Below are 72,089 nucleotides of genomic sequence, written 5' to 3' on the forward strand. Positions count from 1 at the left end.
ATGATGTGGTAGGCAGACCGTGCCCGATGGACGTGGACTGCTGGCAGAGGTGGCTGGAGGGGAGGTGGAGGGGACGTCAAAGTCAGCGTACTGAGAATCAAAAGCAGTGTTATGTGGAACATATTTAAAGAGCCCACTGAATTCCTATAGGCTAGCGCTGATTGAATGAGTGAATGATCAGATTGCAGGGCTTATCCCAAAAGTAGGCAGCTAAGATTGGCTCCGTGTAAGCATGGGAGGAGTAAAGGCTACACTACGAGTCTTCCTAGTAGAACTTTCGCTGAAGCTATCATTTCTCACGCTGACTATAAATAGCCCTGAAACGTCCTGTCTTCTGACTACCCAGAGTGATGTCAGCCATGGGGAAGTTGTGATGGGTTGTTGATACAGATAATAATCTTGGGCTAATACTTTTTTTTTATGCCAGGTCTTTTCTCAGTTCTCTTCTACATGTTGTACATATCCAAATAAGGTAGCACGTGGTTCTCGCTATGGTGAGAACTGACTGTGGAGACAATATCCAACCATATTCTGCATCTCTAATAATCTACAATAATGCACATTCTGCACATGTCCTTATTCTATTTTGTGTGTAAGTGCCTGCTTCTGTGAATGAGAAATTGTGCCAATTTTAAGTTTCACTGGTATATTACTTCCAGATCCTTGGCACATTAAGAACGAAAGAAATAAATGACATTCTGGTATTTTTTTAGGTGGTTCTCACATGCCAGGGCTTTTCTCAGTTCTCTTCTACGTGCTGTACATATCCAAATGGTTCTAGCTGTGGTGAGAACTGACTGTGGAGACCATATTCTACATCTGTAATAATCTATAACTAGATGTACCGCAGAGCGGTACAAAATATGACCGCCGCCCAGTCCAGCACATGTTTTCCACAAAGATAAGTCACGCTGAAAGGCATATATGATTCTAACTGTCTCACTGAATTGTATATGCACTCTCAATTCTCACTGGTATCTGCTAGACAACAAGTACCAAAACATGATTAGTTCATAGATTTCACATGTAATATACATTTTATACAACCCCACCCCCATCTTGCCTGTTCATAATTCTGAGAAATTCTTGAATTGTGTGCATGTGTGCATGTACATGTTTATGTTTATGTGTGTGTGGGTGTGTGGGTGGGTGTGTGTGCGTGCATGTGCATGTGCTTGTGTGTTTGCCTGTGTGTGTGCATGTGCATGCATGCGTATATATGTCTACTGTGTGAGTATGTGTCATACGTAGGATTACTGTGAATGTATGTGTGTGTGTGTGTGTATCTGTTTATGCACATGTGTGCATATGGAATGGGTTTACATGACCCCTGGAGGCAAACATACGCAAAAATTGGTCATCCTAGGCCCTACGGTTCTCAAGATATTCACAGAAAACTGTGTCTGCCCTACCCTCCTTTCGGGGGGTCCAGTCCAGCGGGGGGGTTACAGATCAAAACCAAAAGCGATGGTCTTTCGGTGTCCCGGGAATCCTTGTTGGTGTACGGTCACTAAATGTACACATAAATTATTTTATTGTAAGGCCCCCCATGAACGAAAGTCCACGAAACTTGGCATGCATTCGGAGGGTGTCATAATGATCCTGCACTTCGTGCAGTTTTGACCATGTCAGCCAGAGATATTGTGATGAAAACACCTAATGTTTTGCTTTTTAATTTTTAACTAGGTGGCGGTATACATGAAATAAGTGGTAATGGGATAGGTTGACCGCCGCCCAGTCCAGCACATGTTTTCCACAAAGATAAGTCACGCTGAAAGGCATATATGATTCTAACTGTCTTAAGACCAACATACAAAAAAAAAGTGGACCTCCTAGGCCCTACGGTTCTCGAGATATTCACAGAAAACTGTCTCCGGCCACCTACAGGCCAGTTGGTGTATAGTAACATAAATTAATTTATTGTGTGGCCCCCCATGAACGGAATTCCACGAAACTTGGTGTGCATTCAGAGGGTGTCATAATGATCCTACACTTCCAATTTTGTGCAGTTTTGACTATGTTAGGTCACAGATACCTGCGATTACAACACCTCATTTTTACTTTTTTGTGTTTAACTAGGTGGCGCTATACATGAAATGAGTGGTTATGGAATGGGTTGACATGGCCCTTTGAGATCAACATACAAAAAAAATGGTCCTCCTAAACCCTACGGTTCTCGAGATATTCACAGAAAACTGTGTCTGCCCTACCCTCCTTTCGGGGGGTCCAGTCCAGCGGGGGGGCTACAGATCAAAACGAAAAAAGGAGGTTCCATGCTATCCATGTGGGGTTACATGCCCACCAAGTTTCGTGTACCCCGGTCTTACAGTGTCCCGGGAATCCTTGTTGGTGTACGGTCACTAAATCTACACATAAATTATTTTATTATAAGGCCCCCCATTAACGAAAGTTCACAAAACTTGGCATGCATTCGGAGGGTGTCATAATGATCCTACACTTTCAATTTCGTGCAGTTTTGACCATGTCAGCCAGAGATATTGTGATGAAAACTATACATGAAATAAGCTATACATGATGAAAGCTATACATGAAATGAGTGGTAATGGGATGGGTTGACATGCTCCCTTAAGACCAACATACAAAAAAAATGGTCCTCCTAAACCCTACGGTTCTCGAGATATTAACAGAAAACTGTGTCTGCCCTACCCTCCTTTCTGGGGGTCGAGTCCAGCGGGGGGGCTACAGATCAAAACGAAAAACGATGGTTCCATGCTATCCATGTGGGGTTACATGCCCACCAAGTTTCGTGTTTTAAACACACACTAATATAACTAGTCATTTTGTGTTTTCGTCCCATAGAGAAACAAATACTTTGAAAGACAGTACACATGGTCACATTTGAGAATATGCATGTAGAACATACATTGATACATTTACACTAAAGCACATATCAAATCATACATTTACAGTAGGGCTCAATGCTGTTATTGTTATGTTATGCAACTCCTAAGCCATGGTAGGTGGAGCTTTACTGACTTACTGACATTATAATTAGGCCTATCATACTGCTTTTATATCATACTCATTTCATTGGGCATTCCCTGTCTGTATCTCTCTCTCATTCTCTAAGTTACATATGTTTAATGTTCTGAAGTATCAGGGAGATCCACATCGTCATATCCCTCCTCATAATCTACACAGGAAGACAGAGATAAGGAGGAAGGTCACCATAAACTCATACTTTGTTTTCTACAAATACTTTGTATTAATACACGCTTTCCTTTAGTGAGATTTTTCACTGTCAGGTCCATGACTGGTGTACAGTATATGGTAGCTTTATGTATTTAAGACAAACACATACCAGCAGGAATATTAAAAACAATCCCCTTGATTGAAATTGTATATGCAGTTTTTTTCAGTTGTTACTGGTTATGGAACTAATCTGCATTATTAGTAGAGCGGCTACAAGGCCAATTTGGCAAGAATCGTGCAAATTATTAAGCATGAAACTTGGTAGGTATGTGCTTATGACCAATACAATCAAATCTACCTGATTGGCCACTTGAAATGGCGGCCATTTTCCAAGATGGCCGCCAAAAAAGACTCCAGAAATTGATTTATTGCATAGAATTGACCTAGCAAATTATGATACAAGCATGAAATTCGACATGTATGTGCTTAAGACCAATACAATCAAATCTACCTGATTGGCCACTTGAAAAAAAGACCCTAGAAATTGATTTATTGCACAGAATTGTCAAAGCAAATTATGATGGACGCATGAAATTTGGCATGGATGTGATCAAGACCAATACAATCAAATCCACTTGATTTGCTACTTGAAATGCTGACCATTTTCCAAGATGGCGTCCAAAAAGACCCGAGAAATTTGCAAATTTCAAATGTGCAAATTGCAAATGTGGTGTAAATAATTGTTCACTCTCCTTAAATATGTTTCCATAGATGATGAAGTGATACAGATATTAAAAATGTTCCACAATGACAAATAAGCCACTTATGACACACAAATAGCATGGTGATAACATGCTAATAATGCCAGTGAGGTCAAAAATATCCAGGCAACACTTAGGTGTGAGGAACCACTGCAGGTTTATTCACGATACCGGGAGCAGGTCACTAGCAACAGCATGTTCCAGTAACACTACTCAAAGTTCTCTAGGGCGAAGCCCCATCTTATACATGTTAATTACATTGGTAATACAAATCACATGAGTACAATGGTCTTTTCCAAAAAATCTTCATACATGCAGAAATACAACAATACATATACACTTCTTGGACATAGCATGTGATCCATGCACCATACGCAAGTCATGTGGCTACTCCAAGTAAGTAGATAATTGGTCAATACAATACATATCCATCCTTCAGCATTCTCTTGCCATAGTCTAGTTCCTGTCGGGATATTCCTAATATTACTGCCTCAAGCAGAATACCCTTAACTCGTGACAAAGGGGGTCGCATGACCTTTATTAGAAAATCTTGACATAGAGAGAGCAAATGACAGACAAAGCAAAATTGATGCACAGTATTGAATGTATAGAAAGCATACAAATAATATAAGAAAATGAAATGTTAATCACTTCTATGTAATAAATGTTAGTAATCCAAAATTTCTCCTTCACCAGTTCTTAATGTCAATGGAGGGCGTTGCGTGATGCCACCCCCCACCCCCCCAAACAAATAAAATGGTTATGACATGCTAATAATACAAGACACTAATATGCTAATAACGGCAATTCATGGTTTTCTCGATGTTGCTGTTAAACAAAAGATGCGTGTACACCAGAAACAACCTCAGCTACCAAGTAGCCAAGGTCGTTGAAGAAGCTTTGTCATGAATTCGCTTTTTTCGCTCTGGACGTGACATTGACATGTTTGATTTAGCTAATCACATAACGGCTCTGGCTTGTCAGCCTGGGACATTCGAAGATAAGAGCATTCCAATATTTTTTTGCCGAACCGCTCATTACCATCATATTAGCTGACTTTTAATTGCTAAATCGCTTAATCGTTCTGGTCGCCCAAATTGGTTCGCTCCCGGCGAATTCACTTTGGTCGCTTTATTCGCCAACCCTCCATAGACAAATAATGACTTCCGTCTTTCCGGTCGCATAGGTCGCTTTTGGTTTTACATGCAAATAACAGCGGTAACAGTTATTAACGACAAATAAGCCCCTTATAACACACTGATAACATGGTGATAACATGCTAATAATGACAATTCTTGATGTCAATGGAGGGTGGTGCGTGATGCGATACCATTGTGGTAATAATATGCTAATAAAGGTAATTTATGATTTTCTCGATATGGGCGTTTAAAAACACTAATAACGTGCTAATGGTACTAACGGTAATAATATGGTAATAATGTGCCGCTCACTATAATTTGTGCTCTCTGCGACTGTCCCCACAATTACCCCAGAGTTAGAGAACAAGGCAACCAGAGTGAATCAATCAGCAGTGGTCCAATGTCACTGTAAGTGGCTAAAATTAATTCCGAATAACCTCAGTGGCTGGTTTAATTCAGATAGTTTTGGTCTAAATATTGTAAGGATATCGAGAGTGATATACAGTACATATACTCAAATGTAAAACGGCATATACAGTGTAATTTGTAGTAGGAGAGTAGGCTACAAAGTAGAGCAGTAAGAACAGACAGGAATATTATATATGAGGCATACTAGCATATAAGTGTTCTGTGTAACCACTCTGAAGGCCTGACTGACCGCAACGTCAAAAAAAAGTTTGGTTTGACTAACATTGCCCTTTTCCATGCTTAAAGGAACACGCCACCCAATGTCAGTAGTAATATATGTTCTTACCTTAACTTTCACGAGTTGAGTCATACCTCTCCCGTGTCCGTACGTGCACTCAAACGCTCTGGTGCGCGGCTGGACTGTGTTAGCATGTTGCTATGCTAGCGGGCTTTGACGGCAACTAAGCGTAGAAGTAATCAAAAACATCCACGTTTTACCGACTTAAATACAGTTGCACGAGTAGTTGATAGAAATGCTACGGCCACGCAACGTGAAACGTGGCGATTTTCCAAGCGAATAAACCGGAGAACTACAATGTGTGGCGCAATAGCACTTGGGAGTACTTCGACCTAGCGTAGTAGTATTGTTAACACCTAATTGTAGATCGATCCTATCCACCACAGAGTTTAGAATCCATGCTGGATCGACCCTCAGCCTCTCCCTCCCCTCTGAGCGAGAGAGAGGCACACACACTAGAGATGCGCTGATGGGCTATTATTTCAAACATAACTGCATAGCAAAACTTATCATCCATCAGCCATCCATCAACTCAGTTTTTTGACCAATCTTCGAAACGGCACCCGCCCACCATCCGCTGGTTGTTTTAATGTAGGCTATATGGGTGATGCAGCGCTGCTGACGTGAGACTAGAAAGCCCTTGCCTGTTCTAGGAAGACTGATCCAATGCAGCAAATATATTAAAAGGCTAAAGTCGTACATTGGCTATGTTGTAGCCTATCCCCAGAATATCAGCAGCAAACTCAGTCTCTGTCTCGCAAAACAGTCTCCAAATAAAACGCACATCGGCCTGTTGCCTATACTGCCAGCTTGTGACAATATATCGTCCAAAATGCTTGATTGCATTGCATTCTCCACATTTTTAGCTACATTTTCATGTACCACATCAGCATTTTTGTTCAGTGAATCTTTTGTAAATTGCTTTACAATTACCGTCGGGCCTATAGGCCTATTGCCTGGCTTGCCTCAGCTTCGGTCACGTCCTTTTACAATTTTATCATTGTAATAAAAAACGCAATTTGCCACATAATTTCAACATGCTCCTGGCCTACTAATTAATGCCTATTGTACTTTATTTTTTGCAAAAAGAAAGAAATCCTTGATAAAATAACAAGTCATTCACATTATAGGCTACTTTACACACTGTTATGTCAGGGTGACTGAAAGCCTGTTCTGAAGACTCCCATTCATTTTGACTGCACGAGCGCGTCTTTTTCAGACAGACAGCGCAATTCATTTTAAAGCAATTTACAAAAGATTCACTGAACAAAAATGCTGATGTGGTACATGAAAATGTGGCTAAAAATGTGGAGAATGCAATGCAATCAAGCATTTTGGACGATATATTGTCACAAGCTGGCACTATAGGCAACAGGCCGATGTGCGTTTTATTTGGAGACTGTTTTGCGAGACAGAGACTGAGTTTGCTGCTGATATTCTGGGGATAGGCTACAACATAGCCAATGTACGACTTTAGCCTTTTAATATATTTGCTGCATTGGATCAGTCTTCCTAGAACAGGCAAGGGCTTTCTAGCCTCACGTCAGCAGCGCTGCATCACCCATATAGCCTACATTAAAACAACCAGCGGATGGTGGGCAGGTGCCGTTTCGAAGATTGGTCAAAAACTTTGGTGTTGATGGATGGCTGATGGATGATAAGTTTTGCTCTGCAGTTATGGTTGAAATAATAGCCCATCAGCGCATCTCTAGTGTGTGTGCCTTTCTCTCGCTCAGAGGGGAGGGAGAGGCTGAGGGTCGATCCAGCATGGATTCTAAACTCTGTGGTGGATAGGATCTACAATTAGGTGTTAACAATACTACTACGCTAGGTCGAAGTACTCCCAAGTGCTATTGCGCCACACATTGTAGTTCTCCGGTTTATTCGCTTGGAAAATCGCCACGTTTCATGTTGCGTGGCCGTAGCATTTCTATCAACTACTCGTGCAACTGTATTTAAGTCGGTAAAACGTGGATGTTTTTGATTACTTCTACGCTTAGTTGCCGTCAAAGCCCGCTAGCATAGCAACATGCTAACACAGTCCAGCCGCTCACCAGAGCGTTGGAGTGCACGTACGGACACGGGAGAGGTATGACTCAACTCGTGAAAGTTAAGGTAAGAACATATATTACTACTGACATTGGGTGGCGTGTTCCTTTAAGGTGAGGGTGGGTAAAGAAATATTACATCTTACTTGTGACATGGTCAGAATAATCATCTGGGGCCAGACTACAATCACCAGGCCAGATATTGGGAATCCTGCTGAATGGGGTTGGATGAAAGGAGATGATACATGGCAGGTTTGTTGGACAACTTTGCCTCCAATTGCAGCCAGCTGTCAGGAACTCACTAAGTGTTCATGCAAAAAAGGTTGCACCCATAGATGCAAGTGCTTCCGTTTGGGGCTTTTGTGCACAGCACTATGTGGTTGCACATGTGAATAGTAGATGAAGAGCACTGTTACAGTGACTCAATTAATTCCAAAGGGTGAAATGTTGATGGTGTTTTCTTAAAAACATCAAAAAAATTGCTCACATTTGCTGTGAAATGGACTGTTATTTTTCCATGCTGAGATACTTACTGCCATATTGTTCTTCTTGGCATCCGAGTTCTTTGCCTTGTTACAGTTACCAAAAAAAAAAACATGCTCTGTTATCGCCTGCTCTGGTTGTACAGTCGTATTTTAGATAGGCAAGTTGGTGCACGGCTTTGTCAGTCCTGATGCTGATGCATACACTCTCTTCTATTGTCCCTCAGTGAGATTAATTTAGCCCTTCCAGGGTTTGTAGTCTTTGTACATAGTTCATTTGTGAAACACTGAATCTCAGTTATGTGCCTTTTTGCTTGATTTTTGCTTGATTGAATTTCCAATGACTTCATCATAGAAGGAAACAGAAATGTAGTGAATGTTAACATTGATTTGGGCCACATCTGCTAAATTAATTGCAATTAATGAAGTTCTAGTGTCTTATTTGGTGGCCATCTTTAAAAATGGCTGCCATATTACATTTTCAAGTTGCAAATGAGGTGGATTTGATTATATTGCTCTTTAGCACAAACATACAAAATTACATACTTGTATCATAATTGTCTTGCTCACTTCTGGGCTAAATTCAGTCTTTTGGCGGCCATATTGTAAAATGGCTTCCATTTCAAGTGGCGATTCAGGTAGATTTGATTGTATTGTTTTTTTAGCACATTCATGCCAAAATTCATGCTTGTATAATAACTTGCTTGATCAATTCTGTGCAACAAATCCATTTCTATGGTATTTTTTGGCGGCCATCTTGGAAAATGGCAGTCATTTAAACTGTAAAATCAGTTAGAATGTATTGTGTTGGTCTTAAGCACATACCTGCCAAATTTCATGGCTGTATCATAATTTCCTTGGTCAATTTTGCACAACAAATCAATTTTTAGAGTTTTTCATGGTGGCCATTTTGGAAAATGGCCGCCATTAAAAATGGCAAATCAGGCAGATTTTATTGTATTGGTCTTGAGCACATACATGCCTAATTTCATGCTTGTATCATAATATCTTTGGTCAATTCTGAGCAATAAATCAATTTCTGGGGTCTTTTTTGGCGGCCATCTTGGAAAATGGCCACCATTTCAAGTGGCCAATCAGGTAGATTTGATTGTATTGGTCTTGAGCACATACCTGCCGAATTCCACGCTTGTATCATAATTTGCACGATTTTTCCTGTAGCCGCTCTACTATATATGTACAAATCTGTGCAAACCAAAATAACTTGTTTTACTCTCCTTACCTGGAGAGTTCTTGGATGATTTAATTGTTTCATAAACATCTGTAGCACCTGTTTTTAGATAGAATTGATTTAGAAAAGGTAACTCCAAGACCTTTCTGCAGTGGCATATACAAGGGTGTGAGGGTGTCATAGTCATCTGTGCATCCTATGGTATGGAATGAATGATAAATCATTAGAATGAAAGACATTGTTCTGCAAAAATCCAAACCATACATTACATTAACATTAACAAAATCAACAAAAGAGTCAGTCTTACTCTTCTGCAGTTGCATATACTCTGACTGAGTCCCCTCACTTCCTGCAGACTGACTCTGATTCTGATTCCTCTGGTCCGGGTCTGAACTCTGATTGGTCCTCTGGTCCGGTTCTGAACTCTGATTGGTTGTCTGCAGTTGCTGGTCTCTACAGGGAAACAGAGATATGTTATGTGCTGACAAAGTGATGATGTATGACTGACTGTTGAAACCCATAAAGAAAACAGACTGTAACATGGATAAAGACTAAAAAGACTGGTTATTAAGTAATCTGTGACTTCAGAGTGATTCACAGCTTTCCATTAACAAATTAAATTGTGAAGAAAACTTACAAGTTTCGCTTCACTGTACCGGAACCTAAATCTCAGAACAGAAAATGTACAGACATCAATCCAATGGCCATGTTCCATTATTTTAAACAGTCTTTTGTTAACATGTCAGATGCAATACAGGAGTTATTTCCATAAACTGATAACTTTTACTCTTACTTTTAACTTTGTACGAGTACAGCATGACCAGTGAAATGACCAGAGCAAATGCTATTAGGAGCCCAATCACCACACCTACTCCTACCACCAACATGGAAGACCCAGAACCTGAAACTGTAAACACAATGAACAACTGATAATGGCTGTTACTGATATCCAAATACCATTGATGTATACATAACCATTACAAAACTATTAAACTCTACAACCTCTAACTGTGACCCAGCTCTCTGGTGATTCTCCTCTCTCTGGGTTGCTGCACTTATAGAGGCCTTCATGTGACTTTGAGACTGCAGGGATGGCCATATCTCCTGTGGTGGAGGTCTGCAGGAGTGTCCCATCTTTATAGAAGTCAGCACTGATGTTTGATGGCTGGTAGCGATATCTACAGCGCAGAGTCAGAGGATCTCCCTCAGTCACAGGATGGACAGGAGTCTCCAGGATCACATCACCTTCTGCACAAAAAATAACTAATTTAGCTGCCTATACCAAAAGCAATCACACTTTCCAAATTTAGGTGATTGATAAAGATCTTGACAGTCTGAGAATTTCCTTCACTGCTCTATAAACCAAGAATAATGAAAGTCTGCTGAACCACCCCATGGAGGTACAGATACAATTAGAGTGGCACTCAGACAGCACAGACCTCCACAGAATGTATCACAAAAAAGGTATAAAAAAGCCCCCCCAAAAAAAATTCCTGTGGAAGAGCACTGTCCCATAGACAGCAAAAGAAAAGTCCACAGGAAAGACAGAAACAGGAAGACATTTTACCCTGCCAATTAAGCAATCAATGAGGCCGGACACCTAGACACTGTGAAATTGTCAGATTTCAAATAAATGCATTTGCTTGCGTTGACCACTAGAGGGCACACCAGGTGGGAATGTCATATGGTGCAATAATAGTGAAAGTGAAACTAAATCACTGCAGTTAATCCAAGAGTCCAGATAATCCTGCAGACATAGAGATGGGCAAAACACACCACACCTGGCAGGGGTAATACATTAGCCAACAACAACTAAAAGAAAACCTAGATACTAAATGGAAAACACAGTTACATTTTCCATACACTATAATATATGATAACACTCACTGTGAACTCTTACTAAATGGAAACACTGTACTTCAACTCACTGTGTACTGTGATGTTGACAGGATTACTCTGCTCTCCAGACTCAGACTGACACCAGTAAACTCCACTGTCTGATGGAGATGCTGAGCTGATGCTGCAGCTGGATCCTGTTTCTGATCTCCAGTCAGTGGGACACTTTGATTCTCCTCCTCTGCCTGTGAACCACCTCAGTCTCCATCCAGTAGAGTTGCCCTGAAGCCCACAGCTCAGGGAGAGAGGCTCAGATGTAAAGATCTGGGTCCAGTTTGAATGGATGATCACAGAAGCAAGAGACACACCTAAGGGAGACACAAATAAGAATTGACATTAGTGGACTATAACACACACACATACTCATAATATTGATATTCTAACGAAACAAACTAACCTATGAGCTTTATCTCCGCTGTATCACTATATTGAGTGTAGAAGACTGGGTCTCCTCTCCCAGCTCTGCACCAGTACTGTCCTCCATCAGAGACTTTAACAGAACTGATGCTGTAGGAGTTTCCATCAGTCTGGGCCACAGGATCAGAGGTCTGTGTGTTTCTGTACCAGTAGAATACCAAACCAGAGGAAACACCCAACTCACATCTCAGAGTCACTGAGTCTCCTGTGAGGAGCTGGTGGCCTGGACTTAATGTGAGTTTGGGCTTTGGTGCTGAATAGGAAGAAACAGTCATTGTCACACAGCAAGTCACACAGCACATATGCACGCACACACACATACACAAACACACACACACACACACACACACACAGGGATGGGCATTGTTAAGAAATTATCGATATCGATGCCATTGTCGAGTCTGCTTATCGATGCGATTCCTTATAGATTCCCATATTGATTGTATGATTCCGATGGATCAGAAGGTTTGGAACCAATTCCTAACCGATACCTGGAACCGATTCCCAAGCCTACACACACACACACACACACACACACACACACACACACACCTTTCACAACAATAGTTGTTCTCCTGCTTGGTTGTGATGATGTGGGTCTGTCTCTCCTCTCCCCCTGACACCAGTACTGGCCCTTATGAGACTCAGCAGCTCCTCTGATGGTGAAGGTGTTTCCCTCAGACACTGGGGTTCTGCTGGACTCCTTATACCACTTATATATCCAGCCACTGAGAGACTCTATCACACACTTCAGAGTGACGTTCTCTCTAGTGAACACAGGACTCTGGGGCTCTACAGTCAGTGTAGCCAAAGGCAGAGCTGCAGAAGAACACATGGAGAGAATGAGGAGCAAAGGAGAATTAATGTGAACTGTCCTGTTTAGACTATTGGACACCTTCGTAACAATATAGTGGACATATCAATGCAATATTGTACTATAATATTTTAAACATGTATCAGTTCATGATTCAGACATGATACCTTTGTATATGCTTATCCTTTTTAGTTAGAGAGAACACATACATAAAAAAGTAGTTTTTTGTTTAAAACTTACCATTCACTGTAAATTGAACAGTGCTGCTGTAATATGTTGATTTCCTGCTTCTCTCTCTCACTCCATAGCACCAATACTCCCCCTGATCAGACACAGTGGCTCTGCTGATGGTGTAGGTGTTTGTCTCAGAGGGTTTGATTGACCCGAGAATATTCCACTGATATGTCCAGCCACTTGAGGGCTGTATTCCACATGTCAGAGTGACTGTTTCTCCCGTGAACACAGGGCTGGGTTGTACTGTCAGAGAAGGCACTGGAAAAGCTGTGTTGTGACAAACAAATTGTAAACATGTTTATGAATAGAAGCTCTCAAGTAAATAGATATAATTATCATTTAAAATATAATTAGTGTAGTAGTATTCACCTCTTACACTGACAGAGACAGGAGTACTAGGCTGGGAAGTCTTTGGTCTATTTTGTCTACGCCCTTCACATGTGTACTGGTACTGGCCAGCTTGGTCAGGGTGGGCAATGGTGATGGATTGTCCATTCTGATTGGGAATGTTATCATTACCTCTGCGCCAGTTATACTGATCCCAGTCTGTGTACTCTGCTATGTCACACCTAAAGATGTGTCACACCTGCAACCAAAAGATTCTAGAGCGCTGCAACCGTCGTCCTACTATGGTTGTTATAGTTACCATTCATAAGCATTGATATGGAACGGTGTCCTGTTATTCAGAATTAAAGGCCACCCGCCAGCCAATCAGAAAAGAGTATTTCTTCTCTCCGGGTGATAAAACAACCATAGTAGGACGACGGTTGCAGCGCTCTAGAATTTTTTGGTTGCAGGCTTCCCAACAATGGAATCAACTGTAAACAAGCTAACTGTCCATGCTAAAGTTGTACAACAAGCTGAACTAGTGAGCTTATTTTTAAACAGAACCGCGTGTTTCCAGTGTTTACATTGGCAACCGGGTGATAAGCGGGATAACGGCCTTCGAGGTGTGTCCTGTTATACGGAATTAATGGACTTGGGCGGAGGCAACTCCCCTCCGCTGCGCGTCGGGGAGTTTTTGCCCCTCGCCCTCATCCATTAATTCCGTATAACAGGACACCTCGACGGCCGTTATCCCTTACTTAACATCAAGAGTTATTGTATTGCTTTGCTGCATTGCAGTTGGTCTGTCTCTCCTCTCCCCCTGACTGCAGTACTGGCTCTTATGAGACTCAGCAGCTGCAGTGATGGTGTACAGTATGTGTTGGTGTCCCCCTGAGAAACTACATCTCTGTCCCAGTCTTTATACCACTTATACGTCCAGACACCTTCAGACTCAATCTCACACTTCAGAGTGACTGTTAGAGTCTTTTATAGTAACCCTTATACTGTAGGTTGAGCTATACCTTAAGAGCAAAGATACATAATACCTCATGCAAGAAGTTACTCACCTTTAACAAAAACATAAAGACTTCCACTCATCAGTGAAGACACAGCTCTGCCTCTCATCTCTCCCTGACACCAGTAACGACTCTCATCAGACTTGGCTGCTGCTGTGATGGTCAGTGTGCTGGTGTCAGGCTGAGAGAGATGATAACTGATGGAGCCTTTAAACCACTTATACGTCCAGTCACTCTCAGGCTGTATCTCACACTTCAGAGTGACTCTCTCTCCAACATACACAGAACTCTCTGGCTCTATGGTCACTGTAGCAGTGGGCAGGGCTATGGGAGGTAAAGAGTAAAAAATGAATAAATACACTTCAGAGTGACTTCCTCTCCAGTGAACACAGGAGTCTCTGGCTGCACACTCAGTGTAGGTGTAGGCAGGGCTATGGGGACACACACAACACTGATTAACAGCACACTCATCACATGATGACACCCCAGATATACACAGGCACTTACTGTACCTGGAAATTCAACTGTTTTTTACTGCTAGCAAATCCAGTGGAAGAAAATGGTTATGGTTCACATTAAGTGACCAAAACTCACCAGACACTTGCAGTTTCACTCTCTTACTCCATTCGCTGTATTCTTTATCTTTGACACCGTGGCAAATGTATTCAACACTATGGGACACATCCAGAAGCTGTGTTGTGTATTCATTCTTGTCACTCCAGCCTTGTTGTGGGTAATTTCTACCATCTCTACGCCAGAGGAACTTCCACCCTGACGTGTCCTGTCCCTCTATGCTGCATCTGAGAGTGACAGACTCTCCTCTGTAGAACTGTGTTTGGTCAGGATCCAGCACCAGTACAGCTTTGGAAGTCCCTTTGTAAATCACAGGACAAACATGACATGAAGGTGTGAGGAAAACTGATGGAAACTGGACATAAAGACGTATAGTCTGAGAACCGAATTAGTCTAGTGTGTGATGTGGGGATAAGCTGTGTCTGGGATATTTCAACATATTACAAATTACATGATAACATTCACTTTTACCTTGCCCTGCTGTATGTCCAGAGTAGGAACACAAGATCAGCACTAGAACACAAAGACACACAGATCCAAGTTCATCAGAGTTCTTCACACAGTTTTCATTAAGATTCTGACACTCACCAATGATTTGTTATCTGAGATTTGCTGTTGGGTAAGAACTACACCCACTCAGGAGTACACTAACGCACAAGAGCAACTGAAAACATATTCTACTGCAGGGCAAATGTGCTTCATCATTATCTCCTCTCACCACGAGTGTCACCACTACCAACATCAATGTCACTGTTATTTCACTAAAAGTGTTTAAAGGTGCAGTCAACCATTGTGCATGTTATCACACTTTACATTCTTTTGTCCAAAACAATGTGCATTATATTTCAATCAAGGACCAAAAGAAAAGCCCTCCCTTCACTGTTCCCGGAGAAACTCCACACAGTGTTGCACTTTTGTTTGGGGGACAGGCTGCCCAGTTTGTTTGTTTCCAGTTTTAGGACCCTGGGCTGCCTACAGAGAGCGTTTTATTTATAAAGTGTACTCACAGGATGGGCAGCTAGCTGATTGTGAGGAGACAAAACATGTTTTGGGCTTGAGTGATGATTGCTGACTCTGATATCTGACTGTACCTTTCATCATCACTTAAAAAATATGCATACAATTATATCAACACAATATAATTTCTCTCTCATACACAAAATATGCTCTCATTGTACCCTTGAAAATAACATTTAATATTAGTATTATAATAATTAATTCACTATCACAATCAGTGAATTGAAAGGGACACTTTTGCAAATTGCAAATTTCCTTCGCTTTTCCATCTACCTGAGCATTCTGTATGTCACTGCCTACAATATAACCCACGTATACCACATCCTTCTTAAGTGATTTTTTGAGAATAAGACAATGGTGAATCTGTGTTTGATCCTCAAAACCACCTTTCAAGAGCAAACAACAACAACCAGTAGAAAATGACTGTGCCGAGGCCCAGCACAACTACATTACACCACTGAGTAGCAACACCTAATCAGGCCCAGCACAACTACATTACACCACTGAGTAGCAACACCTAATCAGGCCCAGCACAACTACATTACACCACTGAGTAGCAACACCTAATCAGGCCCAGCACAACTACATTACACCACTGAGTAGCAACACCTAATCAGGCCCAGCACAACTACATTACACCACTGAGTAGCAAAACCTAAGCCGTACTCTTCATTAAAGGATGTGTTGATTCTCACCACTATGTGCTGCTCTACTGACATACTCAAAAGAGGCTCCCCTCCTCAATCAGGGACACAGGAGCAGGACTTTCACAATGCATCGGTCTAGTGTAGGGTTGCCACATTTGATTTGTGAAAATCCGGGACATTCATTGCCGACCCCCCCCCCCCAAAAAAAAAAAAGTTATGATTTTGATTAATGTTAAATGCCTTTCATTATAGGCCTATTACTGGTTTTAAATAATAATTTATTAACAAATGCTGCAAATGGTATAGCCTACTGTTTAACTATAAATGGTGCATTGTCACTTAAAGGAGAATTCCGGTGTGATATTGACCTAAAGTGTGTTGAAACATGATACCGAGTGTGAATGTATGTCTCATAGCCCATCTCGGCTTGTCCCCTGCACTCCAAAATCTGGCGCTAGTTAGCTGATGCTACCAACAGCTTTTTCAATGGTGGTGCTTCGGCATCGGGCTAGCCATGGAAATAAATCACTGTTTTACACCATTTACGAGGCTCAATCAGGCTTGGAATTTCACCATTCCGGGGGCAAGGCCATTTGGCCTTCAGTTGGGCATATTTGGTGGGGGGCACAAAGGCCACATGTCAGGGCACCAAGGCCAAAGTTAACTATAGCCTACAGTAGTAGGCTATAAAAATGATCAAAGTTTTATTTAGCCTATTCACTGCAGTAGACCTGCATCACTGTATGAAACATTACAAAAACATGAAACATGACATATTACATAGAACTGTAAATCATCTGATCATCTAATATTTACAGATATATAGGCTATATAATAATAATAATAAGCTTTATTTGTATAGCACCTTTCATACACAGAATGCAGCTCAAAGTGCTTTACATTTGAAGCATGTAACAAAATAATAGTCAGTCAGTCATTATCAATCACATTTCTTCATTGCTGGGGCCGTTTATGATCCACTCAGCAACATATCAAAAATATAGAAAATGACATGTCATAAGACTGGCAGCCTTAACCCTCTTACCCCCCACAAGCACGCCATATGGCAACTGTGGCAAGGAAAAACTCCCATATTCCAGGAAGAAACCTTGAGCAGAACCTGACTTAATAGGGGGAGCCCATCTGCTTCTGGCTGGCTGCGCCCTCCAATAGCAGCAGATGTAGAATAATCTGAAAAAGTAGTCTACAGGATAAGACGAGTTAACTAAAAGCTTTCCTGTACAGGTATGTTTTCAGATCTTTTTTAAAAATATTTACTGAACTCGCCTGCTTGATGTACAGAGGCAGGGTGTTCCATAGTTTGGGGGCATAATGGATAAAAGCAGCTTCTCCACTTTGTTTGTGGAGCACTTTGGGTACGATTAAAAGATTAGAATTGGATGATCTAAGTTTCCTTTGTGGTTGATAAGATATTAAAAGCTCAGAGATATATGAAGGTGCTGTGCCATTCAGAGCTTTGTAAGTAATTAACATAACCTTAAAATCAATTCTATAGGAAATAGGGAGCCAGTGCAGTTCAGCCAACACAGGGGTGATGTGTTCTCTCTTCTTAGTCTTAGTTAAAAGTCTAGCCGCAGAGTTCTGTATGAGTGCCAATTTCTTTAGATGTTTTTTGATATATAACAACATTTATTTTATATTTGGCCTGTTATGTAGAAATCATGTATTGAACAATTTAAGCACAGCTCAGCTTTAAGAAACTCAAATAGCCTAGATGCATGCTTAGCATTTTGTGATCATTAAGGCTACTTTCACAAACTCTTAGTCAGCTGTCCTCTGATTTACCAATATCTAGGCGATATTTGTAACATTTATTTTGTATTTGGCCCGTTATGAAATCATGTGGAACAATGTAAAAGCCCACATGAGACATCCATGTATGTCGAACTTTACTGCAAATTCAAAACTGGATTACTCTGGAACGGCTAACTGTACAGGGGACTGCTTTACGCCTTTGTGTTCGGTAAGGTCTCCTGTTTATTCTGATATATGGTTTGTCATGTGTTAAAAGAAGGGTTCGTAAAGTATTCCACCGAGATGAATGGGTAGGGAGATCATGGGACGCAAAACCTTCAGTAGAATGTATGGTTAAATTGAATTATATTATTTACTTTTCTCGCGAACCGTTCAACACAGCCATTATCGGCTAACATCGTTTAAAAGCTGAGAAAAAGCTCTTTCATGTGATACTTGTGATGTCTGTGTGATGAATAGGCTACTTCGCGAGTAGTTCAACTGAAAAAGGGTGAATTTGGACGCACTTTCTTTCTTGCGCTGTCACTTTCTCCACTGCGTAAAAGACTAAATTAATTTGCGCCGTGAATGCTAAGATTATTTTGACAGGCCACAGGCTAAATAAAAATCGCTATTAGTAGGACGCAAAGCAGAATATTGAAAGAAGGGGGCACCAAGGCCACCGTGGCCTGTAAACCTCTGATTTTCAAAGGGGCCTCACGGCCAATGCAAGGGGCTACGACGGCCATGGCCGTCGTGGCCGCTGTGAAATTCCTACCCTGGACTCAATGTATCTCCACACTTCATTGGTAGACTTCCGAGGGCCCTGACATTTAAAACGAGACATTGAGAACTTTGAAAAAGCACTGGTAGTTTACTTACAAGACGATTTATACAGACAGTATCTTCACGAAGTTTAGCGTTTGCAGCCATCTTGAATTTAGTCACGATAAGTCGAGCGACGAGTAAGAATGAACAGGTATGATAAGGGATCAGATTCCAAAAATAATTCATTGGAAATGCATGGATTCCAGTTTCTTTCAGTAGCAGCAACTGGAATCCATGCATTTCCACAGAATTATTTTTGGAACCTGATCCCTTATCATACCTGTTCATTCTTACTCATTGCTCGACTTATCGTGACTAAATTCAAGATGGCTGCAAACGCTAAACTTCGTGAAGATACTGTCTGTATAAATCGTCTTGTAAGTAAACTACCAGTGCTTTTTCAAAGTTCTCAATGTCTCGTTTTAAATGTCAGGGCCCTCGGAAGTCTACCAATGAAGTGTGGAGATACATTGAGCCTCGTAAATGGTGTAAAACAGTGATTTATTTCCATGGCTAGCCCGATGCCGAAGCACCACCATTGAAAAAGCTGTTGGTAGCATCGGCTAACTAGCGCCAGATTTTGGAGTGCAGGGGACAAGCCGAGATGGGCTATGAGACATAAGTTTACACTCGGTATCATGTTTCAACACACTTTAGGTCAATATCACACCGGAATTCTCCTTTAAGGTTGCTGAGTCTAAACGGTTCTTATAATGCCCTTTCACCAGCTATTTTAAGATATAAGGCTAATCCATAAAACATTGACAATACTATGCATAATATTAAGTTGTTAGCCTACCCACTCCGAAAAGTTACCCATTTTCACCCTGTCGGCGTTGTGAAGGCCTACTGTGTATCTCTTTTTCTTCGCTGCTGGCCCTGACTTTGATTTTAGCCTATATCCTCCTCCGTCTCGCGCCCCATTTTATCAAACCAAATCGAACCGAAATTTCTTCTTTTTTTTTTACTAGGCTACCCTCTCCAATCTGTTGCCTACCCGCACGCACTCACTCTCTTGTATGCTGGCTGCGCGCGGCCGGTTGTTAGGTGATGCTGTATGCTGAGGTAAACTTTCGTTTCGCAGGTCTGCATTACAACCAATCAAATAAGCGCATGCCTGCCTCCGACAGCAGGATACAATCAAGATAACTTAAAGGGGTGGTTCAGGATTTTGGACATAAGACCTCATTTCCAAGTAAGCAAGTGTGATATTTATCAGTGGAGACCGTTTTCAACACGTTTCATCCAGTCCTTCTAATTGCAGAGTTCGCAGGTGCTAGGCTAGCGCAAGTCAACGGTATGTGCTAGCCTGCCACTAAAGACAGTCTTACCCACTCCAAAGTACACCCGAGGCAAATTCCAGACAATCGATGTAAATGTCTGTGTTGATAGAATAGTGTGAGAAATACAACTACCCTCGCATCGCGTTGCAATAGTTATACTTTGCTCCCTGAAGTTGGTAGTAGTCATTTTGCATCTCAGCGGCGGACTGATATTACCAAGGGAGTGCGCTTTACTGTTTTCTTTTCGGCGCAGTACTACTAACCGGAGCAAGTATAATTCCGCCGCTGCTAAGAAACTAGTCCCTCAAAATGTAATGCGATCGTTGAAATGCAAGGATAGAATAACGTTAGAAATAACACTATCAAAACAGACATTTACATCGATAGTCTGGCGTTATAATTTATTTGCCTCGGGTGTACTTTGGAGTGGGTAAGACTGTTTTTAGCGGCAGGCTAGCACATACCGTTGACTTGCGCTAGCCTAGCACCTGCGAACTCTGCAATTAGAAGGACTGGATGAAACGTGTTGAAAACGGTCTCCACTGATAAATATCACACTTGCTTACTTGGAAATGAGGTCCTATGTCCAAAATCCTGAACCACCCCTTTAAGAAATATAGTAGGATTTCAGGAGCGGAACGTAGGTTTTATTGAAAGTGAAACAAGGAATACTTAGAAGAAAAATAGAAGTGCCGTGCCTTTGCACCAAAAAACGGGACATTTGGTGTCCCGGGAAAGATTATCAATTTTCCGGGACAGACATTAAAAAAAGAGAACAATCCCGGGAAAACCAGAATGTGTGGTAACCCTAGTCTAGTGAAGGTGTGCTGGATTATCTAAAGCTAAAGACGTCCTGCAAAAGTGTTGAAATCAACATAAAATGTTTGGTGTTTCCTAACATTGTTGTTTTCTGGGACCAACAGCATTTGTAGCTGCATTGTCACTTTAATCATTTTGAGTGTTCTGTTTAATAACAACCTGCCTTTGTAGAGTAGCACCACAACATCTCCACAACATTTTTGTATCTGTGTTGCAGGCACGTGCAGAGAAGGGGGCTACAGGGGCTCTAGCACCTGCCCTTTTGCCCCTTTGATGTCCAAGTGCCCTTTTGACAAGACCCGTTTTTTACTTTTTAAAATTTTTAATACTTCCGCTAGTTCCAACGTGAATATTCGCTAAAATGTCTCATTAATAGTTTGTGAAATTAGAAATTTACAAAAATAACAATTTTCTGTGTTAATTGAAATGCCTTGCGGCCACCAATCCGTGACGTCATACATTTAGTGAACTCTCAGAAGGTGCACGCAGGCACAGTGCTGCAGGAGACTTTTGGGAGCACGGTAAGGTCACTTGGCAGTTAGCCTATCTGAACATGCAATAGTATTCAGCTTAGAGATAGAGAATAAAATGTTTAAAGTTGTTTCATGTTTAATGAAGTAGGCTATCAAACCCGTTTTAACCATGTCATGGTCCATCCATTTCAATAACCTGGCAGCTTCGAAAATCTAAGGCTGAACGTTCATATTCTGTTTAGGTTACTATGTTATAGTAGCTTAGGTTAGTAGACCTAGTTCATAAAACAGAGTAGGCACTGGCGCCTTAATGCAGGGGCTTACCTGGGCTTCAGCCAAGGGGCCTCGACCAATGAGGGGCCTCCTAATAATAATAATAATAATAATGATAATCAATAATAATAAACGGCGTGAATCTGCAAGACACCAGCTTGCTAATGGTGGTAGTTCACTGTGATAAACATTAAAATTATAGCCTGACAAGTCAGACTAGGCAATAACATATTTGCTGCCGCTGGGGTGCGTCTAGATTTCTAGGCTATTAAAATTAGCTTTGAATTTAATCAATAAGATGTAGCCTTATAGCCTATGATCTCTGAGTAGACAATAGCCTAATGAAAACTGAAAAGACTGTGCCCTGGCTACAGTAGGCCTACAGTACATGCACTCCTATTGAATTTTCAGAACCAAGGACAGAAATTAGAAAAATGTGTTACAGCTCTGTCTGCTATTTACACCCATTCTTCTTGATACATAATGAATAAATATGAAAATGTATAAAATGTTTATCAGTACATTGGACTACTTTGCAAATTGCTAAACCATATAATAGCCTGTCCCACCATCATCATTGAAATAGCATAATACTAGAATTTAAATGCAAAAAAAAAAAATGTCCAGCTCAGGTTCAGATGATTAAAGCTTTATAGGCTAGGGAATGTAAAACTTAAGTTCCAGTTTACACCATATTCTCTATTGGGTTGTAATCAAAATTAAGTTTTAAATAAAGTTAAAGGAACACGCCACCCAATGTCAGTAGTAATATATGTTCTTACCTTAACTTTCACGAGTTGAGTCATACCTCTCCCGTGTCCGTACGTGCACTCAAACGCTCTGGTGCGCGGCTGGACTGTGTTAGCATGTTGCTATGCTAGCGGGCTTTGACGGCAACTAAGCGTAGAAGTAATCAAAAACATCCACGTTTTACCGACTTAAATACAGTTGCACGAGTAGTTGATAGAAATGCTACGGCCACGCAACGTGAAACGTGGCGATTTTCCAAGCGAATAAACCGGAGACCTACAATGTGTGGCGCAATAGCACTTGGGAGTACTTCGACCTAGCGTAGTAGTATTGTTAACACCTAATTGTAGATCCTATCCACCACAGAGTTTAGAATCCATGCTGGATCGACCCTCAGCCTCTCCCTCCCCTCTGAGCGAGAGAGAGGCACACACACTAGAGATGCGCTGATTGGCTATTATTTCAACCATAACTGCATAGCAAAACTTATCATCCATCAGCCATCCATCAACACCAAAGTTTTTTGACCAATCTTCGAAACGGCACCCGCCCACCATCCGCTGGTTGTTTTAATGTAGGCTATATGGGTGATGCAGCGCTGCTGACGTGAGACTAGAAAGCCCTTGCCTGTTCTAGGAAGACTGATCCAATGCAGCAAATATATTAAAAGGCTAAAGTCGTACATTGGCTATGTTGTAGCCTATCCCCAGAATATCAGCAGCAAACTCAGTCTCTGTCTCGCAAAACAGTCTCCAAATAAAACGCACATCGGCCTGTTGCCTATACTGCCAGCTTGTGACAATATATCGTCCAAAATGCTTGATTGCATTGCATTCTCCACATTTTTAGCTACATTTTCATGTACCACATCAGCATTTTTGTTCAGTGAATCTTTTGTAAATTGCTTTACAATTACCGTCGGGCCTATAGGCCTATTGTCTGGCTTGCCTCAGCTTCGGTCACGTCCTTTTACAATTTTATCATTGTAATAAAAAACGCAATTTGCCACATAATTTCAACATGCTCCTGGCCTACTAATTAATGCCTATTGTACTTTATTTTTTGCAAAAAGAAAGAAATCCTTGATAAAATAACAAGTCATTCACATTATAGGCTACTTTACGCACTGTTATGTCAGGGTGACTGAAAGCCTGTTCTGAAGACTCCCATTCATTTTGACTGCACGAGCGCGTCTTTTTCAGACAGACAGCGCAATTCATTTTAAAGCAATTTACAAAAGATTCACTGAACAAAAATGCTGATGTGGTACATGAAAATGTAGCTAAAAATGTGGAGAATGCAATGCAATCAAGCATTTTGGACGATATATTGTCACAAGCTGGCAGTATAGGCAACAGGCCGATGTGCGTTTTATTTGGAGACTGTTTTGCGAGACAGAGACTGAGTTTGCTGCTGATATTCTGGGGATAGGCTACAACATAGCCAATGTACGACTTTAGCCTTTTAATATATTTGCTGCATTGGATCAGTCTTCCTAGAACAGGCAAGGGCTTTCTAGCCTCACGTCAGCAGCGCTGCATCACCCATATAGCCTACATTAAAACAACCAGCGGATGGTGGGCAGGTGCCGTTTCGAAGATTGGTCAAAAACTTTGGTGTTGATGGATGGCTGATGGATGATAAGTTTTGCTATGCAGTTATGGTTGAAATAATAGCCCATCAGCGCATCTCTAGTGTGTGTGCCTTTCTCTCGCTCAGAGGGGAGGGAGAGGCTGAGGGTCGATCCAGCATGGATTCTAAACTCTGTGGTGGATAGGATCGATCTACAATTAGGTGTTAACAATACTACTACGCTAGGTCGAAGTACTCCCAAGTGCTATTGCGCCACACATTGTAGTTCTCCGGTTTATTCGCTTGGAAAATCGCCACGTTTCATGTTGCGTGGCCGTAGCATTTCTATCAACTACTCGTGCAACTGTATTTAAGTCGGTAAAACGTGGATGTTTTTGATTACTTCTACGCTTAGTTGCCGTCAAAGCCCGCTAGCATAGCAACATGCTAACACAGTCCAGCCGCGCACCAGAGCGTTTGAGTGCAAGTACGGACACGGGAGAGGTATGACTCAACTCGTGAAAGTTAAGGTAAGAACATATATTACTACTGACATTGGGTGGCGTGTTCCTTTAACACGTTTTCTGAAAATTTTGTTCCATGTGCCCTTTTTAAAAAAATTGAGCCCCTGCCCCTTCAAAGGTCTCTGCACGCCCCTGCTGTGTTGTATCTCAACACAGATACAAAAAACGGAACATATCCAATTGCACAAAGATTCACAAGCCTTTGTGCTAAAGCATGAACATAAGAGCTGGTGGGTTTAAGTAAATATCTTACAAATAGCTCTGTATAATTATGTAGTTATAAAACTATAGGCCTACCTAGATATTCACATGCATAGTAAATAGTAAATAAAGGCACAGAGATGGAAACTTCCAGAACAAAACACACACACACACACACACACACACACACACACACACGCACACACACACACAGGCGTAACTCACCAAGCAGCAGGCCCACAGGAGAGAGCTCCATGCTGTGTGCTGTCCAGTTTCTGATCGACTGAGATGGTAGAGTGTGATGAGAGAGAGAAAGACACTCGCTCAAGATAAACTACCCTACCCAACAGAAAATAGGGGAGGAGTGGTAGAGAGTTTCTGTGTGTGTGTGTGTGTGGTGGGGGATTGCATTGGTGGGTGGGTGTAAGGCAGAATAACTGAGATAGACATGCTGTCAGGCGAGTGGGTCTGCAAAAAGTAATACAAAAAACATATCTCGACTGATTGAATGATTGATTGAGTGATTAAGTGATTTATTGATTAATCCATTCATTCATACATTCATTATTTTTATTGTTTACTTCACAGATGTTTAGTTAGATGGTTAACAAGCCGCAATGCATTTTGGACAAAATACCAACTATGCCTTGTTCTCCTGAGACTAAAAGTCCATCTGTTTTTTTTTCTGTAGAAGACATTCAGAACAAGGAAACACAGAGAACAGACAACAAGTAACCATATATGTGAATAATAGAGGGAGAACTTGGATGTTATTACTGAGAGTCAAAAAAGGGGTCAAAAAGAGGAAGGTCTGAATCTTTCATATCACATACATAGATGCAACCAGTTTCTCATTATTGGTCTTTTGGTCTTTTTTATTTTTGCAATTGCCATTCTACATCACTTTTATCACATTAAAAAGGAAACTTGCAGGATCTGTTTAATATTATGTATTCATTCACCATATCTAATTGGCATGGCTATAACTGCAAGGAAAAAATGAATGAGGAAGTAGCAGCCAGAGATGTTCTGAGAGCTGACCCATGTTCAGCTAAAAGCCACAGAGTCTTCAAAAATAAACATGTTGGTGACACAAGTGTGAACTTTAAAAGAGCCCTTTCTCACGCCTCTTTTGTGGTATGTTTTTTTTTCATTGGCTTGGTTTTATTATCACTTGGTAAACATTTTAGGATCAATGATCTGGTATTTTAGGAACACGTCCTCATTATTTTGTACAAGGAGTGTCATATCTCAGAAGAATATCAGTCGTTATATAAACAATAAGGACTCAGAAACTGCATTCATTAACTATGTATTCATTAACTATGTCTAATTGCCATAGATTTTTGCTATAACTATATTTTGATGCATATTTTCTGTTATGTGTTGTTCAGTAAATGTTCACTGTACTACCATCTGCACATGTGCATTAGAGAGGAAATGGTTGGTGAGCACCTCCTACACACAGCTCACAGCCTACAGAGGAAACCAGACCAGAACCACAATCTCTCACCTCCTCTTGCACAGCAATAGACATGTAGAAACACAAAGAAAAGGTAGAAAAGGTAGAAAACAAGTGAACGAGCAACAGATAGAAGAAACAACAAACAAACAGCAATAGGGTATAAAAAGAGACAGAGGGGAGGAGAGTAACAGGCAGATTGGGGCAGATGATTGTGAAACACTGAAACCAATGAAGACCCAGATAGTGACTAATTCAACACCACGGACAGCACCCACATGTGGCTCAGTGTTTCATTGTGTTTATCACGCTGACTATAAATAGCCCTTAATCGTCCTGTCTTCTGACGTAAAGGTCCTGGCAGGAAGTGATTACATCAACGTTTTTTGGTATATCCAGTTTTTAATATTTTTTTCCGAAGTGTTTACAAGTTAATGTTAACTAATAATTGTTGCAAACTGGTACTACAAACAAAATATTAGTGCATTCCTGGATCTACATCCTTATGCATGCTTCCTGCCAGGACTTTTACGGGCTTTTCCCAAATCACAGAAGTAGCGTCGACGCAGCGGTATAGTAGCAGATAGTAGCATCCATCAGGCAAGTGTTATTTAAATAAACTCCTGGTGTACTTACAAACTTTTCAATGCCTTGCTTTATGAGTAAAGAACATAGTTGTACTACTGTAGAAGTTTCGTATCATTCAGGGCATTATTAGTGGGGTAATTTACGAGATAAAAGTTGGTTCCATTACGCCTGCAGAAAGTCATTCGTTTCTGACAGCGCTACTCGACCAGGGTTTGACCAAGGGAAAACAGGTTCTGGGAGGGTGTTTGGCTCGGGGTCATGGTGCAAAGGACTAGAGCCCGACCGATCTATCGGCGGGCCGATATTATCGGCCGATATTAGGCATTTTCCAAACTATCGGTATCGGCATTTATAATGGCCGATAAATGAATATTTTAAAAATAAAATAAAAACGGACGAAACACCCTTCAACCATGTCATGAGTGTTGGCGTTGTATAGTTTGTCCTCCAGAGGGCACTCTACACCGTCCCTGCTGGCAACACTCGTGTATAACGCGCCACACATCCTGCAACCTGCTGATCCAGCCAGAGTCGGGCAGAGAGAACCAGTTTTCCGCGAGTGAGATCATCAGTGAAGTGTGTTCATGGTGATTTGGTCACGAGACATACATTGCTTGAAATAACAATTAAACGAACATCCCCATCAGTTCTCTTAACTCAAATAAGCATGACAAAATTCGTGAAAACAATGTCCAGTTTTGCTGCTGTTAAATAAGCCGAGAGTGAAGCGGAATTAGCTAGTAATTACGTTACGTTGTTACAGTGTAGTTGACTGTCTGTCCTTTTAACTTTTGACAATGTGACTGAAGATGTATTTCTTTAATAGCGTGACAGTTATAGCAGTGAGACGTATCATCTCTCCCCGGTCTGTTATTTTGAAAGCGTATGTTTTACAATTTGCAGTATGACGTTATCCATTGCTAAATTAGGGCTCATCATAGACTAGCTAACCACAAAGCTAGCTAATGCTATGAATATCAGTGGAAGACCGCTAACGTTAACATTAATGAACTTGGAAACCACAACGAACTTATTCTGCCTAAATAAAGTAATGATTTATTACTAGTATATCTGTAGTTACAGTCCCTGCATTGTAAAATGTAAATTAGACGTGAGAGGAGTGAACATTTAGACATAGAGAAAAAGTATCAAACGTAGCTTGTGCAATACGTAGCTTGTGCATAAAAGTTAGCTTTTCTTTTACACGTGTGTGAAATCGAATGACGCCAAGTGTGCGCTTCAGACTGTCGTTCAGCCGCAGCAGAGTTACATAATGGATTTAGATCACTAAATAGTAGGTTTTAGAAGGCAGGCAGCAACTGATGATTGAAAATGGTTTGATGTAGCTTGATGGAAATAATTTTAAAAGTGCAGGTAAAGGGATAAGCAAGCTGACATTTTAATTATAAGGTAGCTTGTAAGGCAATAGGGACTAATTATTACACACGCACACTCAAACATTTAAGAGTGACCTTTATCTTGTTTAATGATAATACAAATGATGATGATAGTAATAATGTCATCATTATTATTTGTAATTGTTAAGTCTTAGTTCAAAGTTATATTTATGAAACGTGTTGTTGTTATTTTGTTTTTGTTCAAAAAACTAAGTTTCATATCTTAAGTTTCTATTTTTATACATTTTATTTATCAGAACTTTAATATATTTCGATGTTCCTCTGTTCCACTGTGACAATATTATTTAAAAATAAACAAGTTTGTTTTTGAAATGCATTATCATATTATTTTAGTCAATACTCATAAATAACTACAAATAACTAATGTTAGGGAAATCTGTTAATGTTTTGTTGCGCGTTTCTGAAAATATATATATATATCGGCCGATATATCGGAATATCGGATTTTTAAATCAACAAATATTTGTATCGGTATCGGCCTTCAAAATCCTTTATCGGTCGGGCTCTACAAAGGACCCTAGGGTGAAATTACTCCGAACCATCGCTTTAATGTGATGTTGAAAGTCACATTAAAGCACTTGGGACCAAGAAAGGTTTTCTGAAACACTGAAATCCTACTCTGGTACATAACAATTCAGCACCCTGGACAGCTCCTACACCTTCTGCCCTCCTTCAGGGACAACAAATACACCTGGAATTCTCCCTCTCTGAACTCTACGCATGTTCCTCATCTGTGCCTTCAAATATTCTCTTCTGTCTAAGGATGAACTGACATGCGGATGTCATCAGTGAATATGATTAAATATACACCTGACGAAGACCCGAGTGGTTGAAACATTGTGTATAACCCACCATTAAACTGGGAGCTTTAGAGACAGTGTGCGGATATCTTTCCTTTTGTTTTAGTCAGTATTTCTAGTATCCAGCACATGTAGAATCTTTATAGATGTGCGTACACCTCTACACTTTAGTTTATGATCAAACATAGTCAATATTTCATCACTCTTTCGTTTTTCCTTTTTATTTTCAATATACAAAACACACTATGATATACAACTCTATATCTTAGATATCTTAAATTCACTTGGAAAATAAATGTTCATATAAGAAAAAGTTAAAACATGTACTAAAATAAAGACAGAATATTAGACACCTTTTAAAAAATTATGAAAATAAAAGTATTGCAGTATTTTTTGTGAGCTAATTGGCTGCCACCTTCAACAATGAAGTATGCTGTTTTTATCTAATGGCGCTCAGTAAATTACAATTGCAAATTACCAATTTACTCATAAAAAATATATATATATATATATAGAGAGAGAGTTTGCAGCAAGTTGTGTTCTTCATTTTATTGTTTATGAACACATACACTAATTGTGTATCTGCCAATTATGTACTTTTTATCCCATAAATAAACAAACAATCAACTTAAAAGACATTGTCTACACATGCCGTCATTTGGGGAAATGCCACTTCTTAAAAATACACATATAGAACACATATTTATCAAGCTCATAATAATTCATCAGTTACAATAGACATCAAAGGCATTTGCTGAGATGTTATGGAAGTCCTAAGCCTTTGTAACAGATAGATTGAGCTTTGTGCAGATGGATCCTAATTTAGGTAATGCCATCTAAAAGGGAAACAACAGAGTTTTGTTGCTTCCCAAATAACGGAATTCCGTGAATTGATACAACACACATGGCACAACATTCACATATTCATTTGGACGTTTTACTTAGGCAAATGGCTTTTTCTTACATCTATCTCTATCTCTCTCTCTCTCTCTCTTCCTCCTTGTTCTCTAAGTTACCTCTGTTTCCTCTGCTCGAGTGTCTGAGGGAATCACATCTTCATATCCCTCCTCTTCATCTAGAGAAGATATAAGTTAGGAGGATTGTCATCAGAAACTCCAGATCATTTTGATATATGTTTTACTTTTGTGAGATTTTCACTGTCAAATTGATGACTGGTGCATACAGTAGCTTGTATTCACCACAGATACACACCAGATATATTACAAATAATCCCTTTACGTGTAAATGCATTTTTATTAGTTATAGCTGGTCATGAACATAGTCTGCATTGTATTTGCATAGTGCCAGCAACAAATAAAACATAGATGTTTAGTTGAACAATAGGTCATACCTTCTTGAGAGTCGTTGGATGATTTCAATGTCTCATAGATATCTGTAGCACCTGCATCAGATAGAAATGATAAAAAAAAACACATCCTGTAAATGCCTACTGTATATAGTGTAGTAAGAATAATGTAAGATCAATGTAAACTCAGATTAGTGTACATAGTGTAGCAAGAAAAATCAGATCAATCTGCTCAGATCATTCAATCCCAAATACAGTACAATGTTCTGGGAATCAGACAAATATACATCCTTTCAAACATGAACACACAGACCTTTCTGCAGTGGCATGTATAGAGGTGTGATAGTGGCATAGACGTCTGTACTTCCTGTGGGAATGAATGGAATGGAAATGGTTAAATTGGAAGAACAAAAAATTATAAGATGCTGTATACTAAACACACTTCACCATGTCAACTCTTTATCCCATGCTCTCAGTTTGTCATAATTGATCTCACGAGGAAGAATACTGTGACGGGAAATCAATAACAAATCCAAACCATGCATTACCAGTGAAAAAACACACAGTGTAAAAAAGCCAGTCTTACTCTTCTGCAGAGGCATATACTCTGAGTGAGAACCCTCCCTTCCTGCAGAACTCTGGTCCTGATCTGAACTCTGATTGGTCCTCTGGTCCGGCTGCTGTTGGTCTCTAAAGGGATATATAGATCTCTTATATATGCTGACAATGTGATGGTGTATGACTGATGAAGTGAAAGGATTTCAGCAGATTTGTACTCACTCTGTTGTAGTGGTCACACATAGGCCTGAGGTGAAACACAAACAAAAATCTAAACTGTGGAAGTGTATGAAAGATTGTGTAGAATGTACAGGAAGTGTTTAATCTACAGGAATTCAATAGTTGCAGGCAATATAGTTGTTGTGTTTTACGTACCTGTGAGATCTTTAGAGCGATGCAGCCAGAAGACTAAATAGGAGAAGAACATTGCCAGCACCACTCCCACAGCTAACAGGATGAAGGAACTGAAATCTGACAAAGAAATGCAGCAGTCACCCAAATTTCTCTCTCTCTCTCTCTCTGTCTTTCTGTGTGTGTGTGTGTGTGTGTGTGTGTGTGCGTGTGTGAGAGAGAGAGATAAGAGAGAGACATTTACATCTGGGCAGTGGTATCATAGTCGTTATGGAGCTGGGCTTGTATGCAGTAGCCAGAAAAGTTGTGGGTTAAATTCCCTGCTGACACCATTGTGCCCTTGAGCAAGACACTTAAAAGGGTGGTTCAGGATTATCAGTGGAGACAATATTACACTTGCTAACTTGGAAATGAGGTCCTTTGTCCAAAATCCTGAACCACCCCTTTAACCCCAAGTTGCTTGGGGGAAAATGACCCTTGTAATTATTGACACATGTAAGTCAAGTGAAGATAAAAGCCAAATGAATAAATAAAAAACATTTGAATGGTCATGCCAAAAAGGGTTATTGAATTTTGAGAGAGAGAGAGGTGAAGTGAAGTGCATTACTTTGTGCCTGTCCTGGATGAGTGTCCACAGACACTGTAGGTACTGGCAGACCTGTAGGTACAGAATGACAAGTAAACCATTGACACTCCATCAGCAATTGAGACAGAATGCAGGAAACAGAGATGCTGTATAATGTTACAAATGATATAAAAGGGACAACATATTACTTTGATCCTGCATGATGTGTAAGAGTTTAGATTGACACTGTAAACTTTTCAGTACTTAAATAAGAAACCATTGTATGCATTTGTATTGGGTTTTATTCAAAATCAAACTTTGTGAAATGTGCTTGGGACAGTCACACCATATGAGCTTTGTCTGGTTTGGTTAACATTTGTGAAAAACGGGAATGTGAGTTTGGGCTCTGATGCTAAATAGGAGACTATCACTATTATCAGCACCTCATCACAGTAAGAAACTCCCACAGCACGCAGATGGATCATAGACATGTGTGCATGCACATGGCACACACACACACACACACACACACACACACACCTTTAACATCAAGAGTTATTCTCCTGCTTGGTTGTGATGATGTGGGTCTGTCTCTCCTCTCCCCCTGACACCAGTACTGGCCCTTATGAGACTCAGCAGCTCCTCTGATGGTGAAGGTGTTTCCCTCAGACACTGGGGTTCTGCTGGACCCCCTATACCACTTATATGTCCAGCCACTGAGAGACTCTATCACACACTTCAGATTGACCGTCTCTCCAGTGAACACAGGACTCTGGGGCTCTACAGCCAGTGTAGCCAAAGGCAGCACTGCAAAGGAACACATGGAGAGAATGAGGAGCAAAGGAGGATGAATGTGAACTGTACTGTTTATTATTATGCAAGACCTTTGTAACAATATAGTGGACATATCAATGTAATATTTTATTTTAAGCATGTATCAGTACATGATTCAGACCTGATACCTTTGTATATTGTTTTCCTTTTTAGTTAGAGAAAACACTCACAAAAAAATATCACCTTTCACTTTTTTTATTGTTTAAAACTTACCTTCCACTGTAAGCTGAACAGTGTTGCTGAAAGGTGATGATTTCCTGCTTCTCTCTCTCACTCCTGAGCACCAATACTCCCCCTGATCAGACACAGTGGCTCTGCTGATGATGTAGGTGTTGCTGTTTGGTTCAGAGGTTCTGATTGACCCGAGAATATCCCATTGATATGTCCAGCCAATTGAAGGCTGTATTGCACATGTCAGAGTGACTGTTTCTCCAGTGAACACATGGCTGGGTTGTACTGTCAGAGTAGGCACTGGAAAAGCTGTGTTGTGACAAAACATGTTGTAAACATGTTTATGAAAACAAGTACAAGCTTTCAAATAAAAAGATATAATCAACATGTAAAATGTAATTTATACGTCTATAATCACCTGTTACAATGATAGAGGCAGGAGTACTACGCTGGGAAGTCGTTGGCCTCATTCCTCTACGCCCTTCTGGCCTGCTCGATCAGGGAGGGAAATGTTGATGGCTCGACTTCTCCTATTTTGAATGGAATATCCGTCTCTGTACCAGGTATACCAATACCAGTCTGTGTACTCTGCTATGTCACACCTCAGAGTGACCTCATCTCCAGGGTAGAAGGGAGGCTGAGGAGACACTATAGCTGATGTAGGTATAGTGGGATCTGTGGAGCAAATGGCATTAATAAAACACATCCTTAAAGATATCCAAGAAATGAATGATGGCCGCATAGGCCTATATGAGATGTTACTTTTAACAGTGTGATGAGCACATTCACTCATCTGTGGTGACACAGCCCTGTTTCTCATCTCTCCCTGACACCAATAATCCTTGGACACACATATAAGGAGATCCTACACACACACACACACACACACACACGCACACACACACACAGACACACACACGTCCTCATTTTAGAGCAAATTAAGGAGTGAAAAGCAATTATAACATAACACAGGAAAGCTGTGCAACGCTCAGCCTCCCGCCTGACCTTTTTGGATTTGGATTATTATTTATTTCATGAATGAATCTCACCTGCAGCATGTCCAGAGTAGGAGTACAGGCACAGCACTAGAGAAAATAGACAGAGTGATCATGATACAATACATAGACAGACAGTTTAAACACTTCCACACAATTTGTAAAGAGAAATGTCTGTCCCAGGACAAAGCCAAAGTGCACTCTCAGTCATACGTGCATACAGCATCTTCTTCCTTAGTGTTTCAACAGCTTGTCTGTCAATATTCATATATTTCTGACTCCTTCTTTTTCTAATGTGTCACTGAAAAATGATTGAGTTGAAGATCTTAAAATGTATCTTCAAAACCTATCATCAGTAGTTGTTTAGAGAACAGACTGTCTTAACTAGAACAATAATTGGAATTTAATATCATTATTTTCTTTGCAGTGCCTGCCAAACGTGTGGGAAACAATCAGTATTTGCAACTCCATTTCTTTCTCCCAGCAAGCTTCTACTGTACAGTATGTAACCAGCAACATTAGCAGCTTCATCCTCATAGCAGAGATTGTATCAGCTACAGATTCCACACAAAATTCAGGCAAGTTCCCCCTCTCGGTGGCCATCTTGCAACGTACTTTGGGCAGTTATCGGGCATCTATTTTCCTATTCAAGTGAATGGGGAGGCATACAGGAACGGGCAGGATATGTGTAGAGACTACCGCCATCTTGTCATTACGAACTAACCCTCAGTGTGTCTCCTCATTAGAATGTCTCTGTTCCACAACAGGCAGAGGTAGTATGATACGAAGACACACAACCTACATGCAAAAGAATCATAAATCTCTTCTTTCTACTAGTGACAAGGAATATGTGTGTAGTTCGATCAATGCTGAGAACCAGAGTAAAACCAAAACCAAAAGCAAAACACAGCAGGCTAGTAGTCAAGCAAGTAGACTACAGCAACTGAGCCTGACGGGCCACTTAGCTAACCATGACTTCTTTCCCACCACTAGGAGGTGCTGTTGTAATAAGACACTTCTGCACACGAGATCCAGTCAACTTCATCAGGGACAGAGTAGCAGGACTCACACAGCACATAGACTAAATCCAGTCAAGCTGTGTATTAATCTTTAAACTATCAATTAACTTTGAAAGAAGATTAAATCTAACAGAAATAAGGACAGTGTTTTCTTACACTCTCCCTCTCTGGCTGTAGCAGTTCTGGGTATAAGGCAACACTGTATTCATTTTATTGGTTTAAATGTACATATAATAGAAGCCTTTCTCTGTAGAGTAGCACAGACACTACAGGTAAGTGTAGCAATAGACAGGACAGACGTAGTGTTACCGAGAGCTAAAAAAAACATGTAGCATTTAGCCTAATGGTGAGACTTCCTGTCCTTGCATTTCAACTCATTTCAAATATTAGCACTGGAAGATTCTAATGCAGCTTTCAATATTAAGATTCAGTTAAACACCGATCTTAGTTTATACTGTAGGCCTACACATAAAAAAAATAAAAGAAGCCAAATATCATACAAATCAAAAAATAATAACAACAACAAAACACAAGTCCACCGTAGCAGTTCTGGGTATAAGGCAACACTGTATTCATTTTATTGGTTTACATTTACATACAATAGAAGCCTGTCTCTGTAGAGTAGCACAGACACTACAGGTAAGTGTAATAGACAGGACAGACGTAGTGTTACCGAGATGCATTCAACAGCTAAAAAAAAAACATGTAGCATTTAGCCTAATGGTTAGTTTAGTTAAACTCCAATCTTAATTTATACTGTACACATTAAACAGCAACAACAACAACAACAGCAAAACAGGAGTCCACTGAGTCTTACCCATGAACACAAACACTGGTGAGGTTTTATGCAAAGCCAATAAAATTGGTCATGCGTGTGATTTAGATGTAAACCCTCTTGACCTGATGGCAAACTCAACTGCTATTTACTGCCATCTGCATACAACAGACATGAAGACAGGTGCAAACACACAAATTCTTTCATCCTCTCATACAAGTCTGTCATTGAGATCACTCTTCAGTGTCATTGCTCATTCATATTAAGACGAAATTGCTGTTTAATTGATGAACATCTACTGTTAATTCTACAGTAACCCACTGACAACCCTGCAGCAAACTCCATGCCCTTTCTTTGTAAGTGTAGAGTGCTTGCAATTCTACTTCCCAAAGCAGAAACAGCATTTTTACCTCAGAGCCCCAGTAAGTCCCAAGTAAGTTTGAGCAACTTAATCAAGTGTGTAGGCTAACCCAAAGCAGAAACAGCATTTTTACCTAGAGAAGTCAGAGGCCCAGTAAGTCCCAAGTAAGTTTGAGCAACTTAATCAAGTGTGTAGGCTACTCACCAATCAGAAGCCATTTTCCTCCAGCTGCAATTACTGCCTGCCTGCATGACATAAACTTGTGGATGACACAAAACTACCTGAAGCTGAATAGCAGTAAGACTGAGCTCTTAGTGGTTGGCTCCAAATCAGCTCTTGCTAAGATGGAACCTTTCACCCTCTGTATAGATGGCAGCACCATCCCTTGCTCCAACCAGGTCAAGAGCCTTGGTGTCATACTGGACAACACACTTTCATTTAGTGCGCACATAAACAGTATGTCTCGAAGTGCTTTTTTCCATCTAAGGAACATTGCACGGCTTCGCCCAGCGCTCACCCAGCAGAGTGCAAAAGTCCTTGTAAATGCGTATGTGACATCCCGCCTTGACTACTGTAATTCCATCTTGTCCGGAATCCCTAACAAGCTACTCCATCGGCTCCAACTAATTCAGAATTCTGCAGCAAGGATTATCATAGGCTCCAAATCCACTAGTCATGTAACACCATTACTGATGCAACTGCACTGGCTTCCAGTTGCCTACAGAATACATTTCAAAGTCCTACTCCTGGCATACAAGGCCCTACACAATTATACCCCCACCTACCTCACTGACCTCCTAGAAGTCTACACTCCTGCCCGCTCACTGAGATCCTCCTCAGCAGGCCTACTGCATGTCCCTAATGTGAACCTCAGCACCTAGGGAGAGAGGGCTTTCAGCTACATAGCCCCCAAGCTGTGGAATTCACTGCCAGACTACATGAGACATTGTGACTCAATTACTGACTTTAAAAGCACACTTAAAACATATCTCTTCAAGATGGCTTATGGACTGACTGACTGATTTTTACTTTTGTATTTTTACTTTTACTTTTACTTTTAATTTAATTTTTTGAGATGACTATAATTTTACAACCTTTTTGTTTTTGTTTATTTGTGAAGTGATCTTGGGTGACATGAAAGGCGCTCTAAATAAAATGTATTATTATTATTATTATTATATAGGAGTGAGTTCCATGGTGTGGGCTCTCGTGTGACTACCCGGCGTGAGAATATTTTCTACCTTAGACGATGGCTCCACCACAGAGAACAAGGCAGGGGAGAGGTCAAGTCTCCTCACACCTTTCACAATACCAGCGAGTCGAAGGAGGAAACCACTGTTTCTCAGACCCTCTCACAACATCTTGGTAAAAATGGTGAAAAGCAGTTGACAGTACAGAATGTCTACCCCCCACCCCCCCCCCCACCTGCTCCCCACCACACACACAAACACACACACACACACACACACAAACACCTTATAGGGGGGTCATTCATACTTGTGATTGTCAATAGTTTCTCCAAATTGATATGTAGAGCTAAAATGTGTCATGCTCTGCATCGCTACTTTTAGACTGATTTTGTCTGTCTGACTTCAGTAATGGACTGGACTTTTATTGCTTCAATTGCGAAACTCAATGTGCTTAAATATACCTTTAATTGCTATCACACAAAACTTTTGCTCAGCAATCATGGGAAATACTATCAAATGTATTATGATATAACTAATCAAGGAATGAACACATATTCAAACTTTATAGCCACCATGCTTAGGGAGTCACCACTTTCTTTAGCCTCTCTTCACCATGCTGGTAAACCGGAACAAATTTGAACATTATGTAGTCTTTATTACACGGCTCTTCACAATGCAAGTAGAACGCTCCATTTAATTCACTTGAATGGGATTTCCCAAAGTTCCAGCGGTCATTATTTTCGACTAAAGCACCTCATAATGACCGCTGTCACGTTTGTGCTTCTAATTCAGGTCTTTCATATCACTCCGCAACTACTGGAACTTCATTCAAAAGTGAAAAGCAGACGGTTGATCTGTGTTCTAAAGAATGTTTGATTCAAGTTCAGCGTGTGTTGCGAACTATTATACATTATACCTTACATGATTTGGTGCTCATGGTTTCTGTAAAATTAACTGGGGCGCGTTTCCTAAAGCCATAGTTGCTAACTAAGTTAGTAAAGTAGAGAATTCATCACATCTTACTACTTTACTATGCTGTGTGTGCCTCTTCATCTTCTGCCCAGGAAGCCTTTGTGACTTCTGACAAGATTTTTGAGGCATAACCCCCGAGAGGATGTGGTTTGATCTTTTCCTCCCCTGAGCAAACCCACATTACCCAATGAAGGAGTCTAAAGACAAAACCAAAACATATCATCTTTAAAATCTTTTGAAGTATACTGTATGATGCATTCAGGTCATTGATTTGAAGAGATTGTTTTATTAAAAGTCAAGTGAAAAAATGCACATGTAATAAAAGCTATTTTTAAAACAACCATTACAGTGGAGTTGTTTTTTAATAAAATAAAAAAGATCTGCCACAGGATAATATCTGTTCTGTAGACCTAAAGCCTTATATAAATAAGCCTTATATACATTTATGCTTCAACACTGTATGGACACGGTCTATTTTAGATGCTGAAGCTGAAAGAGACCTTTATGTTCAGAGATCGCAATGTCAACAGCATGTTTGCATGTTTGGATTGCAAATATGCTGCACATTGGAGTTACTTTGTTGGCTGCGGGTTCTTAAAAAGTCTTAAAATCACTTTTCCTAAAAATAAGGCCTTAAAAAGTATTACCGTAAAAAGCCCAGGCTATTATTTTCCCAAATCGCCAAACTGCACCGGCTAGTATTAGAGACAGGCGTCTATATGAGACAGGCCTTTAATTCCCTTTACACAAAAAAGATGGAAAATACCGGTAAATCTTAAATTCAGATTAAAAGTCAGGCATTCTATAAACATTATTTACAAGTCTTAAATTCTTAAAAGTCTTGGAATAAAAGTCTTACATTGAACTTACATTGAATTGTTTATATAATCTAATCAGGGTTGATGTATGATGTTATAACCTCCTAGATGAAAGACAGTATGTTGAGGATGAAATACTGAGATGGAGGAAAGCATTAAATAGCAAAAGGCAATATGTTCCACTGTATACAATTTCCATTGGCTAAATTTGATATTTGATATTCAATATTCAAGAACAGAAAGTCATTCATTGCAACAAATGCATTATACTGGTAATACAATCATTATGAATATCTATAAGACCACAAGTTAATATCCATTCATGTGGCTCTTGATCATGACATGACACTGGCACATACAGATTGGAAAATCAGTATCTTGAAGTGCATCTGTTTTATTCTCTGACATCTGTGAACATAGTAACAAAGGACATTAACTGTAAGATGTGAAATACAATTCATCTGAAACTACTAAAGGAACATTAATCTCTACTGTAAGATGCTGAAAATGGTCTGAAACTACTCCAACTATTTCTTACTTGCATTAAATTATTGTGTTATAGTCATTTGATGAGTCAATACCAATACACCTAAATGTGTGGTTTAATCATCAAAAGTCAAGGCCATTTTCGGTTTCTTCCCAACCAACCTCAACAAACTTCATAACTGAAGACAGTAAATGGACCAATGATTATGTCATTTTGAAGTGATTTGTTTGTAGAGATGCACCTTCCAGTCTTTGTGTGCGGTGCTAAACCAAAGTTGCGTAGATTCCACAGTAAATACCAGGGGTAATGAGGTAGCACACACCGTTTTCATAAAACTGGACTCGTCTCTATTTCACCTTTTTCTTTTGGCCTCATCAAGATTGAGCATGCCAATGTTTCGGTCGGATGGCCTTCATCAGTACTCTGATTTCTCTGTATTTTGTCCCACCATCACAACCCATCTTTTGATCTTCACTGTCTAGAAAGCTTGCAGCATACTATCCATTACCTGATGAGCACCCAGGCTTGACAGCAGAGTAAACATGTTCCTCTTCAGAGTACACAGGCTTGGCTGAAAAAACAAACAGCTTTTAGCTGTTGGGAGTCAGCGAAGGTAGAGATTTAGGTTAAAGAACAGAGATACGACTCACCTCTACTGCCCAGTGGTTTGATCTTAATCTGTACATCAGAATATGTGACATCCACGGGTCCACCTGAATCTTCATGTTAGAAAAGAAACATGCAAGACTCCTTAGAGTAGTCTTACAAGATTTTTTACTGTTTCCATGAATCATTTTAACAAATTTTAACAAAAAATGCCTAAACCTTTTAATACTGAATTACAGTCAGGGTCACTCAGGGTGTCCACTTTACCTTGTTTCCTGTGTTTAAATTTCTTAACTTTGGCATACGTCACATCACTGGATCCATCCCCACCTCCATCTGAGACTACTGCAGAGACACCATAATCAGAATGAGTTTGAATCAGAAGAGTCCTACTCTTACAACATAGTCCTAGTCTTACATTTTTCAACCTATGAGATGTTTGTGTCCTTCTCTTCATTTAATCAGTGAACGTGATAAGTAAAGACAAAGTTTATAACTTAGATCAAGAATTGTGAAAGAGCCACAAGATACCAAAACAAAGCTGTTGTGAAATTCAGAGCATACGAGGTATTTATAGAGATAGTGTTTTCTCAGATACTCTTACCTGGACTCTTCACTGGCCCCAGGACGGAGTACAGAGGGTCTGACATTGATGCACCTCTCTTGGCTGGAACAAGTTTAAAAACAAACAGGTCACACAACGGATGACTTCAATGTGCTAATGTGTTACCAAGACTGTTGATATTGTTGGAGACAGTGATGGCTCAGATACTCTTACCTGGACTCTTCACTGGCCCCAGGAGGGAGTACAAAGGGTCTGCCATTGATGCACCTCTCTTGGCTGGAACATGTTTACAAACAAACAGGTCACACAACAAATGACTTATCCAAACTACTGTATCACTAATCAGATGTCTTGACAAAGTGTAATGCATATATTCCATATTACAGACCTTCTTCTTTGTTGTTGTCTGTATCCCTCAACTCAATCTCCGCATAGACCGCATCATCAGTTCTGGCCACAGCACCACCTAGTGGAAGATACAGACCACAAAAAAAATAGTTCCATCCCTATCAGTCACGTAGCCCCTGTCCACTTTTGCGCCCCTTGCCACTTTAGCTGTTGGCTGCAGCAACTAGAGCTTGACAAAACACTCCATACTTGAACTCTGGTTTGTCAATCAGTTACATTAAGAGGACTCAATAAAGAAGAAGAAGAAGTCATAAGAAGACAATATATGCTTATCTTACCTAAAACTCTTTTCTGTGAGGTTGAACTGTGACTGTTGCTCTGCTGTGGACCACTAGAGGGAGATAGATATCCTTTCATTAGAATAAAATAGAATCTTTATTGTCATTGTGCATGTACAACACAAGTTTTAAAAAGAGTTCAATAAAATAATTTATAAACAATAAATAGTCCTCTAAAATAAATACATACAATGAGCACAAAACTAAAAGTTTAAAAGGAAACTTGCAACCACTCACAGACTCACAATACATTCCACGTTCTACTGGAATTCTCATTTCATATGTAAAATCAAGTTTTAGCAGCATTTAAAGTGACTGTGGCTCTGAGACAAAAAAAAAGTTTTTATTCTGTTCGTCCGTGTTTTTATTAGTGACCAGCAGGTTGGGATTGGTCCTTGAGGATGCAATGGGTTTTTTGAGACAGCGGGAACTGTATAGATCTTCCAGGGAGGGAAGTGGGTAGCCAATGGTCTTTTGGGAAGTGGTGATGACCTCCTGGAGTGCTTTTTTCTCTGCTACTGTGCAGCTAGCAAATCAGACACAGATGCAGTATGTGAGTACTGTATGCTCTCTATGGAGTAGCGATAGTTTTGTGGTGAAATGTTTTTGTCCTGAGGATCCTCAGGAAGTATAGTCTCAGCTGTGCCTTTTTCACCAGTGCTGTGGTGCTGTTAGCCCTCCTGGTCAGGTCCTCCTGACGCCCAGGAACCGGAAATCTGAGACCCTCTCCACACATTCTCCACTGATTGAAAGGGGATGAATATCTGTTTTTTCCCCTGGAAGTCTATGATTATTTCTTTTCTCTTTATAGTATAGAAGAGTAAAAGAAGAGCTTGTTTGTTGTTTAAGAGCTTGTTTGTTTGTTTTTATAATACACTGGTGTGTAATGTATGGATGGCATGACCCATACAACTGACTCTATCTCTCTCCCTCTCTCTCTCACACACACACACAACGTATAAATTACTCTCTATAGTGGATAAGAATCATATTCAAAGAGTTTTGGGTCCCCATTTATCAAAAATTTAACGTTATGAGGAAAAATACTTACATGTTTGATGTCACTGAAGCTGAACCTGAATTTTAAAAAGACAACTTTAGAATCAAGATTACGGCATGTACTGTAACATGTTAACTTTTTTTTCTGTTTTTGTTCAAAATCTGCATATTTACTTGTGAAATGTACAGTATCAGGTGATACACTGTTTGATAAAATGATGGAAACTTGTTTTCTCACCCTTTGCTTTTTGGGAGCGATATAGCAGGACCAGTAAAATGACCAGAGCAAAGGCAACAAGCAGTCCAATCACCACACCCACTGCTACCACCAACATGGAGATCCCAGCATCTGAAATATTGAACTCAGTAATCACTTAGTGAAGGTACAAGGACATGACTGTTACTGACAATCAAATATTCCTCAGAATACATTTCAATAAAAAGTGCGCTCATTTAACTAAATTGTGCATACAATTGTTCCTTTTGATTTAAGAAATTGTATGCATGTCACGATTTGCTAAATTGACAGCACAATCTAGTACATTGAGAGCACAATCTAGTAAAATGAGCACACAATTTAGTAAAATGAGCGCAAGTTTAATGGATGTACACCAAAAAAAACAATGACACATCCGGGGTTCCATACATATTCAACTAGTCAGTATATATAAATCTCTTCCACTGCATGCTGGGGTCCTGTTCTGTCAGGGTTTATTTTCCTATAAAGACCGATGGACTATACATAATCCCCTACATTACAAATCTATAAATATTTATAGTATTGTTTAAATATTTATAACCTTTGACTGCGACCCAGCTCTCTGGTGACTCTCCTCTCTCTGGGTTGCTGCACTTATAGAGGCCTTCATGTGACTTTGAGACTGCAGGGATGGTCATCTCTCCTGTGGTGGAGGTCTGCAGGAGTGTCCCATCTTTATAGAAGTCAGCACTGATGTTTGATGGCTGGTAGCGATATCTACAGTGCAGAGTCAGAGGATCTCCCTCAGTCACAGGATGGGCAGGATTCTCCAGGATCACATCACCATCTACACGCAGAAACTCAGTTGTTAAAGTTCAGTCGCTTTGGAGCATTTCTCAGATAATAATTGTAATTCTCAAAACTGTTGTGCACATCATTAAAGTAGTTTCTCAACATCTTGAACAAACAGCAAGGCTTTAGTATATCCATGCAACTGATTGTACAAATGTCTGCTGTTTTTTACGTTTTCAATTGCTAATGTCATTTTGGTCAAAATGTACTATACTGGTTCCATGCTGAAGTCCTACCCCATGAAACAAATTGGCCTCATTTCATTGCTTGAGTCATTACATGCAAAAGTGTTGAATTAGCTGTCATAACTAGTTGTCATAGTCTGGTTACATATACTGTATGTGACCTGACAGATAGGAATGTAAAAATACGTACAGTGGTGCACAGCTTTTTTACTGTATATTGGTCATTTTTTATCCGGGCAATGCTGTAAAATCCTTTGTTTTCATTATACTGTCACAATGTCTGTCAGCAGTAAAAACTCTGAAACCTATCCACTCCCTTGCAATCAAGTAGTACGCCTACCAAAAACAGTCACATTTACCAAATTTAGGTGACTGATAAAGATCTTGATAAAGACTGAGAACTGTCTTCAGTGTGAGAAGGAAGTGGACTGAACCACCATATGGAAACAAAGATACAACTACAGTAGAAGGACAATCAGACAGCACAGTGTTCATATGCAGTAAGTCACTATGAACAAAACCATCTGCCAAATACCATAACCTCCTCTGAGGACTTGCAGTTCTGGCCTAAAACCCAAAACATCAATGTGCAACTGGGTTTTATATATCAGCATAATCACTGTCCAATAATAGTCATAAAATCGTAAAAATGCTACACTGTTGCATGAATTTGTTATGAGCACACCTACAGACTATATCACGACCTTCAAAGGCACTGTTTTGGGTGAGACCGTAAATGCATTTGCTTTCTTTGATCACTAGAGGGCAAACCAGGTGTGAATGTCATATGACACAACAGTAGTGAAAGTGAAACCAAATCACTATGTTTAGTCCACATAATCTCACACACAGACAGATGGACAGACAAAACACATCACACCTGGATAATGAATTAGCCAACAACAAATAATAGAATACTTTCTAAAAGAGAAACAATGGTAAATGTCCAATACACTATCAAATCATGCCTGATTGTACTCACTGTGCACTGTGATGTTGACAGGGTTACTCTGCTCTCCAGACTCAGACTGACACCAGTACACTCCACTGTCTGATGGAGATGCTGAGCTGATGCTGCAGCTGGATCCTGTTTCTGATCTCCAGTCAGTGGGACACTTTGATTCTCCTCCTCTGCCTGTGAACCACCTCAGTCTCCATCCAGTAGAGTTGCCCTGAACCCCACAGCTCAGGGAGAGAGGCTCAGATGTAAAGATCTGGGTCCAGTTTGAATGGATGCTCACAGAAGCCAGAGACAAACCTGAGGCAGACAGCATGGCACACAAATTTAAATTTAAATCTATAAAAACTGCAGGACTATAGGTACTCTGTTAGACACCCTGCTTTACAAACAATGATTTATATCCGTGTTTTTTTTTAAAAGGTGGGTCGGGACCCAAAAGTGGGTCGCAGAAACGTTCTGGGTGGGTCGTGGAGCTTGTGGTTAAAAACAAATAATAATAATAATAATAATAATAATAATAATAAAACAGTATCGGCAATAAAAAATGCTACCTTATCAGAACTAATGTTGCACCTTTATTTAGGTAGATAGACATTATTTGTATGCTAGTCGTTGCCATGGACATAGACATTGTCTATGTGACAGGTCATGTTAGACATCATTTTGGTAAATATGGCAAGGCGACGTGACATATTTTTAGTATGAATTCACTTATGTTGAGGACAACAAAGGACAGAAACCCCAGTGTGTGGTGTGCAGTGAATTGCTGGCACATGAGAGCATGAAACCATCAAAACTTAAACGCCACATGGAAACAAAGCACCCTGTCAAAGGCAAACCTGTCATGTGCTTTGAAAGGCCACACAGGAGTTGAGGACGCAAATGTGCCTAACAGCAACATGTTACAAACAAGTAGAGGCAATTTGCATGTCCTACCTTTTAGCTCTCCGCATCAGTTGGCTTAAGCACTAAAATATGGGTCGCGACTTAATGACCATGGGAAATTGAAGGTCCCAAGGCCAGACCAGTTAAGAAACACTGGTTTAGATGACAACTGAACACTGATGAGTTTATATCTCACCTGTGACCCAGAGAGGCTGAGGTTGGCTGAACTCTGTGTGATAGGCTGGCTCTCCTCTCTCTGCTCTGCACACATAAACCCCTGTGTGTCTAAGAGCAGCAGGGCTGAGAGTGTAGGAGCCTCCAGCTCCTCTGATGCTGTCTGAGAGCAGCTCTACTGAATATGCTCTGCTTTCATGAGTCACTTGTGCCAACTCAGGCCTGTAGGGGGCAGTATTGTACCAGTGGAATCTCCATCCTGTAGTGGAGCCTCTGACCTCACAGCTCAGAGTCACTGAGTCTCCTTCAGTCAGCCAGGGCTGTGAGAGGGAACTCAGAACTGCCTGGGCTTTCTCTGTTTAAGAAGAATAGAACGTTGAAAAATGCACCACAACAGCTTTTACAACTACCCTAGTAAACCTGCATTATGTTTCTGATGCACAAAAGTCCATTATCTCTTACATTTTACTATACTGTGAAAATGTTTTGTCAGAGGAGCTAATATTTGCACAGTGTAGTGTCAGTACACCTGAATCATTTGAAAAGACAGAAAAGTAACACAGTTGCACAGAGTTTAAACACTATAGTCCAAAGACCATATCTAACAGAGTAAGACATGTACAGAGTTACATTTGACTTTCAGCCAAAATGTTGTGTGTTCTGTGAAATGTAAATGTGATGACCAATTTAAAAAGTAATTAAATACATACTGACCAGAATAAATTGTAATACCAACAGCATCACTTTCTTCTGATGGTTTCATATCATGTTTTCTGTTCCCTTTACATGTATAGCGACCACTCTGGATTGGATTAATTTCATAGGCGCTATAATGGTGAACTCTCACTCCATCCCTGAACCATATGTACTCCCAGTCACTGATCTCCCCACTCCTTATGACACATCTGAGAGAGACCTCCTCAACACTGAAGAACTCTGTCCTGTTTGATTTCAGGGTAATGATCGGTTTTGGCCTTTCTGTTAGTGAAGTTAAGATTCTGAATTATAAATATTAATTTACCTGAATCTTAAGAATAAAAGTGTGCTTTATTAAATGAAACTGCAGTACACTCACAACCTATTTTAAATCTCTGTATGTCCTTGTTATCAAGAAAACTGACCTGTAACTGTTATCTCCGCTGCATCACTATATTGAGTGTAGAAGACTGGGTCTCCTCTCCCAGCTCTGCACCAGTACTGTCCTCCATCAGAGACTTTAACAGAGGTGATGCTGTAGGAGTTTCCATCAGTCTGGTTCACAGGATCAAAGGTCTGTGTGTGTCTGTACCAGTAGAACACCAAACCAGAGGAAACACCCAACTCACATCTCAGAGCCACTGAGTCTCCTGTGAAGGGCTGGTGGTCTGGACTTAATGTGAGTTTGGGCTTTGAGTCTAAAGAGGATGAAACAGAATCATGTTAAGCTGATGTAACATCTCAACATAAGAAATTATTCAAAAGAGAAATTATCAAACATAGTCTGAGGTCATTCACTCACTCCTAGTAAACCTACAATTTTCAAACATAGTCAAATATCATGTCACTAACTCACTCCAAATCCAGGTCAAATTCATTATCCCACCAAAAGGGAAAATGCATTAATACACAAATCAACATACTGTAAATACAACATTAAAGATAAATACAGAACAGAGGTACAGATAACACAAGGTTACTACATAAGGCAACAAAGATGAACTAAAGACCAGTGTTCAGAATAAAATTAAGTACACACACACACACACACACACACACACACACACACACACACACACACACACACACACACCTTTAACATCAAGAGTTGTTCTCCTGCTTGGTTGTGATGATGTGGGTCTGTCTCTCCTCTCCCCCTGACACCAGTACTGGCCCTTATGAGACTCAGCAGCTCCTCTGATGGTGAAGGTGTTTCCCTCAGACACTGGGGTTCTGCTGGACTCCTTATACCACTTATATGTCCAGCCACTGAGAGACTCTATCACACACTTCAGAGTGACGTTCTCTCCAGTGAACACAGGACTCTGGGGCTTTACATTCAGTGTAGCCAAAGGCAGCTCTGCAGAGGAACACATGGAGAGAATGAGGAGCAACTTTGCCAATGAGTTTTAATAGTATATTATTCATACACCCGACCTTGGAAACCTACAGTATGATGCTCTTACAGTACATTTATGTTCATGATTTCTCAAGATAATTGCTGAGATACACTTCATTTTGACATCATCATTGTTGATATGGACTATTTGCAATATAATATAAAATTCCATATCGTTTGACATTTACCATTTTTATCATTCATGTTGTGTTTGTGTGAGCAACTTGTACTCTCAGTGTAAGCACTGGCACACATTTATCTGTTGGGTTAAGGCAAAATGTGAACTATAACAATGAGAAATATAATCAGTGTAGCTGTATTCACCTCGTACACTGATTGATAGAGGGTCACTGCTCTGGGAATAATGTGGTCTACTGTATCTGAATCCATCACATGTGTACAGGGACTGGTTAATTTTATCTGGCAGAGTGATGGTGATGGTTTGATTGTTCTTATGGTTAACTGGATCACCAGCATGACCAGTAATGTTCCAGTTATATGAATTCCAGTCTGTGTACCCTGCTATGTCACACCTCAGAGTGACCTCATCTCCAGGGTAGTATGGACCCTCAGGAGACTCTACAGTTACTGTAGCTGTGGGCAGAGCTGTGGAGGGCAATGACATACACACAGATTAGTTTACTGACTGGCTTCTACTGTGTGGGTCAAAGAAACATTAAATGTATAAAGAGCCATTTAACAAAAAAAAAAAAATAGCATAAAAAGAGAAAAATAAGCCTACAACACCCTCTCTACACACACATACACACACACACACACACACACACACACATGCACACACACACACACACACACACACACACACACACACACACACACACACACACACACACACACACACACACACACACACACACACAAACACAATGGTTACCTTTGACACTAAGAGTAATTCTCCTGCTTGGTTGTGATGATGTGGGTCTGTCTGCCCTCTCCCCCTGACACCAGTACTGGCCCTTATGAGACTCAGCAGCTCCTCTGATGGTGAATGTGTTGGTGTCCCCCTGAGAAAGTACATCTCTGTCCCCGTCTTTATACCACTTATACTTCCAGACACCCTCAGGCTCAATCTCACACTTCAGAGTGACTTCCTCTCCAGTGAACACAGGAGTCTCTGGCTGCACACTCAGTGTAGGTGTAGGCAGGGCTATGGGGACACACACAACACTGATTAACAGCACACTCATCACATGATAAAGGGGAGTTTTAATTTAACTTATAGTCAGTTTGTCTGCAATTCTCAGCAGACTGTATTTACCTGTGACACTGATAGAGAAAGATGTACTGCGCTGAGAATTTCTCGGCCGACCTCTACTCCACCCTTTGCATGTGTGCTGGCCAGCATAATAAGGGAGAGGAATGGTGTTGGTCTTGCTGTTCTGTCTGGATATCTGATTGTCTTTGTACCAGGTATACCAATTCCAGCCTGTGTACTCTGCTATATCACACCTCAGAGTGACTGTCTCTCCAGCATAGAAGGGAGGCTGAGGAGACTCTACAGCCACCGTAGCTAAAGGGGGATCTGTGGAGGCAAATTACATGAAACTGAAGAAACAATATTTCACATTTTTAACATGATATAACATGTCAGAAGATATGTAACTGAGCACATTGTATCATCAACACTATCGCCTTTAGGCCATCTGCTGCATGAAAGTGTAAATGTTTGTTTTACTGCATACTGTATGTCATGTACAGGTTGTCATAGACACACTCTTCAAATACATGGTCAATATCCAAAGAGAAAATCAAGAGATTACATACACAATTAAACTGAGAGATTTAGACGTAAATAATTACACACTCAATATGTACTCACCTTTAACTTCAACATATGTTATTTCACTCATCTGTGATGATAGATCTTTCAGCTTTACCTGACACCAGTAATACTTCTCGTGAGTCTCAGCTGTGATGGTGTGTGTGTTCTCGTCAGACTCAAACAGAACATTACCAGACCAGTCTTCATACCACACATACTTCCAGTTCCTGTCAGACTGTACTTCACACTTCAGAGTGACTGTCTCTCCAACATAAACAGGACTCTGAGGCTCTAGAGTTAGTTTAGGTGTGGGCAGAGCTGTGAGAATAGACAAAACATGAATAAACAACAACACCACCCCAAAGAGACATGAGCACTGACATGGAAAATCAGCTCTCTATTATTTTACTTCTTGCACATCCAGTGGAGGAAAATGATTATGGTTTACTTAAAGTGACCAAAACTCACCTGATACTTGCAGTTTCACTTTCTCATTCCCTCTGCTGTATATGTCACTTTTGAGACCAGTGCAGGTGTAGTCACCACTATGGGACACATGCAGAGGCTTTAGTGTGTATTCATTCTTCTCACTCCAGCCTACTCGTGGGTAAACCTGACCATAATCTTTATGCCAGTTGAACCTCCACCCTGACATGTCCTGTCCCTCTATGTTGCATCTGAGAGTGACAGACTCTCCAGTGTAGAACTGTGTTTGGTCAGGATCCAGCACCAGAACAGCTTTGGAAGTCTCTTTGTAAATCACAGGACAGACATGACATGTACTGTAGGTGTGAGGAAAACTGAGGAGAACTTGATGTAAAAAAGCCTATACACTGTATGGGTGAAAGCCAAATGAGTCTAATCTGTGATGCTATGAGGATTATGTGAACATTTAAGGGATATAAGGGAGAATAAATGGTAACATTCACTTCAGAGTTTACGGGCCATATCTTGGTGATCTGAAACGCTTGGTCAGTGGCGCAATTTAAAGACATTTAGGAGTGTGCCCAGTCCACATTTGGGGTGATTTTGTTATCAAACATTGCATCAGGCGCATTATTCAAAAGTGTTGCTCTTCTGTTTCTTAATCATCATGGGTGTGTTTTGGGCGTAACATCCTTTAAGCCAGTGAGAGTGACATATGTCGTTCCCTTTTTACAGCAAGCCGCACAACTTCAAACAGTGCATTGTATTTTGCCAGTCAGTGGCACTGGGTGGAATCTGCTTGCATGCAAGACCGTGTATTTAACACACGGATTCCACTAAACCTTGCCTTACTAAAACCTGTTTGTGACTGGCAGTGTATAGCCTACATGCATTCTGCACTCGCCTATTATTTGAACTCAAAGGCAAAGTGAAACTTACTTCACCATGGTCTCATAGTCAACGTCAAAACAGTTCTTCAGAGTTATTTACTTTCACTATTGACTGACAAAGGGGTTACAATTAAAAACGTAGCCTGAAAAAAGCAACATTTACCCAAACTAGATGTACCGCAGAGTGGTACAAAATATGACCGCCGCCCAGTCCAGCACATTTTTTCCACAAAAATAAGTCACGCTTGTCAAAATGTGTTCATTTCCTACTTTGTTCCTTTTGTGTGTTTATAATTAAGTGTGTGCAGAGTGTGTGGTTGTTTTTGTGTAAATGTGTTTTGCGTGTGTTTTTTGTGTGTTTGTGTGTGTGTGTGTTTGTGTATTTAGATGTGTTTGTAAGTGTGGGTGCATGTGTGTATGTGTGTTTATGTGTTTGTGTGTGTGTTTGTGCGTGTCGTGTGTGTGCATGTATGTGTGTGTGCATGTGTAGTATGTGTGTGTTTGCGTGCAATCATGACAATCATGCAAAGGAAAACCTCTCAGTACAGTGTCCCTGTCACTGCAATAGGAAATTGGGATTGATATTTTTTTGGTGGCTTTTGGCCACAGGGAAGAGTGTCACCTACTTGCCAGCCACCAACACCACTTCCAGCAGGAAACTACTCTTCCAAGGAGGTTTCTTATCCAAGTACTAACTAAGCCTGCTTAGCTTCAGTAATTCAGCAAAGTCAGGGTATCTGCTGGTCTGGCTGCTGGCTAAAAACAAAAGGTGAAAGGTATATATGATTCTAACGGTCTCACTGAATTGCATTATGCACACTCAATTCTCACTGGTATCTGCTAGACAACAAGTACCAAAACATGATTAGTTCATAGATTTCACATGTAAAATACATTTTATACAACCCCACCCCCATCTTGCCTGTTCATAATTCTGAGAAATTCTTGAATTGTGTGCATGTGTGCGTGTACGTGTTTATGTTTGTGTGTGTGTGTGTGTGTGTGTGTGTTCATGTGCTTGTGGGTGTGCCTGTGTGTGTGCCCAGGGTCGGACTGGGAGCAAAATTCGGCCCTGGCAATTTTCTCCTGGACTGGCCCACCACTGGACCGATGACCCTATAATAAAATAAAAAATCCCCCTCTGATTCCCCCCATAAATAACAAACACACAGTACTATGCTGTAGCAACACTTCATAAACTGAACCCAAACATTTAGATTTGGACCTATAGCCTAATCACAATAACAGGGGGGTTTTAAAGACAGGCTCATATTCTGTCTGTCTCACGTCATGTTACCCCATGCATTAATGTCACTGCTTGACTAAATGAAAAATATAGGCTACTGAACATGGACATCGTCATAGTTGACAGAAATTACGTTTTGTGCCAACATGTTGTAGAAACACAAACACAGCCTTTATTTGGTGCAAATCTTCTCCTTTACTTTGGTTATAGTCCGCAATTCACATTAACTGTAGGCTATCACCACAACAAGTGTAGGCTACTAAACGTTTTTGCCCTAGTTTGTGTGCCGTTATCACATTTTGCAAAATTAGGCTACCTTCGTTACTAACCTACCAGTTGATAGCCTACTTTTTTACCTGCATCGACTCGCGATTGATTGTGCATCTAATGTAACACTTGGTGGAGAGACCACTTTCCAAGTTTCACTTTCACTGTCGTTGTTAGCTAAAAGGCTAGGCCTAATATGGGAAATACTTTGAAGTTCCTTTTGAGTAGGATCAGCTCCAAAAATGAATGGGTTTTCTTTAAACTGTGCTACACTTTTCCACCAAGTTGTGCGAAAATTGTAGGCTACCAGTAGTTTTTTTTATGTTGACAGAACCGCACTACAGTAGGCCTAGCCTAGTAGTAAATGGAAGCTCTTGGTAGCGCGTGCAACTAACGTCTATAAAAACAATTTATGGAATACAACTAGACCTCTGATTGCTGTTTACGGTTAAACTGCGATAATGTGAACACCAGCCAGCGGAGGGCACTTATACAGCCTAGGCTACCATGCACTCGAACTAGCGGCTGCTTGGACAAATCCACTTGAGGGGTGGGGCAGGGGGGCGCGATCGTAACACACACTGGACCTGTCATGAAGAGGCCAAAATGATTGACCTGTCACCCCCCAAGCCAAATGGATGCAACTGCATTTATAGGCCTAGGCCTACATGACGGGCCGCAAATAGGCTAAATAACTTTTTTTTTTAAATCCCGGAGCTCACCGGCCCACATGTGGACCGGCCCACCGGGCATTTGCCCGGTTGTACAGATTACCAGTCCGAGCCTGTGTGTGTCTGTGTGTGTGCATGTGCATGCATGCGTACATATGCCTGTGTGTGTATGTGTCATACGCATGATTACTGTGAATGTATCTGTGTGTGTGAATATCTGTTTATGCACATGTGTGCATATGGAATGGGTTAACATGACCCCTGAAGGCAAACATACGCAAAAAATTGGTCATCCTAGGCCCTACGGTTCTCAAGATATTCACAGAAAGCTCTGTTGGTGTACAGTCACTACAGTGGGCATTGCTTCGATTTGGCCAGCTTCCCTCGCGGTCCGCACGTGGGATCATGCGACTTTAATTTGTATTTTTCCAGTCACGCTGCAACGATGCTGCAACAACCCAAACAACCGGCAGATGTCTCTTGTGAGCAGGGTGTCTCGTAAAAAGAAATGGAGCCTGGAAAACCCTACACAGACAGTAGACATATGTACGCATGCATGCACATGCACACACACAGGCACACACACAGGCACACCCACAAGCACATGCACGCATGCACACACACACACACACACACACACACACACACACACACACATACACGTACACGTACACATGCACACAATTCAAAAAATTCTCAGAATTATGAACAGGCAAGATGAGGGTGGGGTTGTATAAAATGTATTTTACATGTGAAATCTATGAACTAATCATGTTTTGGTACTTGTTGTCTAGCAGATACCAGTGAGAATTGAGTGTGCATAATGCAATTTAGTGAGACAGTTAGAATCCTATATGCCTTTCACCTTTTGATTTTAGCCAGCAGCCAGACCAGCAGATACCCTGACTTTGCTGAATTACTGAAGCTAAGCAGGCTTTGTAAGTACTTGAATATGAAACCTCCTTGGAAGAGTAGGTTCCTGCTGGATGCGGTATTGGTGGCTGGCCAGTAGGTGGCACTCTTCCCTGTGGCCAAAAGCCACCAAACAAATATCAATCCCAATGTCCTATTGCAGTGACAAGGACACTGTACTGCAGGAGATGTTTTCCTTTGCATGAATGGTAAATTGAGGTCCTTACTCACCATGGTTGTTAAAGAACCCATGGCACTTATCGCAAAGAGTAGGTGGTTCCCTGATTTGCTTTATTTATGTACACATACTGTACAAAAAGACACAGACACATGCGCACACACAAAAACACACACACACACTACACATGCACACACACATACATGCACACACACGACACGCACAAACACACACAAACACCTAAACACACATACACACACACACACACATGCACCCACACATACAGTACAAGCACACCTACATACACAAACACACGCACAAACACTCACACACACAACACATATACACAAAAACAACCACTCTGCAGACACTCAATTACAAACACACAAAAAAGGAACAAAGTAGGAAATGAACACAATTTGACAAGCGTGACTTATTTTTATGGAAAAAATGTGCTGGACTGGGCGGCGGTCCTATTTTATACCGCTCTGCGGTACATCTAGTGTTTTGTAACACCTGCTGCCATTTAATGACTGTAATTCTGCACCAACGATGGTGAAAGAATTGAGAGGCACACAAGCTCAAATGAATCTCACCTGCAGCACGTCCTGAGTAGGAACACAAGATCAGCACTAGAACACAAAGACACACAGATCCAAGTTCCTCAGAGTTCTTCATACAGTTTTCATGAGAATTCCGATATTCACCAATCAAACTCAAGAGTACACTTACACACGTGTGTAAATGAAAGTAAATATACTTTAGTGTAAATGAAAGTAAATATACTTTAGCGTAAATGAAAGTAAATATACTTTAGTGTAAATTAAATGTACTTCATCATCAACTCCCCTCACCATGGACATCACCAGAGTCACTGCTATTTCACTACATCATTTACGGTAATCACTTTGCATACAAACATGCATATAAAGTGTTCTCTCACAGGCAAAAGTGTACCATGCTCTCGTTGTGCATACCCTTGAAAACAATTTATTCTACAGGTACAAACCATACAGTTACTATGTCTTTCAACATTCAAAATATGACAACAGCATAGATTTTATAGTTTCATACTTTTGATAAATAGTTGTAAAGTTTTGACTCATGTTTCATTTTGCAAAAGTATATGTTAACTGTGTGTAGTGTTTTGCCCTGTTTTGTGCTTAAGGGGAAAAGTGTAACTAATAGAAGTGAAAATGTGAACACTGTCCTTTTGGAGCTACACTGTAAACAATGTTAGGTGTGCTGAAGAAGAGAATACCTAGACAGTTAAGTATAGCGACTCCTACATTTCTTCCATTGGAAGGTTCATACAGTATGTTGTTGTGCAATTCATGTTTGTAATATGTTTGTTCCTGTAATATACAGAAGTTTCCTAAGAATATTAATCGTAGTTTGATAAGTAAGCTAGATGGTTGTTGAATATTAGTCTTAGAATATGCCTATGAAAAATATGTGAAAATTTATTTTAGATAATTCCTCTCCTGAACAGAAATTGCATGTTAACCTAGTATACCACAATATTCACACTCATACACAGAAAAGCTCAGAGACGGAAAATTCCAAAACACACACAGACAGGCGTAACTCACCAAGCAGCAGGCCCACAGGAGAGAGCTCCATGCTGTGTGCTGTCCAGTTTCTAAACACATGATGGAGATGGTAGAGTGTGATGAGAGAGGAAGAGACTCACAAAAGTCAAACCACCTCCTTCCTCCTCCACAGAGAACATGGGGCGGGGGGTTAAAGAAAGCGAGAGAGAGAGAGAGAGAGTGAGAGAGAGAGAGAAAGATGTTGCATGCATGTGAGGAGGCATGAGAGTGTATGTGGGAGTGGGGGTATGGCAGAAAACAGAGAGAAACATTCATTCATTCACTGCAGATCAATTAGTATAGAAGTAGCAGTACATATTCAACTACCTTTTTCCCTGACTGCCAGCCTCTAAAATATCTTAAAAGGTATATTTCTTCAGCATTAGCTCATCAGAACAAAGCAATAATGACAGAAGAACAGACAAATACCTGTGAATGTGAATAATAGAGGAACTGATTAGTGAAGTTTTTACAAGGTTTACCAGAGGACCCTCTACAATCACAATAGTCAAGAATCAGATGCTACATTAAGGACTTGTCACTGTGTCACTAGCAGTGGACATAATCCCACGTCAGCCCTGCAGAAAGGCAAGTGTTTGTGCCCTGTGTGGCAGGGGTCAAAAAGAGGAAGGCCTGAATCTCTCATATCACATACCAAGATGCAAATTGGTTTCACATTATTGGCCTTCTCTTTTTGTTTTGACATGTTTTGCAAATGTCGTTCTTCACCTCTGGTGTATTACTTCCATATATTTGGCACATTAAGAAGGAAAATGAAATAAATAAAGAAACTGTACGTTCTGGTGTGCTGCTGATTGAAGTTTTTTCAGTGTAATGTCATGTGTTACTGTATATCCTGCACACGCCTGGATCTGTGAAAGAGGAAGTAGAACCAATAGATCTTTAAGAGCTGCTTTTTTCAGACAAAAAGCCACAAGGTCTTTTAAAATAGGTGTTGACACGGGTATGAACTTGTACTTCACCGGTATGAACAAAAGAGTTTTGTGTTTGTGCTTTAGGTGTTGTTATTTCAGTGACTCAGCTAACTTGAAACAAATGTAAGATAAATACATAACAAACTAGATGTACCACAGAGCGGTACAAAATATGACCGCCACCCAGTCCAGCACATTTTTTCCAAAAAAATAAATCACGCTGAAAGGCTTATATGATTCGAACTGTCTCACTAAATTGCATTATCCACACTCAATTCTCACTGGTATCTGCTAGACAACAAGTACCAAAACATGATTAGTTCATAGATTTCACATGGAAAAATTAATTTTATACAACCCCACCCCCATCTTGCCTGTTTATAATTCTGAGAAATTTTTGAATTGTGTGCATGTGTGCGTGTACACGTTTATGTCTATGTGTGTGGGTGTGTGTGTGTGTGTGTGTGCGTGCTTGTGTGTTTGCCTGCGTATGTGTGTTTGTGCATATGCGTATATGTCTACTGTGTGAGTATGCGTCATACGTATGATTACTGTGAATGTATGTGTGTGTGTGTGTGTATCTGTTTGTGCACATGTGTGCACATGAAAGGGGTTAACATGACCCCTGGAGGCAAACATACGGAAAAAATTGGTCATCCTAGGCCATACATGGGCAACATACGGCCCGCGGGCTTTCCCTGACCGGCCCGCGTAAGGTCCGTGAAAGAACAATAGTCAAGAGCCTAGCATAGAGATAATGCACGCAAATCAATATCTTTGCTTTTATTTTGAAAGCGACTGCTATTTGTAATGTAATGATGAAATATTGCTGAGTGTTGATGAAATGGTGGCACAGGCCTATGGTTGTGTGACTCCTTCACATTTTCATGGCCTAGCCTAATTATATAGATATTGTAGTACTTTTTTATATCAGTCTTTGAAAACTGAAAAAAAAATGTCAATGTCAAAAAATCATTTTCGACGATGAGGATTAAATACTGGACATAGATTAAATAGCCTATTGCTGTTTTTCCTTGGTCTCCCTCACATTTTCATCTGTTCTTACGAGTAGTAAACAAAACCATATGATTTACTTAATGTTATACAAGAACAGAATAGAATTGGACAGAATTGAGTTCAGACTTGAGTTCAGTATTTTGGGTCCGGCCCTCCTCAACAGTCCCAGTTTGTCATGTGGCCCCTTGGGGAAATTAGTTGCCCACCCCTGTCCTAGGCCCTACAGTTCTCAAGATATTCACAGAAAACTGTGTCTGCCCTACCCTCCTTTCGGGGGGTGCAGTCCAGTGGTGGGGCTACAGATCAAAACGAAAAATGACGGTTCCATGCTATCCATGTGGGGGTACATGCCCACCAAGTTTTGTGTACCCCGGTCTTTCAGTGTCCCGGGAATCCTTGACGGAAATTTGGACATGCGAAAAAAAAAAAAAAAAATCTGCGCTGCGCGGCGGTTATAATAATGGAGTACCTCCTTATTATTTTGAGCATGGATGATTAGCAGTGCACCAGAGGTAATACAGTTTTTCACAATTGCTAAAATACTAAACACAATACGCTGAGCCAAATGCTGAGTTGCCTGAATACATTCCTTGAATCAATCACTCCTTTGTCAAAACCATAAACAGTTTTCACATATAAAACACAATTTGCACTGTGATGCACTTGTGATACATAATGGTCACCAAAAGTCGCAAAAGGTAAACACAGAGAAAGCACAAATGTCATACATTAAACACAACTCAAATTAATCACACTGGTTGCAAATGATGTAACAGGTTGTTGAACAGTGCAGGTTGGACAGAAACTGTCTTTGAGGCATTAGAGTGTATTTTAGGTTCTAGACTGTAATGTACTTCTCATTTTCAGTACTGAAATGCCTGTTTTCCATTGTACAGTTTTACACAATTGCTAAAACACATTTCTCGAAACCTTCCACCCTTTTATCAAAACTGTAAACACAAACCCCCATTTTCAATATGTTATTATGACCGCCGCACAGCGAAGCATATAATAACAGCGTTTTGATCTGTAGCCCCACCGCTGGACTGCACCCCCCGAAAGGAGGGTAGGGCAGACACAGTTTTCTGTGAATATCTCGAGAACCGTAAGGTTTAGGAGGACCATTTTTTTTGTATGTTGATCTCAAGGGGCCATGTCAACCCATTCCATAACCACTCATTTCATGTATAGCGCCACCTAGTTAAACACAAAAAAGTAAAAATGAGGTGTTGTAATCGCAGGTATCTGTGACCTAACATAGTCAAAACTGCACAAAATTGGAAGTGTAGGATCATTATGACACCCTCTGAATGCACACCAAGTTTCGTGGAATTCCGTTCATGGGGGGCCACACAATACATTTATTTATGTTACTATACACCAATTGGCCTGTAGGTGGCCGGAGACAGTTTTCTGTGAATATCTCGAGAACCGTAGGGCCTAGGAGGTCCACCTTTTTTTTGTATGTTGGTCTTAAGGGGGCATGTCAACCCATCCCATTACCACTTATTTCATGTATAGCGCCACCTAGTTAAAAATTAAAAAGCAAAAAATTCGGTGTTTTCATCACAATATCTCTGGCTGACATGGTCAAAACTGCACGAAATTGAAAGTGTAGGATCATTATGACACCCTCCAAATGCATGCGAAGTTTTGTGAACTTTCGTTCATGGGGGGCCTTACAATAAAATAATTTATGTGTACATTTAGTGACCGTACACCAACAAGGATTCCCGGGACACTGAAAGACCGGGGTACACGAAACTTGGTGGGCATGTAACCCCACATGGATAGCATGGAACCGTCGTTTTTCGTTTTGATCTGTAGCCCCCCCCCCCCCCCCCCCGCTGTACTGGACCCCCCGAAAGGAGGGTAGGGCAGACACAGTTTTCTGTGTGCTGGACTGGGCGGCGGTCATATTTTGTACCGCTCTGCGGTACATTTAGTTTCTATTGGATTTACAGTAGATGTTGAATGAAATCTTTTTTTGCTTTTGTTTTTGTAGATGCAGAATGCATTCATTGTAGTATAAACAATGACAATGTCTCCTGGAGCTATGCCCTACCAAGCAGACTGCGTTTTCCATTTTTTGATGTAATGTGTAATGACTGCTCAGTAGTGTTTCATTTTGACTGCTTTAATAATCATCTGAAGACATTGTTTAGTTTTGAGCACAGGTGCATTGATATTTGGGGTTTGTGTTTACAGTTTTGAGAAAAGGGTGGAAGGTCTCAAAAAATGTCTTTTAGCAATTGTGAAAAACTGTAAGGCCTCAGAAAGTGTCTGCAGATTAAATTATATCAGTTATTTAGTCTAGATCCATATACTTGTTTTTGGTTAAAGTTTGAGATATCAGTTTTAATGTAATGTATTAATTATATCTACTTGATATTGTTTGCTATTAAAACTAGTATTGTATTGTGTCTCCAGAGCAATAGCAACCTTTCTGCTCATGTGCTCTACAGAGGAAATAGTTGATGAGCCCCTACCACATACAGCTCACAGCCTATAGGAAACCAGACCAAAACCACAATCTGCCCCCTCCTCTCATTCTGCACATTATAACCTCCCAGTAACAACACACAACAATATACACAAAGGACAGAACACAGAAAATGAGTGAAGAAAAATAATGAATGAATGAATGAATGATAAATACGATGTGAGTGAGTGAGATAGATTTTCAAACTGCTTTAAACTCTTAGTCCCATGATGCGTCTGTGCTGTGTACTGTGGACCATGACAAGACTGGAAACATTGTGATGATGAGAACACTTGCATACAGTTTGTATCTACCAAAGTCAAGATGAATCAGGACTAAAGGGAAGTGAGCACACTGTCCCTTTAAGAAGAAAACTGACGTGGACAGCGGTTGCCACTGTCTGTGACTTAGTATAGCTACATCAGTTTCATTGCATCTACAGTTCTTACAGTTCTGGTGTCAGAGCTAGTTCACATGTGTGCTAATGCGTGCTCATTTTTATTTGGTAGCTGAGTCTTCATGAGGTTCAGTGTTTCACAAAGCCTCACTTTGTCCACATTAGCACGCATGTGAACTAGCTCTCACACCGCAGATGCACTAAAACTGACGCAGCTTACATTGACCACAGACCACAGTGACTTCAACCTCTGTCCACACCAGTTTTCATCTTCTTAAAGGGACAGTGCTCACTTCTCTGTTAGTCCTGCCTCATCTTGACTTTGATAGATACTTAACACCCTTACATTTTATGTACGTGTTCTCATCATTACAGTGTTTCCAGTCTTGTCATGGTCCACAAGACACAACATACAAGCATCACAGGACTTGAGTGTAATGCAGTTTGAAAATCTATCTAAAACTCACTCACCCACTTACATTCTCTATATATCTCATTTATCATTCATATCATGTCTATCTTCTCTTATTTGTATAGGAGGTTATATATGTACAGTATTCATGGGTTTCATCAGGTCCCTTTCCACAGGTGTATAAAATCAAGCATCTTGATTATCAATGCAGACTGCATGGTGCTTGATTAATACACCTGTGGAAAGGGACCTGATGAAACCCATGAATATATTGTCTATTGTTATAGGGAGGTTATAATGTGCAGAGTGAGTGGAGCTGAGAGATTGTGGCTCTGGTGCCATATTCGCAAACATTTTACCTTACCATTAGGAGTCCTAATCGTAATAAAAGTTTCTAGCAATAACTATTCTATCCAATTCACAAAGCCGCTCAGACCTACTGTTATTAACTCATTGAATGCCAAGCTGTTTTCGGGAGCTTTGTCCTAGAGTGCCAGCAATCTAGACCATTGTTGATGATTTTTGTACAGCCACAGCATATTTTGTGTTATAGCTATGAACACATACAATGGCTCGACCAAAAGGTGAGACTTTAAGCTCTCGGTAGGTGCAAACCGTGTATTTCTACCTGCCTCTGTTCCTGAGAAATCCCAAGCCAAACAGTAGCTAGTTTTCATCAAAATCGCTGTTTTTTTCTTCTAAAAATGGAGATATAACGTCTTTCATGAAATATGAAGTGTTGCTTGTTACTTACTTGTGTAAACTTTCCAGGAAGTGATCAGCGAGACCTGGCGAGACTGCCACCTAGTGATAGACCCACGAAAATGGCCTGGTTTTGACCTGACGTGCATGCGTCACTGATTCGACCCAAAGCGGCAACCGAGTTATGATAAAATGTCCAGATTGTGCGTTTTTATGAGTTTTCGATCGTCATATATTTCATTTCCATTAATCACAGAGTTCCCAAAATCACATATAAGGTGTGTTAGAGTGTCTAGTTTCGTAATTTAAAAAAAAAGCTAAAAACGTAATATTACGTTTTTGGCACTCAACGCATTTTGGCACTCAATGAGTTAAGGATAAATTACAACTCTTAAGATAAGAGAAGAGCTCCATTGCTATGGTTGATGTCATTACTCATGCACAAGCTTGACTGAAGTGGCACCTTGATCGGCTGAAGATTCCCAAAACATCCCATACGATGATGAGGGACAGCCGATAGGTCTGTGCTGGTGAGAATGTGTGCGCTACACAAGGTCATCTCTCCTTTGGTGGAAGTTTTTGTGCGCTACACAAGGCCATCGGTCCTTTGGTGGACGTCTTTGTGCGCTACACAAGGTCATCTCTCCTTTGGTGGAAGTTTTGTGAAAGTGCTCTTTAGCATTTCGGTCTTTCTTTTCCTTCGCTCTGAAAAATGGCTAATCAAATCAATATCACTATCCATTTCAATCAGTTCATGTTCTTGAGGGGCCCACCAAACATATCTAGCCCTCTTCAAACTTCTCCTCAAGTAGATACGTATGTTCTTCCACTGGACACATTCGTTCAAAAGGAATGACTAGAAGAGTTAAAGCCCTGGCTAAGTGGACCACTCTACCTTGCTTAGGGTGAGGCAGAAATACCTTGAGGCTTGGTGGAGTTGCAAGTGATCCTTTGTGAACATGTCTTTTCTTTGCCAGTGGCTGTGTTGATTTCTAAACCCTTAGCCTATACCGTGGTGCTAGGCTTAGATTTCCTCTCTTGAAGTGGTCTTCAAGTGAATGCTGCAGACTTGCAGTACAGCTTTAAGTCTGAGTCCAGTGTTTTCACTGAGTTATGAAATTAATGTTGCTATGTTATGGTTTGTTTTTGTTTTGATTTTTTTAGATGCAAATGCATTTACTGTAATGTAAACAATGAAAATGTCTCCTGAACCTTTAAAACCTGCCATGCACACTGTGCCTTCCATTTTTGATGTTGTGTGTAATGTTATTTTTAAAGTTATTTTGAGTGCTTTCTGAATGATCTGAAGACACTGTTTAGTTTAAAGCCCCCCTCGGTAGGATTAGCTATATGTCCCCCTCTGCTGAAGAAGTTGTGCATTATGCTATTTCATACTGTGGAGAAAAGTAACCATAAAACACATGGATTTGTTTACAAGCTAGAGAAATGGTTAACATAAGTTCAGCAGAATAATGTGGATGTTACAAGGTAAAAAACACCATTTAAAACGAGTTTCTTGTTTCTCACTTCTCTTATCAGGACGGTAGTCCCAATGTTGCAAGGTTGGTTTTCCGCCTGGGGACATTAGGGGGAGCGGGGAAAGTCACCATTTTCACCGGAACAGGTCATTTAACAATCCAAATTATTTCTAAACAGGTGTTTTAAGTTGAAATAGTTGCCAAGTTTCCCTTTAAAGAAGCCCTATGCAACACTTTTAGCAAAAATTACCTTAATTATGCAGGTTGAGAGTCGTTCTGATGGTTCTACAACACTTTTTGGGTCGTTTGGTGGGTGCTTCGTCTCTCCCTAGTGCTTCTCCCCGGAAAAGCTGAATATGCAACTTTCTGGTCGTGGTCCGAACACATTCTGATGTAACTCAGCGGAAGTATCCAATCGCGCCTCGAAAATGTAGTCAAATTGTAGACTTGCAAGACTGCAAAACGGACTCCGGGCTTTGTTGCTAACGGGCTTTGTTGCAGTTGAAATTGTAAGTAGCCTACCCTTGGGTGAACTTCGTTTTTGTAATGTGATTTGATAGTCTCATGGTAGAACAATGTGTTTGCTTGATCGTTTTATTGTGAGCCCTGTATGTGTTTAGCTTGGTTTCTTGATGGCTAGTTTGCTAGCTAGTGGGGGTTTTAGCGTAGCAGTCACTTGCTACCGAAGCTGCAGGGGGAGCTATGTCGTGAAAAATGCGAGCCCAAATCAGGCGAAAACCCAGAAACAGCGAAGGAATAACCAAACTTGCATAGGGCTTTAAGCAATGTGAGCAATTACCGCATTTATAAAAGCCTTCAGGACGGCTAGGAAGACAAGTTGTGGGAGACAGAGTTTTTATGTCCGAATGTACAAGACGGTCGCGGATACTCCGCGCGTCTGAAAGTGAATGTTGGGAGTTCAGAACAGAACTCTTTTAAAGCCGGATCTCTTTGTAAAATGTGCCAATGCTTGCGGATTATGTTTTTTATCCTACCAGTGGCTGGCGAATATCCAGTCGAGAACCCAATTTTAAAATTTGAACGCTTTTTTGTTGATTTTGTTAAAAGTGTAGACCAATCTGTTTGTAATGCCCTTTCCCAAGCATGGTCAATATCCAGTTGTGAGTAGCCTCATTGTTGAAAGCGCTGTTGAAACTTCTCAGTGATTGCCCACTTGAGCCCCAGCAACTCCAGTTTGAACGAGCTATAGTTCTATAGTTCCATTGAATTGGCATTATGAGCTCTCTCTGCGACTACGGGGGCATTCTTGGCCCCCGTAGCCCCCTCCAGAAGCCGGTGCAAGGGGGCTGCTATCTATGAAAATCCGGGAATAAAACGACGGTAGTAGCCCGAAAATTCCAGGAAGGACCGGACCTGCTTCACTGTGCTCGGGATTGGCCACTCCCTCACAGCGGCAGTCTTCTCCGGGTCTGTGGCCACTCCGTGTTGACTGACTATGTGTCCCAGATTCCGCACCTCCCTGTGGAACAGGCTGCATTTCTGGGGCTGAAGCTTCAACCCATGGGCTGCAACGCGCTGGAAAACTTGCTCTAGGTGGGCCAGGTGAGTAGCAAAACAAGGCGAAAAGACAATTACATAATCCAAATAGATTAATAAAAAATCATTCACCTGGTCGCCGAGACACCGTTGCATCAACCACTGGAACATGGCTGGGGCATTGCACAGGCCAAAGGGCATCCTCTCCAACTCATAGAGACCTAACGGCGTCACAAACGCGGTCTTCTCCCGGTCTTAAGGATCCACTTCGACCTGCCAATACCCGCAAGCCAAGTCCAGGGTTGAATACCAGGACGCCTTTTTTTGCGTCGTCAGGGACTCTTCGATCCGGGGCAAGGGAAAAGCGTCTTTGTGCGTCAGTTGGTTCAGTTTCCTGTAGTCAACGCAAAAACGCCATGACCCATCTTTCTTTCTTATCAAAACAACAGGAGCCGCCCAAGGAGAAGAGCTCTCCCTGACCACACCATTGTCCAGCATCCCTTGCAGCAGACTCCGCAGTTCGGCATGCCTTTCTCTCACAGGGGGTGCATCTCTGGTGGGGATCTGGTGCCGGACGGCGCTTGTTCGGCCGAAATCATCTTCATGTGCCGCGAACACAGAGGACCACTTAGCCAGCAAGGCCGTTAACTGGCTCTGTTCTCCTTGAGTCAGACCTTCACCTCGTAGGCCCAGCACAGGGTGGTTCTCCGCTTGTCCCCTTTCCACAGACTGGACTGCTACTTCCACTACCGCAGGCTCTGGGTGTGAAAATACTAGTTCTGATTTGCCCCTCACATCTTCAGCATCGACCTGGGCCACCCTAGCTAGTGGGGGCCCCTGGGGAACTTGGATAGGGAAAGGGTTAGGGTTACAAAGGCGCAAGGCCACCCTACCTTGGCGCATCCAGGTCAAGGTCCTGGCCACCCTCCATTCCCGTCTCCAGTCGTTGAGGTCTTCCACCAGCACCCAGCAGTCTGGTTGGCCAGCTCCCTGTGGCACACAGGTCCAGACCACCATCTCCGTCTCCGTCTCTTGGTGCTCCAGCTTTGTAATCCCCTGCATGTGTGGGTTGGCCCTGTGTACCAGCGCCTTCCGACAGACCGCAAAGGCTCTCCCCCATGCTTCCCCAGCCCTCTTGGTGGCTGTGGATTTGAAAGCAGCTTCCTCTGGATGACTCCCCTGGAAAACCTGCGTCCAGCATTCAGAGATTATATTCATGCCTAGGATACCACCATCAGCCCCCAAGCATGAATCTTGGACAATCACAACCCCCTTCCCCGGTCCATCACAGTACACCCTATGTAGGGAATTGACAGCCCATTGGCAGCCCTCAAGCCACAGAATCTCCCCCACCCCCCCTAAGGACTACTTCCCCAAAGTGTTTACGGAAAAAATAATGGCTAAACAGACCCAGTGTCCAGAATGCATGGAACCCTTGTACCTTGCTGTAACTTCCACCTGAGGGCAGTCACCCACCATTGAAGGCTCATAGGTCTGAGGCTTCTCTGTTGGCCTGCCCTAAAGCGACCGAGGGCTCTAAAAACCCAGCGGTGGCTGGCGGCGACGAGGCCAGAAACGCTGGACATGTCCAGACTCCCCACAGTCCCGACATATAGGCCGGCCCTGAGCATCCCTTTGAAAGGGCTAGGATTTGCTGGTGGGTCCCCGGGTGGTCCTCGAGCGGGGAGGCACATTAGCTGTTGAGGCATTACGGTCTGAATGGCCAGCTACTTGGGGGCCATGGAGATGAAGCTTTTTCAGGTCCTCTAGAAGGGTTTGGCTTAGAGCAGACACCTGCTCTTTGAGCTCTCTCTGCAACTCAGACTTCAGCGACTCCTTCCATTGCTGCCACGAAGCATCGGTTGTGGGGTTACTTTCGGGGGCTTGAGCCGACTGTGCAACCTGAGTCCGGCAAACATGTGTCTCACCGCAGTCTAACTCTCGTTCCAGAGCTTTAGCCTCTGTACAGGTTGCCGCAAAGGTTAGGTCTGGCACCCAACGCAGTTGACGTTGCAGTTCTTGTTGCACCGGCCCTGGCTTCACTCCCATAGAGAACTGGGCCCGCAGCATGTCGTCATCACCCCCTACAGGTGGGGCATCCACTGTGCGCCATCGCTGATGAAGCTCTGTAAGCCGCAGGGTAAACGACCCCACACTTTCCTCCGCCCCCTGCCGACACTGAAAGAATTTGGCCCGCAACTGTGCCACAGAGTCACCCCCCCATACAGGTCCTTCAGTAGGGTGAGAATGTTGGCGTCGGTGTTCCTCTTCCCTTCCTCTGCTAGCAGAACTTCTCTCTTAGCGTCACCTTCCAAAGCACTCAGGACGAAATCCACCTTCTGTTGCCCACTTAAGCCCTGAGCCCGTAAAAAAGCCTCAATCTGAGCCTGCCTTTCCCCAAGCGCAGCAGTCCCCCCTTTCCACTAAACTTGGGTATCCAAGGGCCACCCATAAACCAAGGCATCAAGACAGTAATAGCAGGCCTAGCTGCATCACCCCCATCCCCAGGCTGAGCGTCGTCCATGTTGTTGTGTGCACTGGGATCCTGCCGACTACGCCACAAAAGGGTGTCGCCGGCCTCAACAAGGAGCTGGCCCAGTACCCAATGACGATTCCAGATACACACACACAACACAGAGACGAAGTTTACAAAAATACAAATACAAGCCTGCTGGGGCAAATATAGGCAGTGTATAGGAGCACTGCACTCCGGGTCAGTTACCACTACAAGTCACCCTGGTGAAGATGATAATCCCCCTTACTGGGGCACGTCAAGCCGTAATGCAACACACAAGATACGGATAATGTCAATGACACAGCACTCAATAAAAATCATGAATATCAATCACGTGGAGCACACACTAGACTAAAACTAGACCCATATTGCACAATCCCCCCTATAACACCATTCCCCCTTCAACCCAATGGTTCTGCCCCTAAGTGCCTCAATACAGAGACTTAAATACACAACAAATATTTGATTTGATTTTGATTTGGAACATTTATTTTCTTGAACATGTAGACATTAACAAATAAAATATTTAAGAATCAACATAGACATAGACAACAAAATTAAAATGAAAAGTTACATTTTGTTCAAGAAAAAGGAGTAGAGGGAAGCAAAAGCTTGTAGGTCCCTACTCCCATCTTTCAGTTAAATGAATCTTTTATCATCAACGTTTAGTATTTACATATATATATATATTTGCTAGAGATGCACCGATATGGAATTTTAGGGCCGATAACGATAACCGATATTTATTGGTTTGTTGTGGTCGATACCGATACGATAACCGATAATATTACTCTTGAAAAAAAAATTGAAAAGTGATTTGGGGAAAGCATTTAATAAGCATAATTTTATTGCAGTAATTTTACCTACCACCAAATGATGGACAGAACTCATAATAGTCCTCAATAGTATGGCAGTCAACAACATAACAGTAGCCTAGCCCTACAGTATGTGTGGCTCCTTTAACCCTTAGAACCCGATTGACGCAAAGTGCGTCAAAAACCACACCCTTTCTTCTCTGTTACATTGCTCCAGAACCGTTCATCGCAGGGAGATGAAACCTTTATTGCGTGACAGAGCAGAAGTGGGGCTTTCCAACGAGACTACACACGTGTCTGTACGATCAAGTATGAAAATAAAAAAAAATCATGAAATTAAATCAAATTGCATCATATTAACAGTCTATACTTCTCTGCGTTTACCTGCGCACCCAATACTCTCGTTTGAATTACTCGCGAACCCGTGATCGCATAGATATGGCAAGCATATCAGATGGAAGAGGAGACACAGGGCTATCCATTGGTACCATGTTTATCGATCCTTCTGGCTTATAAAAACAGACAATATGACTGCAAAATAATAACGTCATGTACACACGCCAATGCTGCACACTAATTACTCTCGTTTGAATTACTCGCGGACCCGTGATCGGATAGATATGCCACGCATGTCAGATGAGAGAGGAGACACAGAGCTATCATCACATACTTCTGGGTTATAAAACAGACGAAGTGACAGCAAAATAATCACTTCATATAGCTGGACTTACCCCACGTTTTTGTCTGTTTTTGTGGCAAAGCATGTTTATAATCCAACGCTATCGTGTTTCTCTATGGCAAAGCATGTTCATAATCCGGTTTTGAGATCCTAGCAAATTCCTGCATGGCATCCAATTCAAGGATCACATTGCATCCCAATTTGTTCAACAAAGAAACACCTTTTTGCCTTTACTTTGTTCATGGCAATGCAGTAATAAGTTGAGAATCATTATGAGTGCCTACACCATCGACACGCAGGCTAACACGCAAACTCGGGTCAAGTCAGGTCAGATCAGTTCGTGTCACAGATATGGAGCGCAGAAAGGTCAGTTTTTATCACTAAATAAAAAATGGCATTTATTTCCGTAAATCACACACCACATATTTCTGTAAATTGCTCAGCCCCAGAGTATCCCTCCAACATGGCAATTATATTGCCTGATTCAGGACAGTCTGCCCTACACACACATGAAATGCACACAGAGCTATGAGCTTGCTGTGGTGAGATACATGTCAAAATATAAGAATTTGTATAATACGCTTTTTGTATTTTAATTCTTTAAAAATCAAAATAAAATCAATGCTATTACTAATACATGAAATTATGGCAGATCTGAATAGACTCTGCTGAAAAAAACAATATATAATATGTGTGTTTGGCACTTACAATGACCAGAATAAATCCTTATGAATAAAGGTAGTGAAAATGCCCTAAAAACAGCTTAGGGTTCTAAGGGTTAAGTGAACCTGACATCAGTGAATTGCGAGTGAGTGGCTAGAGAGTTTGAATCGTTTTCATTTAGGACTAAACGCTCATAAACGACTCAGCTTGGAATAAGCTACAGTATAGCGACCAAATCAGAGTTTGTGAGGGTAACTTAGGTTTAGTTTCAACTGCGGGTAACTGAATAAAGCTGCAACTCCTCAGACTGTATCTTATGTCTGTCTACTCTGTTGCGCACAACCTGCTGCAGCAGAAATGAAAGGAGTTAGCCCCGAAGGTTTTAATAACTTATTATGATGACCTGTCTGGAACTGAAGCACGAATGGTTAGCATATTTCTAGGTAATAATACAAAACCCAAGCTAAAGTAATGCAAATATAATACTAAAACACAACTTAGAACTAGGCCTACTTATGTACTCGTCCCACTAACGAGTTTGTTTATTTGTTTCCCTGACCAGCGCGGTAAAGTGCAAACACACCAGCACAAGACGGCTCTAGATAGGGCTGAGCTCCGCTCTGTTAAGGTTAAATGGCGGATCATTCACGAGAGGATTTTGAGATGCACAGATTCCCAAATGAACGCATATCCACAGATTTTGTTAGAGTGGTGAAATACATTCACACTGCTGACATTATATTGAGGAAAAAGTATAGCCAACCAAGCTCAAGTATAGCCAACCAAGCTCAGTGTAGCCAGACGGACCTTACGTAGGCCTAAATTAGGACTTAAAAAAATATCGGCGCAAATTATCGGCCAGAATTCTGTTATCGGACCGATAATATTTTCATTTTTTCACTTATCGGCTAATAATATATCGGCCGCCGATATATCGTGCATCCCTAATATTTGCAAACCTTTCTCTTATACTTGCACATTTAACAGTCATACCTCCTATGTTTATTTATATTCACAAATAATATATATTACGTTGAAGATTTAAATCACTCCTATGTTCATCGTATACAGTATATACATACACCCGTACACACACACACACACACACACACACATTATATATAATTGTACTCATTAAAGGCCATGCATATTATACACACACACATACATACACAGCCCCCAACGAGCACAATTTAAGATAGTAAACTACTTGTCATTTCCATCACTGAATATTTTCACACATCTCATATTTTGCTATTGTGTATAATTTAAGATGCTTTTAAACTGTGCAATATGTTTGCAATCTTTGATCTTATCTGGTAAGTTTTCCACAACTTCACCCCACAGACAGATATGCACATGCTTTTGAGTGTAGAGTGTACTGTTGGTTGCCTCAGTTTCAATCTCCCTATTAAATTATAATCTCCTAGTCTGTCACTAAACCATCTTTGAATGTTTCCTGGAAGTAGGCTGTTTCTTGCTTTAAATACAATTTGTGAAGTTTTAAAATCTATTAAATCCATAAACTTTAATGTTTTTAATTTCAGAAATAATTTGTTAGTGTGTTCATAGTACCCCACATTATTAACTATCCTTATTGTTTTTTTTTAATTGTGCATATTGTCTGTAGGGTGCTTTTGTAGGTATTACCCCACACTTCCACACAGTAACTCAAATAGGGGGAAAACAGTGTACAGTACAGTGTATGCAGTGATTTCATATTCAATATATGTTTTACTTTGACTAGTATCCCTACACATCGTGCCAATTTTGAATGTACACGGGTGACCTGAGGCTTCCAGCTGAGCTTGTGGTCTATAATTACACCTATAAAGGAGTTTTCAAACACCCTTTCAATTTTTATATTATCGATCTTTAGTTCAATGTGTGTGTTTGCTTTTGTGTTACATTTGCCAAAAAACATAAATTTGGTTTTCTTTACATTGAGTGATAATCTATTTATATCAAACCACAATTTCAACTTGGTTAACTCAGTAGAGACAACCTCCAACAACTGTTTGAGGTTCCCTCCTTCACAGAATACATTTGTGTCATCAGCAAAAATAACATTTTTCAGGACCATAGAAGCATTACTTATATCATTTATATATATATAATAAATAGTTTTGGTCCCAGTATTGACCCTTGCGGCACACCACAGGTAATATTCATTTGGGTGGACCTGTTATCCCCTATCTGCACAAACTGTTTTCTTTGTCCTATGTAGCTTTTTAACCAATTAAGTCCAACCCCTCTGATCCCATATCTTTCCAGTTTGTGTAGCAATATATCATGGTTTATTGTGTCAAATGCCTTCTTCAGATCTATGAAGACCCCTATTGCAAACTTTTTGTTGTCTATTGTGCTTGTCAGTTCTTCTACTAAGTCCATGAGTGCCAATGATGTTGATCGGTTTGTCCTAAAACCATATTGACTATCTATGAGTAATTAATGTTTGTCTATGAAACTGTCCAACCTAGAAGCAAATATTTTTTCCAATTTTTTTGAAAACTGGGAGAGCAGGGAAGCTGGTCTGTAGTTATTGTAGAGATTTTTTTTCACCTTCTTCGAAGATCGGAATTACCTTAGTAGTTTTCATTTTGGTTGGGAAGGAGCCCGTTTTAAGTGAAAGGTTACAAATATGTGCTAAGGGATCTGCTATATTAATAATAACTTTTTTTACTATTGTCATATCAATACCATTCCAGTCTGTTGATGTTTTATTTTTAAACTTGTTAACAATATCAATAATTTCATT

General features: G+C 40.9%; 2 protein-coding genes across 2 annotated transcripts; both read right to left on the reverse strand.

The window, feature by feature from the left end:
- Positions 1–2,918: 2,918 nt before the first annotated feature.
- On the reverse strand, positions 2,919–33,253 carry LOC143127389 (basement membrane-specific heparan sulfate proteoglycan core protein-like). The gene is made up of 24 exons (XM_076288863.1): positions 32,993–33,253; positions 32,486–32,752; positions 31,988–32,038; positions 31,405–31,500; positions 31,252–31,276; positions 31,058–31,161; positions 30,785–30,838; positions 30,517–30,567; positions 30,182–30,240; positions 25,123–25,180; positions 15,227–15,268; positions 14,777–15,055; positions 14,234–14,506; positions 12,846–13,106; positions 12,344–12,610; positions 11,772–12,044; positions 11,407–11,682; positions 10,481–10,726; positions 10,272–10,385; positions 10,116–10,140; positions 9,786–9,931; positions 9,621–9,674; positions 9,530–9,577; positions 2,919–3,154 (listed from the first exon to the last, which is right to left on the reverse strand). The coding sequence occupies exons 4-24, from the start codon at positions 31,454–31,456 to the stop codon at positions 3,102–3,104; spliced, it is 2,760 nt and encodes a 919-aa protein (XP_076144978.1). The 5' UTR covers positions 31,457–31,500; positions 31,988–32,038; positions 32,486–32,752; positions 32,993–33,253; the 3' UTR covers positions 2,919–3,101.
- A 5,275-nt stretch (positions 33,254–38,528) lies between these two features.
- LOC143127388 (basement membrane-specific heparan sulfate proteoglycan core protein-like) lies at positions 38,529–50,304 on the reverse strand. Its single transcript, XM_076288862.1, has 21 exons — positions 50,026–50,304; positions 49,615–49,875; positions 49,054–49,317; positions 48,670–48,942; positions 48,099–48,380; positions 47,469–47,735; positions 46,801–47,073; positions 46,394–46,657; positions 45,702–46,034; positions 44,642–44,917; positions 43,224–43,469; positions 42,662–42,772; positions 42,476–42,500; positions 41,425–41,477; positions 41,127–41,204; positions 40,952–41,014; positions 40,778–40,840; positions 40,441–40,518; positions 40,218–40,286; positions 40,076–40,138; positions 38,529–39,488 (listed from the first exon to the last, which is right to left on the reverse strand). The coding sequence occupies exons 1-21, from the start codon at positions 50,210–50,212 to the stop codon at positions 39,475–39,477; spliced, it is 3,543 nt and encodes a 1,180-aa protein (XP_076144977.1). The 5' UTR covers positions 50,213–50,304; the 3' UTR covers positions 38,529–39,474.
- Positions 50,305–72,089: the final 21,785 nt, after the last annotated feature.

This window comes from Alosa pseudoharengus, unplaced genomic scaffold (genome assembly GCF_046254945.1).
Source record: "Alosa pseudoharengus isolate Yale_2024_CS ecotype anadromous, Long Island Sound unplaced genomic scaffold, YU_APseudo_1.1 YU_APseudo_1.1_scf_17, whole genome shotgun sequence".
In the NCBI taxonomy this organism is placed as follows: Eukaryota; Metazoa; Chordata; class Actinopteri; order Clupeiformes; family Clupeidae; genus Alosa; species Alosa pseudoharengus.

Bases quoted from the DNA above. Each gene is read 5' to 3' on its own strand.
- LOC143127388 (XM_076288862.1), bottom strand. From the start codon at position 50,212: ATGTCAGGGTGGAGGTTCAACTGGCATAAAGATTATGGTCAGGTTTAC. The intron at 48,943-49,053 runs GTAAATACAGTC...GTGTCCCCATAG, and splicing joins TTTCTCTATCAGTGTCACAG to CCCTGCCTACACCTACACTG. The intron at 47,074-47,468 runs GTGTGTGTGTGT...CATCCTCTTTAG, and splicing joins AACAACTCTTGATGTTAAAG to ACTCAAAGCCCAAACTCACA.
- LOC143127389 (XM_076288863.1), bottom strand. From the start codon at position 31,456: ATGTTCTTCTCCTATTTAGTCTTCTGGCTGCATCGCTCTAAAGATCTC. The intron at 15,269-25,122 runs GTGAGTTACGCC...TTTGTGTTCTAG, and splicing joins TCCTGTGGGCCTGCTGCTTG to TGCTGATCTTGTGTTCCTAC. The intron at 15,056-15,226 runs GTAAAAGTGAAT...TGATTTACAAAG, and splicing joins TGGACATACAGCAGGGCAAG to GGACTTCCAAAGCTGTACTG.